The 71,188-nt window shown below is 50.1% G+C and overlaps 1 protein-coding gene across 1 annotated transcript; it reads right to left on the bottom strand.

Annotated features, from left to right (window-relative positions):
* Positions 1-24,251: 24,251 nt before the first annotated feature.
* Positions 24,252-47,936, bottom strand: SPOCD1 (SPOC domain containing 1). The gene is made up of 15 exons (XM_046660871.1): positions 46,671-47,936; positions 35,435-35,476; positions 34,237-34,413; positions 33,735-33,773; positions 33,521-33,581; positions 33,115-33,205; positions 32,182-32,341; positions 31,956-32,072; positions 30,046-30,171; positions 27,793-27,946; positions 27,420-27,571; positions 26,964-27,113; positions 26,312-26,401; positions 25,853-26,039; positions 24,252-24,919 (listed from the first exon to the last, which is right to left on the bottom strand). The coding sequence occupies exons 1-15, from the start codon at positions 47,934-47,936 to the stop codon at positions 24,252-24,254; spliced, it is 3,480 nt and encodes a 1,159-aa protein (XP_046516827.1).
* Positions 47,937-71,188: the final 23,252 nt, after the last annotated feature.

Genomic DNA, 71,188 nt, shown 5'->3' with positions numbered 1-71,188 from the left:
ACCCCACCTCTCCATGAAAGCACCTTGAGTTGTGTCACCCCGGAGACCAGGGCAGGATGGGGAGACTTCACCTCTCCGGAGGAGCGATACCAGGAAAAGGAAGAGAGAAGAGCCCCTGCTCCCTCCCCCGACCCTCCCCACTCCAGCAGTCGCTGTGACATTTGCTGTGAGTGATTGTGAGAGATTATCGACTTTAATGGAAGGAGGTAATAAGGGGCGATGAAGGATTCTCACCTGTCACCTTAAGGGAATTTATGAGGCTATATGAGCAGGGAGGAGGGCTGGCACCTTTCCTTTCCCAGCAGGAGCCCAAGGAGGCCTGTGCCTTGGGCCTAGCACAGGCAGGCAGGGCTCCTGGGTTCTTGCTGGGCACCCTCAAACACACTCTGGGTCTCTGAGTTTGGAGGCTCAGCCACTGCTATGAAAGCCAAGCCACGCAGGCCTTGCCATCTCCATGGTGTGTTGAGAGCCACCCCAAGGCAGTGGGAGATCCTGGGCCTCCTTACTTGGGCACTGTGAGGGGGCAATGGGGTTGCTGAAGTTGAGGCCTTAAGAAGGTGGGCCAAGGTGGGGAAAGTGGTAGGGACGTGAGGTTGTAAGGATGTAAGGACAGGCCCTCAGAAGCCTCTAGGACCCTGTCTTCCAGAGCTCCAGCCCCTTCCACTCCGACAGGGAGCCTGCCTCCCTCTTTATGAATATTCATGATATTAGCATACTAGAGACCCAGAGCCCAGAGAAACCTCAGGTCTCTTGCAGATGTGATGCAGCTGGATCCCTGAGGCCCTCCCCCTCCCCCCAGGATCCAGCTGGGTGCAGGGTAATCGAAGGGGCTGGCTCCAGATAGACAGCAGCGTTTTGTCTGTTTCTCTGTTCCTTGGTAGCCCTGTGACTTCTTGATCCCATTCATTCAGCCACAAAAATGTATGCCCTAGGAAAGACAGACAAAGTGAGGGACTGACAGAGATGGTACCCCATCCCTAGGGGCTCACTAGGGCAGGGTGGGGAGGTCAGCAAGGCAGGAAGGGCTGTGGGAGCTGGGTGGAGAGAGCAGGACCTCCCAGCGGTTATGCAAAAGCAGGCTAGACTAGGGCAAACCTCTGGAAGGCTCTCCCGGAGGTGCCTGCCTGCATCAGGGTTTCCCTACCTCCTTTCCCAGGAGCCCCTGCCCTCCCAGACTCACTCTGGTGATAATGCCGCCCGGGAGGACTTGGAGTAATTACAAATCGTTTCCATATTCAAATCCAGCTGGTTGAAGAGAAATTACTTCTCTGACAGCCCAGGCGGGGGTGGGAAGAACAAGTCTTAGCCCCAGGAGGGGCCTCCAGGGAGCCTGGGGCTGAGACTGGACCAGGAAAGGGGCACCAGCCAGAGCACAGAGGACAGAATGAGGGAACACCCCCCAGCTCCCCCCAGCACACACAGACTGGGCAAAGGACAATGACCCCAGCCCTTTAGCCCCATTGGGGCTCCCTCTGGAACTTCTGATGGGATGGAGGGGACCAATCCCACATGGGCAACTAGCAGATAGCCTCTCTACCCAGCTGTCACACTGCCATGCTGGGTGAGCTTGAGAAAGTCCCTTCAGCTCTCTGGGCCTCTGTTCCCTTATCTGTGAAATGGTATAAATGACCTCACCTGGGCTCCAGTAAGATAAAATTCATGGATTAATAAGAGCTATGCCTCTGAAAGGGGCGTTTTTAAATAATTATTTTATTACCAATTAACTCGTATTTTTGTTAACAGTAACAACCACCAGTGGCCCAGCCAGGAGGCAGCACAGCCCTCAGTGGGACAGCTCAGGAGAGGATGGTGGGTCAAGGAGGGTAGCAACCTGGGTCTCAACCGCCTGGCCTCAGCCCTGCCTCCCGCTGGGCCGGCCACCGCTATGCTTCGTTGCCTTTTAAACAGATGAGAAAATGTTCTTCTTCCCTTCCCAATGATTTATTTGGCCCAGAGCCTGAGCAGGTTTCCTCCTAGCCGGTGGGATCTAGGAGCACTCCTCCCTCTGCCCCTGCCCTCCATTGCCACTCAGCCAGGCACCCACAGCAACCCACAGCTCTGGGTACCAAGGTCTCCTCCTAGTCCCCCACCCGTACCCCAGACACCTATCAGGAGTTCATAACATGTCTGCAAAGACATCCAAATCCATGTGACAGTCTTCTACCAGGGTCGGTCCCAGAGCTCATATGACAAATACCTCACTGCTCTAGATGTCGTAGATTGCAGAGGGGTATCCTGAAAAAGGTGGACTGGCCCTCTCTGCCTGCGGGAAGTCCTGCATGTCTAGCTTCCATCCTTCCTGCTGCAGATGCCAGATGGGTCAGGATATTTGTCATTTTCTTGGTGCTGTAGATTAGGGAGAGAAGGGAGGATTTGTTGCCCCCTAGCCGGATCTTCCCAGGTCAGTGCCTGCTTTGTGTGCAGTCCTCTGGGCAGTACCTGCATTCTCTGGCCCCAGGCCCCTGGGACAGAGGGTGGAGAAGACCTTGAGGGTCTCGGGTGATCTTCACATACATGTCTTATACTGAAGGGTACACACAAGAACCTGGCACCAAGAAGGTGTCTGCGCTTACTCATTCAAAAAATATTTATTGAGTGTTTACTGTGTTCTAGGCCCTGGGATCCAGGCCTGATGTTGCTTCTACCTCCCAAAATATTCCAAATATATTCACTCTTCACATCCCCACTGCCAACACGAGAGTCCAAGCCACCATCATCTGGGGCCTGGACTCTCCCTTATTTAGTCTCCAGGCTCTGACTTCTACCTCCCACCCAATCCATTCCCTGGAGCCCACCGAGCCATCTTTTTAACACATAAATCAGAGCACCTCTTCTTAAGCCCTCCAATGGCTTCCCACTGCACTTAGCACTGTGACCTTCCAGGCCCTGCATGATCTGGCCCTCACCAGCCTCTCCAGAGCCATCTCCACTCCCCCCCACACACACTATGCTCGAGTAACACAGATCTCCTGGCTGTTCTTGGAAAACTCCAAACCTTTCTTCCTCCCACATTTCCCATGGCTGACTCCTTATCATTAGGAAGGTCTCAGTTCCAACCTCACCTCCTCTAGGAGGCCTCCCTTGATTACACTTCTAAAGAAGCCCTGCCCACTGCAGTAGCTCCATCCCATGGCCTTAGTGTATTTCTTTCATAGCACTCATTATGCAGAAAATAAGTTGTCTATTTACACACATGTCATCTGTTTCCCCCACTGGACTATGAATTCTGTAAAGGCAGAGACCTTGTCCATTCATTCACAGTTGGATCCCCTGGCAAGAAGCACTATTCCAGGTGCATGGTAGATACTCAATAAATAGTTGTTGAGTGAATGAATGGTGAAAGGGCAAGTGAAGAGCCTGCCCTCACGGAGCTTCCAGTCGTGATCCTTGATCAGTGTTTGTCCAATAAAACAATGTTTTACAGTTTCCCATGGGATGACCCCGAAAAAGTTCAGGCCCTGAGATCACACAGATTTGGACTTCTGCCTCTGTCCTTCACTGGTTGTGTGACCTTGGACAGGTCACTTATGTTCTCCAAGCCTCAGTTTTCTCTTCTGTAAAATGGAAATAACGATCCCAACCTAGCAGAGTTGACGTGAGTCACATGAAATGATAAAAGTGAAGTGCCTCACACGGTGCCAAGCCCTGGGAGGTGTCATCTGCATGAATGTGGGCCCCTTTCAGAGTTACTCAGGGCTGCAGGCTGTTCCAGGGTCTGGGGACATGGAAATGACTAAGAATGGGGCCCTGACCTTGAGGTCTTCCCAGTCCCCAGCCCGCCCGCCACCCCCCGACCCCCACCCCCAGGAAGAGAGGCATACCATGGGAGTTCTTATCTGCTGCGATCATTGCAGCGAAGGAGGCAGCCAGAGCCACGGTATGACCAGGACAGTGTGATCCCTGCAGAGCTACTGAATCGGGATCCATTTCTCTGCAGCACCTCCTCTCCTTATTTGGAAGCCCCTCTTCCTTTTCTGCCTCCCCTGCCTGTGTAAACACACACACACACAACAAACATGCATGTACAGACAAACCCCTATCCACACGTTTACACGGTCGCTGGCCTACAGACACAGACGCTTGACTGGGATACACAGGTATATAAATAACCACATACACCCAACCCCTTCATTTTTCTGATCCAGTGGGGACCTCTCTGGCTTATCCATCAGTCCTGTTACCTCCTGCTCTAGGCTGAGGTCAGACACAATCCCTCCGGGATTACAGGAGACGGCCCAGCACTCCCCATGGCAAATTCTCTCCGAGGTCTAACCACACGATCCTGCTGCGGGCCTTAAAGGCAAGGAGCCCTGGCAGCCACTCCAGACACCTAGAAATGACAGCCCCACACCCTGTATGCATACCGCCAGGCTGGTGGACATTCAGGGGTGCAGAAGGGGCAGAGGTGCCTGAGAAGAGCTGTTCCCAGCTTCCTTCCCCCGGTGGAGGGAGAAGGGGAATCCTTAGGGGGGGCCTGGGACACTGGGCAGGCATGGGGCACACTGGCAGTGGGGGGCCAGTGTGATCCCACCTTTGGGACATCCCACCTTTGGGACATCCCACGTTCTCACCCCTGGGCTTTGTGCCACCTGGATCCTGCTGCACTGGGCTTGTGCCAAGCCAGCCACCATGAGCATAGCCAGCAGGGGTAGGGGTGACCCAAAGGTCTAGAGGGACCTGCTCATGTTTTGAGCCCCTCTGTGGGCCAGACATTGTTCTAGCTGCTTTTAGCTTGTCACAATTAACCCTCAGAACAACCCCGTAAATTGGTATGGTCACCCCGATTTCACAGCTGAGGAAACTGTGGCTTAGAGAGAGGGCCCATACCTCCCCCCATTCACGAAGGCCTTGCCTTACTCCTGCCTCATCCTCATCCTCCTTGCCACCCTCTGAAGGACAGACCAAGCGTCAGCTGTGGACAATAATTTATTTCAGGATTAGGGCTGCTCTTCTAGTCCAGCTCCTTCGGGGTGAGAGATTTGAGGACCTCTGACTCCCAGGCTTGGTCCCTGTGAGGAGAGGCTGAGGGCTGGACACCCAGATTTGGGGGAGGCAGCGAGAGTTGCTGAGGGTATTGGGAAGGACATTGCACAGGACCACTGACACCTACACACCTCCCTGGCAGGCACAACCACACTGCACTGACACCACCGCCGGCTGACACACCCCAGGAGGACATCCGTCTTGCTTGAACATACACCACCTCATGCTGGCAGTAAAGCAATCACTGCCGGGCCTTCTGTCTCACTGCCAACCCCGGCACAACTCTGATCTCTGGGGGTCCGGACTTGGGGGCGAGGCCTGTGGATGGGGGGCCGCGGGGGAAGGCTCCTGAGTGTTGTGGTTGGAGGGGAGAGGCCTGGGGTGCGTCCCCGAGCCAGTGTTCTGCATGTCAGAGTGGGAGTGAGTGGGGCTGAGCTCGGGTACACATGTGGGTGGTTGTGTGCGTCAATGCGTGGGGGGAGAGTCTGTGTGTGTCTATGGTATGCCTGTGCGCAGGTTTTCTGTGTGTCTGCCTAGGCCTTGTACGTCAGAAGCCTGGGCCTAGCTCCGGGGATCTCTGCTGTGTGTGTGTGTGTGTCTTTGTAAGCAGGGTGTGTGGTATTTCATGCATTTCTTTTTCTGTTTGTGTGTATGTACAGTGTACACGTGTGTGTGATGACGGGGTTTGTGCACCCCCCCAGTGTCTGGGTGAAGGTGGGGTGTTGACAGGGCAGTGTTTGTGTGTTGTTGGAATTTGCCTGCAACCAGTGTGTCATGTTTGTGTTCAGTGTGTGTTTGACCCTGTGTGTATGCGTGAGTGTCCGTGCCTTTGGGTGGGGTGTGAGTCAGGGTGTATGCCATTTGCAGGCCTGCGTGTGACTATGTCTCTGTGTGTCAGCAGACAGTATATGTCTGTGCCAGCCTGTGGTGTGTGTCCCTGTATGTGCTTGGGGGTGTCGGTAGGCCTTCAAGTTGGGAGGGGAAGGCCGTGTGTGATCCTATTTGGTGTGTGTCTTTGGGTGGTTGTGGGCCCCCGTGTTATAGACATGTGCCTAGATGAGAGGTGTGGACTAGTGTGTTGTGTATGTCTGCAGATCTGTATGTGTGACATTGTGATTCTTGTCTTTCCAGACTTTTTGAACTAAGGCTTCCCAGGAAGCTTCCCCAGGCTGAGACGTTAGCCATACTGCCCACTCCCAACCAGCTGGGCCAGCTGTGCACTTGCCTCGGAGAGGGGAGCGCTCCTGAGGGAACCCGGAAACTGTGGTCCACCGGGTCAAGGTCACATAGCGGGAGGCACAGGGGCTCCTTCTCCTGCGGTGCCCGGCAGCCCTCCCCTCTTACAAAGGGCCCTACCACCGAGGCCGCCGAGCGCCCCGCGCCCCGCCTCGGTCTCCCCTGAAATGAATTTTAATTTCCGCTCGGGGCGGGCGGGTAATGAGGCCCAGCCGGCGACGCGGCGCCGGGGTGCAGGGGTGCGGGGGTGCTGGGGTGCTGGGGTGCGGGGCCCGCGGGCGGCGGCGGAAGGGAGCGCCGATTTGAATTTCAAAGGCAGCTGGGGCCCAAGTGCGTCTGCGTTGTGCGATGGTGTGTGCGCGCGGCGCTGGTGTGTCTGCTAATGCGCGCCTGCGTGTGTCGCGTGTCTGGGTGAACGTGTTTTGCGCCCGTGCCTCTGTGAGGCCGTGTGCGAGCCCTTGCGTGGGCTGCGAGTGAGTGTCAGTGAGCCGGAGCGTTCGGGGGTCTCTGTCACTGTTTGAAAGTCCCCGGGGAGCGTGTCAGTTCCTCTGTGCGCGCTCGTGGGCAGGCGTTTGCCTCTGCGAGTGTGTATTTTTAGGACGAGTCTGGACAAGCGTGTCTGTGTCTGTGAGTGTCCGTGTTCAGGTCCCGCGTGTGTCTGCGAGTGTGTCAGTGCATTTGGGTGCTCGCTGTCGCTGTCCCTGAATGGACGTCTGCAGGGCTGTGAGGGTGTGTCAGTGTGTCTGTGCGCACGTGTGGACGAGCGTTTGCATCTGGGAGTCTGTGCGGTATATTTGTAGGAACGAGTCTGGATGCGCGTGTCTGTCTTTGCGTGTCTGCCTCCCAGCCCCTGCGTGAGTCCTCGAGTGTGTCCGTGTGCGTTTGTGTGCTTGGATGTCTGTCTCATGGTGTGTTTCTGCAAGTGTCTGCGCCTGCGGGTGTAGGTGTGTCTGTGCGAGTGTGCGGCTGCCCGGATGGGTGAACGTGAGCGTGCGGTCGGGGCACGGCGCACCGGAACGCGGGGTGGGGGCGGGGAAGCAGGCCTGCGCCCCTACTGCCACCCAGCGCTGTGCTTCTCTGCGCCGCCGCTGGTCTTCTCTGGGCGCCCGCAGGGGGCTGAGCAACCGGCCCTCTCCTCACAGAGACACGGGGCCAAGCGGAGGGCGAGCTGGCCCGCCGCCAGCCCAGGGCACCCCCTCCCCCGCCTCCGCCCCTCCCCCTGCGGCGCTCAATGGGCTCTTGGAGGCAATGGCCGGAGAGGATGGGCCATTAGCCAGAGGGCGGGAGCGGCGCCCATTTCACGCTCTCGCTCTTCTCAGGGCGTGGGAGCAGCTCATCCGTCTTGGGCAATGGGCCTGCGCGGCTGGGAGATCTCCGTCCTGCGGCTGCTCTGGAGACTCAAGCCAGAGCAGCAAGGCCTGCCGGGTCCCCAGGGAGTGCCGTCTCCTAACAGGCACATGCACACATGAGGCCCAACTCAGACACACCTGGGCAATGCCCAAGCACACCTAACACACACAGGAGTGTGGGACACACCCTTGACACTGGGCTCAGGGGGCAGGCCCACTGGTGCACACCTAGGAATGCACACACTTGTACACACACCAATCCAGAGACACAGGCAAGTTCACAGCTTACATTCACTTGAACAACCTCACTCCTCCCTGGGTTTGGGACCCTGTGGGGCGAAGAGGGCTGAGGCTCAGAAGTCCTAGAGAAAAGGGGCAGCCTGAGTCACTCTGTGTTCCCTGCGCTCTGGCAGGCCCTGGGTTGGGCCCCGAAAGGGATGGTTCACCCTGCATCCTATCTCCTAGAAGCTGGGGGTGGGGGGCGCAGAGACCCCAAATCCAGTTATTCCCAGTCATTCTCATAGTGTGTCATCCCACAGCCAGAGGCAGGCAAGAGCCAGGGGCTACCGCCTCACCGGGGCTCCCCAGGGCCTGGCTGGGCACAGAGAGGTGATGTCAAGATGTTCAAAGGACAAGAAAAAAGGAAGTAGGGATGGGATGATGGTTTCAGATCCTCCTCCCCGGCCAGATTGGGAGCATTTTGAGAAGGGGTGGGGGCTGACTCCCAGCAAGGCTCAGCAAGGGGCCTGGTACCAAGAGGCTGCTCCAGAAACACTGCGGACTGAATGAAGGAGAGAAGGAAATGAGTCCAGGAACACGGAGGATCACCCAATGGCTGAGGGGGTAGCACAGAGGCAGAGACAGTGTATCCAGTCTCTGGGCATGGCTCTCTGCCTGTGTGTGTGTGTGTGTGTGTGTGTGTGTGTGAGTGAGTGTGTGTGCACGTGTGTGGTTACATCTGGGGGCGCACATGTGAGGCTGGAGGTCAGGCTGGAAATACATCACTAAGAGACTTGTAGGCGAAACCAGAGGTAGGTTTTACTCTGAAAGCAACAGCTCTATGAAGGGTTTCGCACAAGAAAGAGTCATAGTGAAGTTTGTTTAAGGAAAGACAACTGGGGCAACTGGAAGGTGGATTTGAGGGATTTGAGAAGGGGACTGGTTAGAGGCTCATTTGTTCGTTCATTCATTCATTCATTCATTCATTCGATAGATATTTATCGAGAGCTTACTAAAAGTGTCCGGCACTGAGTAAGTGAAAAGGATACCACCAAGGACCTCAGGGAACTTCTAGAACCTGACTACATAACTCCTGTACTTCTGAAGAGTTTACCTTCTAGTAGGGGAGGGGAGGCAGACATAAAAGCATAAAAATTCATGGAATGTTAGTGTTGATAAGTACAAAGAAGGAAAATAGTGTCGAGTAGGGAGACAGGAGTGATAGCGGAGCACGGGGTGGGGTCCTTTAGGTAAGGGGGTCAGGGAAGGTGTCTCTGAGAAGGTGACATCTGGGCAGAGACCTGAAGGAGGTGAGGGATATTTGGAGGAAGAGCTGTCCAAATAAGGGAAATTGCCAGTGCAAAGGCCCTGAGGGGGAGTGTGCCATTTACTCAGATGGGGAAAGACTTGTGGGAAGTCGATGATTTCTATTTTGGACATGCTGCACTGAGGTGCCTTCAGGACATCCAGGGACAGTGACCAGGAAACAGGAGAGATTTGGGGAAAGATAGGGATGAGAGAATGGAACCTTGGGAATGGATATAGTAGGAGAGATTAAGGATAGACTGCAGGGAAGAGGATGGGGAGCAGCCTGAGGAGTGAGAGTCAATTTTGGGGAGACTGGCTGCTAGGGATGGGGAGTTAGGGGTGGGGACCATTTGACTAAAATGGCATCTCCAGGATGGTCCTGGTACTGGCTGCCCCTCCTCTCACTCCTTCCTGGGCCCGTAGCATCTCCTCATTTGCCAAACTACCCTCCCGCCTGGGAGAAAGCAAGGGAAACAGGCTGGGATGTTGAAAGGAGCCCCTTTCAAAATGACCTCCTGTGGTCCCTGGACTCCCTCTGCCCCCATCCTGGCCATCAGAGCCAACCTGTGCACCGTTAGTGCTTCCTTCCTCTCACGTGAGGCTGAATCCTCAAGTAACTCTGTACCCCCCCTCAGGTGTTATCTGTCCTGGGGAGTGGGAGAGCCTGGACCAAGAGTCTGGAGGGCCGAAGACCTTCTAGGTGGCCTCTGAGCCTCAGTTTCCCCTTGTGTTGGGATTTGGAGAGACAACATCTTAGCAGGACCTTCCAGTCCTGATGTGATCACAATCTCTGAGGCTCTTTTGTCACATTTCAGATGGTTTCAGTGGTGTGCTGATAACCGTTCCACAACGGGCTCTGGGTAGCGAGGGGGGATGTGAAGCCTTGATTTGTAACCTTTGCCAATTTCCATGGTGTAAATCCTCCCGTGATGCCCAGCTTAAGCTACCAATGTGAAGTCAACTGGCCGGCAAAATTCCTAAACATTTAACAATCGGCTCTCACAGGCTGCTATGAGCTGGCTCCAACACCCTTGCCAGAGCCTTCCCAGAGAGACGGAAGAGGCAAAAAGCCTGGGGTGGAAGTTGGGGGATGTGCCCAGAGGTGCAGAAGGAGGAAAGCCGGGCTTCCTGGCCTCCCATCCTCCCTCTCAATGCCCAAGTGATCCCCAGAGAGAGGCTCAGAGCCTCTGGTTTGTCCTCTTTGCTCCTCTGACTTTAACCATTTGACATCCTTCCTAGGCTTTCCGCTCACTGCATTTCCTGCTCAAAAAGCCGGCTGGTACCCACAGCCTCCCCCACCTTCCCAGCCTTCCCCCCTGAGGGTCTCCTTTATTTAGAAACAGGGCCTTGCCACCCTACCCACAACCAGACCACAGCTGTAGTCACTGTGAATGGGGGACCTGGATGTCTGGCCCAGCTCTGCCACCAGCTCCCAGGAGGTTCCTCCCCGTGCCTGTCCTCAGTTTCCCCATCTGTAAGACAGGCAGCAACTGCTGGCATCTCCAAAGGCCCTCTCAACTGTGAGATTCTGCCATTCCTATGGTTCTTTCTCAGCCCTGATGGCAGCTCAGGGCCTCCTCTCTCAGACACATTTCCCTAGCCTCCTAGACCCCCCTGCTCCAGTGGCCCCCCACCGCCCCTGCCTCCCCAGGCTCCCCGATAAGGGGCCCAACTAATTACATTAGGATTTCATACCAATTAGCAAACAATTACACGGGCAAATTGGTGCCTAATTTGGAGCAGTAATGACAGCTCCATTGGCCAAGACGAGATAGCTGCAGACAAGACCATTCACCTGGCCTGGCCCTGTCCGAGCCCCTGGAGGGTGGGAGCCGGCTTCCACCCCGACTTGGGCCAAAGTCTGCAGTTCTCCTTTAAGGATCTTTAAGCTACTGTTTATGCAGACGATACGGTCTGCCCAGGCCTTTGCTAAGAGAAGGGTATTGAAGAAAGCCAAGGAAGGTGGGCTGTGAGGACAGAGGGGAGCTGAGGCAGACGGGGTTGGTTCCCTGAGGAGGAGGGGAGGCAGGGAGGAGGGAAGACACCGCCAGGGGGGTGGCAGGGTGGTGGGGTGTCGGTAATTAATGTAAATTAAGGCTTGAATGCTGGAATGGGTCATGTGAGCTCAGGACTAACTGAGAAACCACTGGGTCAGAGCACAGGATGGTGGGGGGAGCTGACGTCTCAGAGGAAGGTAGGGCCAGACTGGGAATTTAAATATCCTCCTGGAGGCCTTGGGAGGCAGTGGGGGCTCAGGGTGGGAGGAGGAGACCGTGCTGAGACTCACCTTGGGCTCCTGACCTTGGATCACCAGCAACCACCCATCCCACCTACAGCTGCTATGGGATCCCATCTAGTCTCCCCTCTTCACATCTCTGTAACCCTCTGCCCTTATTCAGGACCACAGAGACCATAGCAGCAGATGCCAGTCCTGTCCCCCACCCGCATCCATATTTTCCCCAAGTGGTCACCCAAAGGAACAAACCCAACCATATTCCTCCTTTAAACCCTCAATGGCTCCCCAGTGCTCTCAGGATAAAGCTCAGACTCCCCACCTCAGCAGACATTGCCCTTCACCATTTGGCCCCGGAAGACCTCCCAGCTTTCCCTGTCTTTCCCACCTCCACATCCACCCTGTGTCCTAGGAACCAGACCCCATTTCTTGATGGTGCCAGGCTCTTTCTCACCTTCCAGCCTTTGACCATGCTGTTCCCTCTGCATGGAATGCTCTTCTTATAAGTGAGTGCATCCTTCCAGGCTCCCTCCTCTGCCTCCCAGGTCCCTCCAGGGAGCACCAACTCTTCTCCCCTCTGGGCTCCCCTGGTAACCTCCTCTTCTGTGGGACTGTGCACTTGGCATCCGAGCTGTTGGTCTCAGCGTCTGCCTGTCCCACTGGACTCGGAGCTGCTCGTGGGCATGGTCTGCAGCAGACTTACTGTGTCACCTTCATCCGGTCCCAAAAGTGAACAGAGAAGACAAAGGGATAGGATAAAAACATTTTCCCCTGAGGATAGTGGAGAAACTGAGGCAGGGAACCAGAGACGTGTTCATGAATCTGGTGGATGCTGCACTTAGAAAAGAAAGCTGGGTCAGCTGTCAGCCCTCTGCTCCTTGGAGCCAAGCCCCGCCCCCTCCCTCCAGGTTTTATTCCTGAACACCCTCATAAATCTCAGAGCACCTCACTTCAACCCACTCTCACCCAGGTGTTTTCGTCTCTGCTTTCAACAAATTAGACAAAGAAAGTGCTTACTAAGCTAAGGATACCAAACAACAAAACAAGACAGTTTTCATGAGAACAACGGCACAGCAAACTGAACTGCAGCCTGAAGGACTGTGGGCAGACTCAAGGAGGAACCTTCTGACCACCAGGGCTTAGCTCCTAAAATGATCCCTAAAGGGAAGACCAAGGGGGAAGCGGGGGGGGGGGGGGCCTTGGCCCATATCAGGGAGACAAAGCAGAGGCCAGGGTTGGAAAGCAGACCTTCCCGAGGCAGGGGGATGACCTAGCTAACTTTCCTGGGAGCCTGGTTCTCACTTGGGGGGCTGCCACTCCATCTCAAGGCCCATCACTCATGATAATTACTGAGAAAAAGCCGATTTCTCCTCATTTCCAGACTCCAAATGACAGTATCATTAGGCTGGTAATGTGCAGAGAAATTGTGCGTGTCTGTCTTGGAACATGTCCTGAGCATCTCCAAGATGCTCCCTGTGGTAGAGGGCCAATCTTGGGAAGAGATGCTGTGCCACCAGGACAGCGGTGCTCTCCCTCTCTGTTCAGTGGGCACCAATAATGGTGATTAAACCATATCAAGCATGGTAAGAGCCCACAACACACCACCTTGCCAGATGTGAACAGAGTCAGCAGTTCCCCTCTCGGATTTACACAAGGGCGCAATCCCCTTGTCTTAGCTGACCTTGAAGTTGGGCCTGTCTGCTGCCATGGCCCATGCCAGTCCTGCCCAGACCCTCTGCTCTATGCTCCCTGCCCACCTCTGGACCAGGAGGGGTCTGGCACCATCTCTGGGAGGAGGGACTTGCCTATTGCTGTACCTTCTCTCCTCCCTCAGGAAAGCCAGTATCTGGAAGGTGAGCAGACCTCAAACAGCAGCCAGTGCTCACAGCCCTTTCCGTGCCTCCTCCCTGTTCATCATGTGAAGGTGTGTGCCTGCACATCCATTCAGACCCACTTAACATATGAGGAAACTGAGGCCCACACAGGTCAAATGATTTGCCCAAGTTCAAGTCTCAGAGCTAAGCCTGACCCCAGGTCTGCCCAATGTCCAAGCTCAGGCAGAAGACACCTTCAGATCAACCCATCCAGTACTCTGAGAACATGTCCTCTGTCCCTGCTCCTGACAGAGAGAATTGGACCCAAACAGGTTCTGCCCTCAAGAGCTGAGGTTGGTGACGGAGAGGCAGAATGTAAAAACATAATTATAGCTCAGCGTGATCTGTGCCTGACACAAAAGAGGAGATACAAAAGGTTTATCCTCACCGGCAATCAAAGACATGCAAATTAAAACAACAATACGATGCCGTTTTACCTACTGAAATTAATACAGTTTGTTTTTTGAAGACAGCGCTGAGTGTTGGTGAGAAGCGAAATCTGGGGCGCTCTCAGACTCTGTTGATGGAGGGGTAAATGAGAACAACTCTTCTGGAAGCCCACTCGGCCGTGGTGTCAAGAGCTTTAAAAATACACAGACCCCTTGGTCCCGTGAACCTACTTTTAGGAAATCAATCCAAGAAATGACCAAAGATGTTGGAAAAAAACCACGTGTAAGGATGCTTATTGCCGTTATTTATAACTGTGGAAAATCACAACCAACATAAATGTCTAGCAATAGAGGGTTGGCTAAATAAATTATCATATATCCGTATATAAGAATATTATGCCACCACTAAAGGTCACGTTCTTGAAGAGTTTTTAATTACCTGGGAAAATGCTCACTATATAATGATACATGAAACAAAGCAAAAAACAAACTGTACATATAGGATGTCCTTAATTTTAGAAGGAAAACATTTAATCCATTCATTTAAAGAAAGTCCAAAAGGAAATAAATGGAGAGTTAATCTGAGAGGATTATGGGTGATTTTTTGTTTCAATTAACACTTTTGTGTTTCTTCTAAATCTTGTACAAATTTTGGGCGAAAAAAGTCATTAGAAATACATGGAATGTGTGTGTGTATGTCATGAGAACACAGAAGCTCCTAACCCAGCCTGGGGGCAGTCAGGGAAGGCTTCCTGGTGGAGGTGATGCCTATGCTGAGTCTCAGAATGAGTAAACTTTATCCAGAGGAGGGAAGATTAGTTCGAGACTAGGAAACAGTACGTGAAAAGGCACAGAGGTAAGAGACAGAACTTGATCTCTTCTGGAAACTCTTAGTAGCTTGTGTGGCTGGATGAAAGGGCAACAGGTAAACCCAGGCGGTGAGCAGAGCAGACTGGAAGATGAGGCTGAGGAGCTGGTGCTTTGCCCTGAGAATAAAGCCGAGTCTTGGTGGTCCTAAGCAGGGGATGTAACAGGATCCAAGCTGTGTTTAGAAAGATCTTCCTGGGCACAGAATGGAGAGGGGATGGGGCGTGGGAGATAGGGGGAGGCGAGATGTGGAACTTGGAAGACGGGGCAGAGCTGTTAGGAGACTGTTGCCCTGTCGGGGTGGCGAGGGGCCTGGCCCGGGCTGGGTACTGGTGGCAGAGAAGAAGAGTGGAGGGACCACCAGAGCAGTGATTATGAGACTTGACGGGACTCGGTGATTAATTGGAGTGAGGAGGCGGCGCGGGGGAGGGGGGGCTCTGCCTCTGAGAGTGCCTGTCGTGCGCGCACACACAGGCACGCGCTTGGAGATTTCCACTGCACAGTTGCAGGCATGGCTTTCTCCCCCATTTCCCCCAGAGGGGCAGATTTGGGGCTTACTTGATATTTGGCTGCAGACCCTGGAAGAAGCTGACCTTGGCCCGGTCACCACACCCTCTGGCTCACCCTGGGCACCCCGTGCCACTGTACTCCCAGCCCACAGCCCCGGAAAGTGGGGGTGGGCAGGGTTAAGGGAAAGCCCACAGGGATGGGTTGGGGGACGTGGGCAGGAGCAGGCACAGAAAGGCCACAGCTGGGTCTTCTCTCAGGACACCGATACACACTGTCACACACATGGACCTGGATCCACAGAGAGAGCATAGCCATCCACGGGGATTCTGAGAGTCAAGTCACAAGCAGAGATGAACACAGAGACACAGCCTGACGTAGGCTGTCAGACACAGGCCCTCCCACACACAGTCACACACCCACAGTCAGGCAGCCTCCGAAACAGTCAGCCCCTGACGGGTCTCACACTCAGGCCATTGTGCTCAGCTGGAGCCCCCAGGGTCCTCTAGGCTGCTCCACCCCCAGCCCCACACCCCCTCCTCCCTCCCCAGGAGGATGGGACAGAGGGCTGGCAGAGGGACCAGCAGCCAAACGGGGCAGCCCAGCCGGGAGGGAGGGCTCTGAGAAGGGGTTGCCAAGGCAACAGGCTCCTGCAGAACCAACCAGGGGCTTAGATTCTCGACTCTTATTTTTAGAAGTTGGGCCTGGGCTGGTTGGGGCAGCCAACAGCCCCGGGCTCCCCCAGGCAGTGCCTGAGGGCATGGATGCCAGCCTCAACCCCCCCTAGGGGGTTCTGGTAGGCACTGCCCAGCCTGAGTCTTCTTCCACACACCCCCAGCCACCTTCCTCAGAGTCATGCCCTAGGCAGGATTTTCTACTCCCTTCTGTCTTCACGCAGACCCAGGGTCCTACCAGCACTATCCTCCACCCTCCAGGCCCCAGGAATGGACACACAGCCTGCCCTCCCACTGCAGCCTGTTGATGTCTGTGGCTGAAATTGTGGTGTGTTGGGGGAGAGGGGGTGGCGAGGCCAGATTTCTGTGGTGGTGTGTGGGGGGCTTGTGTCTGAATGAGTGTGTGTGTGTGCATCTTAGGGGCAACCCTCACCCTCAACTTTGCGTGCGGGTGTGAATTCTCTCTTCTCTGGGGCTAAAACAGAGCGCCCCCTCTCTACCAGCCTCACCCACCACCCCTATCCCAGCCCCCACCCCTGCCTGGATCTCTTTAAAAGGGGGAGGAGGGCAGAGATCTCTAGCTGGAAGGCTGGTGGAAGGCCTGAGCCTTGGTGTCCTCCCTTATCCAGACCCTCCCTCTGTCTGAGCAGATAGCTCCTGAGGGGGGCTGAGCAGTGGTGGCAAGGACATGGAGGGACCAGACAGACCCAGGTGGACAGAGCCTGGAGGAGCGGGGTGAGGGGAAGCTCGAGAGAGCTGACTTTACGGTGACTCCTCCAGCTGCTGGGGATTTCTCTGTTAATCTGGGACTGCTCGTTTGCATCTCATTTGCCTATATTTGCATAACAAGGGCCTGGCTGGCACCAGAGATCGAAATTCCTAGCCCGGGTAAGTCTGTGCAAAATCCTCTGGAGACAGAACAGGAATCCTGGGGCCAGGGAAACCGAGGCAGGGAGCTGGATGTGTTGACCTTACCAGTCTCCGTTCAGTCCCAGGAGCCTCCACTGCTTCGCTAATGCCTGGTGCAGGAGGGGCGGGGATGTCAGTGGGAATGGGGTGGGAGGGGCAACAAAACTGAGAATCAAGTCATCCTTGAGAGCTGCCGCCAGCACCCAGAAGGGGCTAGGCACAGAGCATTCCCCTGGCTGGGAATGGGCTGAATCTGGTGGGTGGGGGTGGGGAAGCAGAACTCTACCCCTCCCGTCAGCCCCTGACCCCCGCAGCCCGCAGCAGTCTGGTTAAGAGCTGAATCTAGCCAGAGTGCCTAGGATCATATCCTGGATCTGATCTCCTACTTACTAGCTCTGATATCCTCTGACCCGGGCAACAGAGGCCCCTGCGCCAGCACCACCCCCCAACTTGGGCCCCCACTCTTCTTCATGGGATGGAGAATCCGAAGGTCCGCAGGCCCACAGGGTTGTGCCCACCTGGGGCTCCAGCCCCTCCTAGACCATACCCCAACCCAGGACCCCAGAACTCCCTGTTCAAACATCCCTAAGTCGCCTGCCCAGCTTGGTGGACTCTTCCCCATGTCCTTTCTCCTCAAGCCGGAAGGGTGGCACAAGGGCAGCTATTTGCCAGGAGCATGGACCAAGCAGGGACTCAAGTGTTGGGGCATCCACAGGCCTGCATGCGGGGCCCCTCACGGGATGGGTGGAGGGCTAGGGGCCTCCTTTTTTATTCTTGCCCTAGGCTTTTTAAACATTTGGGGTGGCTCTGACAAGCTATTTGACCTTGGGCAAGTTACTTAACCTCTCTGTGCCCCCAAGTGGGCTTAGTAACAGTGCCTGCTTCATAGAGTTGTTACGAGGATGAACTGAGTCAATTCCTGTAAAGCACTTACAACGGTGCCTGGCACAGAGTGAGAGCGTGTAAGTGTTAGCTATTATTATCTATTATCCTGGAATTTGGCTTCTTTCCCACCAGCTGCAAAAGAAGCACCTTTTCTTCCACTTTGAGAGACTGAGGAAGAAGTAGGGATGGGGACATCCCTTCCACTCCCTCCCCGCCTCCCTCAGAGCCCAGACCCCCCTTTTCTCCCTCCCCAGCTGCATACCCCTGGGCCAGGATGCCAGGAGGGCAGCCAGCTCATCGGACTGAGTGTGATGATTTGTTTAATGTCCTTATTGGTTGAATGAATGAGTGGACAAACGAACAAATGAAAAACAAAGATTGAATGAATGAATGAATGAAAGTCAAATAACAGGTTGGATTGACTGACAGAAGGACAGACGGACAGGCAGATGTTTGGGCTTTGAGGGCCCTCAGATCTGTTTCCCTGAACTATATCATCATTTCCTGTCTGCTTTCACTACATGGCGGGAGGCAGAGATGGGGGTGAGGGGCCTGGCCAGGCTCTCTGCAAGGTTAGCCCTGGCTGTGGTGAGCAGCTCAGGCCTGGGGAGGGGGCACCTCTGCCTGTGGTTTGAAGAGGGAGTGCCTGCCTGTGTCTGCGTCCTTTTGTGTCCTGTGGAAGTCTGAGTGTGTCTCTGTGTGTCCCTGCTCTGAAGCTCCTCCCTGCTCAACAAGGAGGGGCCCTGGGGCAGGCAGCATCCAGGTCTGGGGTAGCGGGTGGGGGAGGTTGGTGAGCCTCATTACCTCCTTATTTACACTCCTGCCCCCTCGGGCAGAGCCAGGCCTCAGTGCGCCCGCCTGTCAGCTGGCAGGTTAGCGGTGATGGAGAGGTCTCCTGGGGCCTGGCAGCCTCCGCCATCTGGCCAGGCTAGTGTTGTAGGAGGTGGGGGGACCTGTCACAGGACGCCCCTCTGGGCCCTCAGGCTTGGCACTAGGCTCATCTCAGAGAGGGATGGAAGTGTGGGCATGTGGGAGTGCAGGTGTGCGCGAGCATTGCTGCACATGTGCCCCTGTGTGTGTGATTTCGAGTGTGTGCTAAGACTGTGTGTAGGTGGCTAAGTCTGGGTGCAACTATGAGTAGGATTTTATGTGTTTGTATTCACGACTGTCTATGTGTGTGTGCCTGCGTGGCTGTATCCTTGTGGTGTGAGGTTTCTGTGTATGACGGCGTACATCCCAGACTGTGAGCTAAGTGCATGGGTCTTGGTCTGGGGGTTTTCCATGGGAAGCTCCAAGATGGAGGCAGGAGTGAGGAGGGCTCAGGCCCAACGGGGCTGGGAGCTGTGGCCTTCAGAGGAAGGTGCCCATTCTCAGCGAATTCCTGGATCAGCTTTCAATCAGGAGAAATTAACCTCCAGGTCCATTTCTTTAGAAACTGTTCTCATTTCTCTCCTCCTACCTGGGGGAGGCCCAATGGGGCTGAGTCCCGCTCAAGGGGCTGGAAATCCCTGCGAGGGAGACCCAGTCAGCCCAAGGAGTCCTAGAGGCTCCTTGACTCCTTGAGCCCCGTTCCCTGGAGGTGGACCCTGGTTTCAGGCATGATCAGAACTCCCAGCTTCCCCCGGGAAGCATCCCATAGAGACTCCCCTAACCTGCCCCAGCACTGAGACAGGACAACATAAAGCCACTATGAAGTACAGTCACACAATTACCCAGATGCGGGCACTGGCCCAGCATCACACACGAACCAGAAACCCGCATGTGTAGTCAGAGATCTGCTGGACTCATGCCTATGTACATATACTCGTGCATACAGCAGGACATACAAACCCTCACACACGTAGGCATACAGATGTACAGGCACATGCATGTGTACACTCAGGAACACATCCATACTTTGGTAAAACACACTCTTGCAAGGACACACATGTCTAGAGTTCCACGCACGCAGACAGACTTGCATATGCGCTCACCCACATTCTGTCCCTTCCCACCCTCACTGCGTTTCCCTCAGTCCAATGCCCTGCCGCAGCTCCTACCTGCTATGGACGACCCTTTGCAAGCCAGGCATCAAAGGAGAGCAGGTGCCATATGCATATGGGGAGCTAGGAGTAGGTAGCTGTGTGTGTCTACATGTCCAAATTTGTGTACGTGAGTGTCACTGTGTGTCTGGCAGTCCGTGTGGCTCTGGCTCTGTGTAAAGCAGGGAGATGTCTCTGTGATGCTGGGTATTTTTCCATGTATGTCTGTGTGTATTTCTGGCAGGACCTATGTGTTGCTGTGTGTACCCATTTGTGTGATTGTGAGTGTGGGTGACAGTGGGGGATTTGTGTATCTGCGTGACTGTATTTTGTGGACTCTCTTAACACGTCTGTATATGTACGTCTAGTGCACTTTGGCATCTGCATGCATTTCTCATGTGTCTTCGGCTCTGTGGTCTGGAATCCACAGACTGGCTAGGCTGGCTCCCCTCCCGGCAAAGGCTATGGCCTGGGGTGGGGCTGGGCGAGACTGGACTGAATCCTCCAGCCATTGACAGTCATATTTACAGAGCTCCGAGTAGAACGTAATTGCTTCTATTAATCTTTCTCCGGTTGTTAATTGCTCACTTATCAGGTTGTGTATTACGCCGACTGTTGCTCTTAATTCGCCTCCATAGCTGCAGGTGTTTGCTGCCTTATTAACTGTTAATCGGCGCGGCTAGGGACGGAGACTTAATTGGCCCCCAGAGTGGGACACAAGTGAGCCAGCCTAGCGCTGCCAGGCTCTCAGCTGGTCCCTGGAAGCCTTACCTGTGGAGCACAGGTGGCTACCGGGAAAGGAGTTGGCCCATGGCCATCCGCCAGCAGACAGCAATCCTGCATGCAGCGGTCAGAGTGACAACTGCAGGGTACTGCCCCCACGGAATCCTACCTCCTCCAGGAAGCCAATCAAGCAATCAAAATCCAGCTCCTACACTCCCTCTCCATCACCAACAACTTTTGTCTACCCAGGATAGGAGCCAGCCTCATTTATTTTCATTATTGGAACCTAATTGAGGACTAAAGGACCAACACAGAGTGGAACTGGTCCTCCTTTAACGCCTCCTCTGCCTCTCCTCTGCGCCTAGCAGCCAAGGCTGTTAAGGTTATAGAGGCACTGGGAGAAAGAAGAGCAAGGAGAAGGAGCTTCTCCCAGAGCAGGAAGGTGAAGTTAGACCCAGGAAGGACTGCCCAGCTTTTGAAGAGGCTGTCTGGAACAATTAGAGTTCAAATAAGAACAAGAACTTCCAGGAGGAGGTCTGCTGCTCCATCCCAGCCATGCTCGAGGAGTCCTCCTCAGCCTCTGCTTTCATAGCCCCAATGACAGGGAACTCACCACCTGCAAGGCACTGCTACACAGCTGCAGCAGTGATGGGGTTCTCTCTGCTGAGCTGACCTCTGCCTCCCCCTACCCCAAGTCACAGCATAGGAGTCCCAATTGTCCACAGTGAGGACACTGAGGCCCAGAAAGGGCAATGGAGTGGCCCCGGGGTCCCCCAGTCCTCTCTGGCAAAGGCTCAGATATGTGGCTCTCCAAGCACAGTCTGTGCCTTCAGACTCCCACTGGACTCTGCTCCACCCCAGACATCTCAGTCCTGGAGGGGACTTTCTTGGTCACTACCTTCTTAGCTCTGGTCTTTAAACTTCCCAACCTCTGCTGCCACTGCTGCAGCCACCTCAGGCTCCAGTGCCTCTGAGACAAGAAAACAAGATTTCTGGACACAGTTGGCCCCTGAAAGAGACAAGAGTGTAAGGGTGTGAACATGTGTGTGGTGGTGGTGATGGGGTGCAGTGGGGGGCGGGGTGGCCATGCTTCACCAACCTGGTCTCCAGCCTCCAGGAATGATAAACAGGCAAACCCATAGTCCTCGTCCTGTGCCTCAAATCCAGTCTGCCCTGACATCTAGAAGATCTTCTCGGTCTTTACTTGTCATGTCTTGAGCTGATAAGGAAGCAGATCTGCTTTGGCTGGGTCCTGAGAGGAGCTGGTCTCCATGGAGGGAGGGAGGGAGCTACCACTGAGCGCCTACTGTGTGCCAGAAACAGCAATAAGTGTATGCAAAAGTGGCATCTCATTGAACCCTCACATAATCTGACGAGTTAGAGATTAGTATCCCCATTTACAGAGAAAGAAACTGAGCCATAGAGGGGGAACTAAACTTGCCTAAGGCAAGACAGAAGAGAAAGGACAGAATTGGGATTCCAATCAGGTCTGTCATTGCCTGCGGAGGCTGTGTGTCTTTGGTCAGGGGTACCTGGACAGATTCATGCCAATGGTTCAATAAGGTGATCGGGGTGCCTGGAACCCGTGGTCACTATTACAGTTTACCCACCCACCCCAAATCTGGGAATATTAATAAGCAAAACACTCACGCATGCACAGCCCACGTGCCCATCAGGCGGGATGAGACAGAAGCAAAGGGAATTGTCCAGGGATCTTTGCCAAAACAAGTTCGGCCCCGCCTCTATGTTAATGACATGCAGATATATGTAAATTTGTACAAGAATCGGCTCAAACCTTGGGAGCAAAGGGGTGACACAGGAGCGGTTGCTATGGAAACCCCAAAGCGACCCTCTCCTTCCCCTCACCGCACAAGCAAGCGCATGGACACGTGCACAAAGACCCAGGGTTCCTCGCTTCCGAGCCCAGAGGATCACGGAGTTGCGGAGGGTGTGGAGCGGAAGGACCCTCGGAGGCGGTGTCCAGCCCGGGGAAAGCTGAGGCCCGGAGAAAGCCGCAGGGAGAGCAGCGTCGTGGGGCGCCTTCTACTACAACCGAGGCGAGCTACGTGGCCCTTAGGGTCCCTGGAGACTCCTACTCAGGCCTAGCAACGTGAGCCCCGCCCAGCGTTGCCTAGCAACGCCCCTCGAACCTAGCAACCGCTGGCCACGCCCCCTAGCAACAGTTCGCCTAATCCGCGTTCCTAGCCTCCTCTGCCAAAAGAAAGGCTTGGGGCTTGTGGACTAACGCCAAAAGGTGGATGGAGGTCATGTTGTCCTGCGCTCAGCCTCGAAACAAGCAGCAGGATTTCGGGGTCCACCTATAGCCCTCTCCTCGGGGCGAGGTGCTCGAGGGCCCCACTATGATCCCCATTTACAGACAGGAAAACTGAAGCTCCGAAGGGAAGTCCCAGCACAGAGTACAGAGCTTGTTCTTCCCTGAGTGCCCCGGGGAAGCAGCAAACCCTCTCCCGTCTCCCTGGGTGGAAGCCCTGGGCCTGGAGGGAGGGGGTACACAGCTGTCTCCCCCAACCTGCCCCAACTACCCTAGGAAAATGACCCAAGTCCCCGGCTCAGAATCCAGCTGTAGGTTGCACAGTAATTTGTGTTATTTACATATAGCACCGAGGCTGTGGCGCTCACAAGCCCTTCCGAGCAGGAAAAGTTCCCGAAGGAGCTCCGCCCCCTTCCCTGTCCAGTCCCCTCTCCCTGTCCCACCCCGCACCCCACCCCTGCCCCCGCTTCTGATCGCTTCAGCTAAAATCCCACACCCCCCCGCGCCCCCCAGCTAGGCCTCCAGTCGGGCCAGCCCCGACCTCCATCCCAAGGCCGAGGGCCCCCTCTGCTGTCGGCTTTGGGTAGGGCAGCAGCAAAGCTCAAGGGGCAGAGAAGAGGGACGGCCCCGAAAACCAACGGCCCATCCTTCCCAGTCCAGCACGGCGCAAGGAGAGGCTAGGACACCGGCAGACTTTGAGAAGGAGTGGGCAGGGGTACATCCCTTCAGACCCGGGGAGGGGAGAGGAAGGGGTGAAGGGAGGGGTCCTGTCAAAAGTTCTCTTCTCCAAGCCAGGCCCTGCTTCTCCGTGCTGGGTTAGGCAGCCAGTGGGCAGCTAGTTCCCGGGGTCACTCCCCAGACTCAACTCTCCCAAGGTACACCCCACACTGAGATGCTTTACAATTGTGGCTGCTAAGAGCTCATTCCAGGCCCCAGGCAGAGCAGCACAGTCAGCCCTAACACCAGCCTCCATTCCCACCCTGAATGTCCACGCCCCAGGCCCACAGCCTGGGCTTTCTCCAGTATCAGTCTCCGGCAGTTGGCAAGGCGTAGAGAGGAGTCATACTATATGGATCTCCCAACTTCCTGAGACCCAACACACGGACATGCAATCAGACACACACACACGTACACACACACATGCTCACAGGCACATGCACACACAGAGACCCTCACAGATGCACAGACACAGAGACACATAGGGAATACGGTGGTGCCCCCCGAACTATCCAAAGGCAAAAATCTTGGTAACCGAAAAATTTAAAAACCATTGCAACTTGCTCACTTTTTTCTCCCTAAAAATCTCTAGGTGTCCATGCCCCTTCAAAAGCCTCATTTCTCTCTCTACCCCACCCTAGTCCTGCCCTATCTCCCGTTACCTCTTCTTCCTTTTAGTTCAGAATACTTGCAAAATGTTTCCAGAACCCACCAACACAACCACTGTGCCCTGGGGTACAGCAGGACACAGTGATGGTTCAGGACCTCAGACCAGCAATTGTAAAAGGCTGCCTGCTCCATTCCCAGCACTTTAGCTCTGCTACATCTGTGCACACAAACTCACAAACACACCCATCCTAACCCACACCTAGCCGGCCCAGTGTCTCTCCTGACCAGTCAGCAGATGCAGTCTCAACTTTGCCAAATTCTTTATTGAACCAAAAATCAACACCAAGCAGACTGCAGAACAGGAAACTCACACAGCTGACCCTCCCCTTCCTTGGCCCCTGTCTCTCTCTCTGGAACAGCTCACGGTTCAGCACTGGTGAGGGAATCAGAGCCCCTCTCCTGGTGGGTAATTGGGGTCAGGCCACTCCAGGGAGGAGACACACAGAGCCAGCTCCATCTGTAGGGTCCAAAGAGGAATCAGGGGCTGGGCCAGGGGGCTCTGGAGCTGCAGGGGGCTGGCAGAGGAGGCCAAGAATTCCAGGGGCTGCAGGGGGCTGGGCAGGGGGTGGGAGAAGGAGTGCCTGGCCTGAAGACCTCAGTGAGGCTTGGAGCTGGTGGCTTATGGTCACCAAGGATTCGAGATGCTGAAGCAGGGCTTGGTGGGGACAAGAGGCCCTGTGGAGATGCTGGCCATGGCCAGCTGGTGCTGTTGAATAGGGATGCCCAGAGTGGCACCAGCCTGGTTCTGGGGGCCACCGCCCTTGCCCACGACCCTCCCAGGTCTCAGGCTCTCCCCACAGTCTCCCCCTGCCTCTGGGGGGCCTCTCCCAAGCACAAATTCCCTTTGGTGCCAGGCTGCCTTTGCCCTGGCTCTGGCGCAGGACACCCCCATGGGGACGGGAGCGCTTCAGGGCCACATGCGGCCTCCTATCCTCCGGCTGGTAGTATCTCGTCTCCACTTTTCTGTTGAAGGAGACCACCTTGCGAACCTTCCCCCACAAGAGGCTGGACTCTGCCGTGTCTGGAAGCCCTGCCTTGGGAAGCAGCACAACCAGCAACAGGCTTGAGTGAGTGACTTCCAGGCCTGGGGAAAGAGGAGGGGAGAGACCAGAGGCCTGGCAGGAGAGAACGCATAGTCCCCAGAAGCTGCATTCTGGCTGCGGCCGGAGGTCTGGAGGTCAAACCCCAAGAAGCGCTTTCCAGCAGTGAGATGGGGCCCCTGAGATGCTGGGACAAGTAAGTGGGAGGGGGAGCCTGTCTCGCAAGATTTTGCTCTCAGCATAGGAAAGGCTGAGGGTGGGGCATGGATAGTTGGATCTCAAGACTATATGGATTCAGAGTCTACCACATTGTCCCCAGGAGAGGCAGCCCAGAAAGGCCAAGCACTCTGCTCAGGAATGGGTACAGGCCACCCCTGGATGCCCACCCCCACCAGGCATTTTCCCAGAGCCACACCCTGGAGGGCACCCACACACAAAGGCCAAGCTTGGCCCAGGACAGCTGCGGTGAAAACATCCCTCCTTCCTGTCTTAGGGAGGCTTTCAGTTAACTGTTTGTGGGGCCTGCCTCTGTGCTGCTGTGTCCGGGTCAAATGCGGCCGTCCCATGCGTTTCTATTCAGGGTGCCTAACTGGAGAGGCAGTACAGTGTGTGGCTGGGCGCCCAGTTGCCACAGCCATGCTGCCTGGCTGGGAAGCCCGGCTCTGCTACGGACTGGCTGTGTGACTCTGGGCTCATGCTTTCTCCCCACCTCAGGTTCCTCATCGGTGAAATGAAGAAACTTATAGTACCATTCTGAGCAGTTATTTTGAGGACTAAATGAATTAACAGAAGTACAGCTTTCAGAACACTGTCTGGTAGGTAGTAAGCCATATACAAGTATGAGCTGTTCTCGTTATTATCACATTGACCTGTGTCAGGAGTCCCTTCTGAGGCCTGCCTGCCTCCATGGAGACACGGAAACGGTGTCAACCATGCCCTGTCAAGTGAGGGGCATGTATGGGCATCAGGGCACTCACCTGGGCCTCCCAGACGGCGAAGTCTGGTGGGCAAGGGCTGGAAGGCAGGCAGGGGCAGCAGGACCACCCCGACGTGCTCCACAGCGGCCAGCCCGTGGCTTTGCTTATTGTTGAGGTAGGAGTAGAGCAGGCGGCAATTCTGGGTGTCCCGAGCTCCGTGTGGGCACAGTCTGACCACACAGACGTCCTGCGGTTGCAGGAAGAGAGCACCTTTAGGAGTGGTCACCCTTTGCTCCTGTGAACACCCCTGGTCTCGTCTAAACCTCTGAGAACCCTGTGAGGAAGTGTGTCCCCACTTTCCAGAGGGACTTGCCCAGGGTCGCACAGTGAGTCTGCAGTCACAATGGGAACTAGCCTTGGATATCCTACCCCAGGCCTCTGCTCCAGAGGTAGAGAGGGGGCACAGGGCTGGGGATATGGCACTAGGAGAGGAGGTGGTGCCCAGGGGTGGGCGGTTACCTTGGCCTTGGCTGGGCAGATGCTGGCCAGAAGGTCCCAGACAGTGTTGGGGGGGATGCAGCCTGCTGAGCGGATCACCTCGGGCAGGGCCTGGGGGCAGGTAGGATGGCCAGTCAGCCTCCCTGCTTCCCACCCACTTAGGCAGACTCAATACCAGCCACCCAGAAGCCACAGACTGTGGCAAAGAGGATGGGCAGGCACTATATCAGGACCCCAGTGGTTGCCCAGGAAGCCCTTGCCCCTGGAAGCCTACAGCCTGTCCTGACCAATCTACAACTTCTCAGAAGCCCGTGACTCCCTCCTCTAACCTCCCACCCTCATCCAACACTTTAGCTGATCATTCAGTCATTCAACAATCACTCCTAAAACCCTCCTCTGGGCCAGGGAGGTACCAGACTCCTCTCCTGGCCCCTTCTTGCTTTGTGCCTTGGGTTACAGGGAGTCCTTTACCCATGTGTGTCTCTGCAGGAGTGGGGCTGGCATCTCATTCGCCCCATGCCTAGCACAGAGCCAGGCATGAAGAGGGGACCAATGACTTGTTTTAGAATGACCGAGTAAAAGAATGAATGAATGAATGAGTGAATAGGGGTATAAGTAGCTGACTGGGCTGATCAGTGTGTGAGGGAGTCCCTGGTGAGCAAGGCAGGAGTACCATGATGAGCTGACAGCTGTGTCCTGAGACCAGCTGGGCCTTCGCCCTGAACCGCTTGATGGAGAACATGTCCAGAGTCCCTTCCCAAGGCGGCTGGCTGGGCAGGGCCTTTGTGGGACCAGTAGACACCTGGAGCCTAGAGGGAGTGACAGAGGGACAGGGCCAGGCAGAGCAGGTCATCAGCACTTCTCCCGGCACCTCCTTACGTTTCAGAGCAGGTCCTGTGTCCCCGTGGTGGGTGCTGGAACACTGGTCCAAGGATAGCCTCGTGCAGTGGGAGGAACCACTAGGCTGGGATGGTTAGTTCCATTGCACAGATGGGGAAACTGAGACTCACAAAAGAGGGAGGATTTGCCCCAGCATATGGAAAGAAAAGCTGGAGCTTTGTCTGCTGCCCGAGCAGGTGGCCTCCCCCACTGACCATGCCAGGTTGACCCCCTCCTTGCCTCCAGCCCACCTGTCCTGGGACTCCGTGGGAGGCTTCTCCTCAATTTGGGGCACCTCTGGAGAGGACACAGGGGCTGGGCTTGGGGCTCTCTGGAAGACACTGTCCCCCAACCTGCTGGTGGCTTTGAAGGAGCCTGGCAGCTCACACGAAGGCTCCCAGTCTGCAAACAGCAGCGACAGGAGCTGAACAGGGGGAGGCAGCTTGGCTGAAGCCAGCCCAGGGCTTCAGAACCAGGGTTTGGACCAGGGTCTTTTTGAGGGGACCTGGGGCACAGGCATCCCCACCCTGCCACCTTCTCCCCAGGCCACAAATCCCTGTTGCTGCTGAACCCCACGGTCCGGCCTGCCCACCACCCTGCTCCAGTCTTGTGTCTCCCCCAACCCATGCAGATGCGGCAGCTGGGGTCTAGGAAGTGGTGCTCATGCTGCTCCGTGGTGTCCGGATGCTGCTCCGTGGGGTCCTCATGCTGCTCCGTGTTGTCCTTTGACGTGGCAGACAGGGCCAGTGGACTGCAATCTTTGGACACCACGGGTCCCTGGGAGGCGCAGGAGGAGAGAGGGGTGGATGGGGAAGGCGAGTGGGGAAGTCAGCAGCCCTCCATGAGTAGGCAGCCTCAGGGATGTGTTTTTATTTTTCCAAATAATTTATTCTTTTCTTACAAAAGTACTACGAACTTGTTAAAAAAATTTGGAAAGTACCAAAAATTTGAAAATTAAAAAAAAAAATCCCCCCTTGTCTGACCACTCAGAGACAACTGTCGATATTCTGGTATTCCTTTGTAATATTTTTTCTATACACAGAGTTTTGGGGCTCCTTTGACTAAAATCACTGGGATTAAATATTCAACCTCGTATTCTCATTCTGTCCATGAGTTACAGCAGAGGCATTTGCCATGGTATACAGTCCCTGTAGACACACACCGATGGGGTGGACTGTGGCATTCGCGGTGCCTCTGCGGCTAGACAACTGGGTTGTTCCCGAGCTCTCACTATTACTGACAGTACTGATGCCATCCTTGCACAGAAAGCATTTTCCTAAACTTCCAATTATCACCTTAGGACAAGTTCTAGAAGCAGATGACCAAATCAAAAAGAAAGAATATTTTTAAGACTCATGCCCATTGCCAAATCACCTTTTTTCTTCATAATACAAACAGCTTTAAACCCAAAACAAACATTGCTTTAGGAAGATTTAAGAAGATGCTGAAACTCTACTCTGGTCTGATAAACCACCTGCAGAGCAGTGCCAAGGCCCTGGCTTTGAGGTCAGACAGCCTGGGTTCAAATCCACCACTGCCAACCAAGTGACCTTGGGTGAATGGCTTCAGGTTCCTCACCTAGGAAATGGGCATCACCTGCCTCATAGGTCATCGTGAGGCTGGAAGGGGCACTGTTTGTAAAAGGGGCACACGGTAGGTGTTCAATAAGAAATAAAGATTACTCCTGTGTGAGACGTTGCCCTCTCCTACTCTGCCACACTCTCTCTTTCTCTCTCTTGGGCAGGGGCTTCTCTCCCCATCTTCTTAGCTCCTCCCGTTACACTTACATTCAATTTCCTCAGGGAATACAGCCTGGTTTGGGGTGGGGAGCAGCCACCCCGCCTTAGGGCTCCTCTTTGCACAGGCAGTGGTTCTCCTGGTTGTTGGCTTGGATGTTGGGTGAGGGGAGCAGGGATTTTTGTGTCACGTTCACTGCCATTTTCCCAGTGAGCATGGCTCAGGGGGCCAGCCCCACACTCCCCGATCCTCGACGCACCACTGGTTAGACTGGGGTGAACATGTGACCTGCGGAACACCCAACCAAAACCAGAGCGGCCTTCTTCCGAGTGTGACTGAAGTGAGCCAAGAGGGAGTTCTCATTGGCTGCAGGAGGTTGAGCTGATGGGTTCACTGGCACGAGGGCCGCCGAGCCCCCATGCCAGGTCATGTGCAAGATGGACATGAGGGGGCCGGCCTCGTGGCCAAGTGGTTAAGTTCGCACGCTCTGCTTCGGTGGCCCGGGGTTTGCCGGTTTGGATCCTGGGTGTGGACCTACACACTGCCCATCAAGCCATGCTGTGGCAGGTGTCCCTGATAGAAAAACTAGAAGAACCTACAACTAGGATGTACAACTATGTACTGGGGCTTTGGGAAGATTAAAAAAAAAAAAAGATGGACATGAGGATGGAGCAGATGCCCAGCGACAAGAGAAGACTGGACCATCTGCCCTGGGCTCTGGTGGCTCTCCACCTGGAGCACCCCTAAGTCCTTCCACCTTCCACTGAATAGGGCAGGTCTGTCTTCTTTACATCCAGAAAAGTCACTGCCTCAAACAGTGTGGCCTTCCCACTTCCCAACAGAGATCCAGTTGCCATGTCTGAGGTTGGGGGGAACAGCAGTGATGGCATTTACTACCACTCACACAGGGTGCCTTGGGGTTAGGCCAAAAGGGGGGGCCCAGCACTGAGAGGCAGTGACAGGCCCTGTGCTGGAAGCTGGCTTGCACCATGCTCACCTGGTCATTACCCTGCTTTACAATGAAGACGGTGGGCCTCAGAGTAGGCAGGTGACTTGCCCAGGGCCACAGAGCTGGTGAGGTGAGGAGTGGGATCTCTGGGCGCTGGCTCTGCCCTGCACCAGGTCAGGCTCCCACTTACCACCAGGTCCTCCAGGGTCAACATCTGGTCCGCGTCCCGCAGGATCTCAACTTCACCCTTGTGGGTCAGTTTGGAGGCCGGGAGCTGGCACGGCTCCTTCTGTTGCTGCTCAATGATCTCCAGGCCCTGAGGGGGCGGAGCAGCCCAAATTCAGCTGGGGTTTGGGGGTCTCTGGCCACCAAGAGCCCAAGTGCTCACTTTCCTCCCACAAGTCCCCTCCTTTGGTTCCCCTTCCATGAGGCCTTCCTCTCCTCCACACTTTAGCTTCGCTCATTCTCACCTCCACCCTCAGACCTACCTCTCCATATGCTACTCCTTCACCCTCCACCTCAAGCCCTGCCTCCTCCAGGAAGCCTTCTTGAACTTCGCCTTCACCAGCAAGTCAATTCTGCTTCCGCCTGCCCTTCACCTTCTATCCTGGGAAGAGCATGGTGCAGTCGACAGAGTACAGGCCCCGGAGCGCCACCTGGGCCATTAATAAAGACCCACAAAGTAGTGTGGGCTTGGGCAAGGACTTCACTGCTCTTAGCCTCAGTTTATCTGTTCTCTAGGAATTCAATTAAGAGCCTGATATTAAACAGTGTATGTAGAGTGCTTCGCCCGGAGCCTGGCTCATAATAAATGCTACTTGTGATTCTTACCATTAGTCAATGTCATCCCATCTGAAATGTTTCCTGAAAGCCTGTCTCTCCCTTTCTAACAACCCGGGAGGACAGAGGTCCTCTCCTCCCAGCACGGCTGGCTTCATGGACGGTGGCCCGGTGCTTAATGCCATCATCACCCTGAAATTCTTTTTTCTTTTTAAGATTGGCACCTGAGCTAACATCTGTTGCCAATCTTTTGGTGTTTTTTTCTTCTTCTCCCTAAAGCCCCCCAGCACATAGTTGTAGATTCTAGTTGTGAGGGCCTCTGGTTGTGCTGTGTGGGACGCCACCGCAGCGTGGCCTCATGAATGGGGCCACGTCTCCACCCGGGATCCGCACCCAGCAAAGCCCTCACCGAAGTGGAGCACACGAACTTAACCACTCAGCCATGGAGCCGGCTCCTTGAAATTCTTAATGGTTGTTGAACAAAGGGCCCCACATTTTCATTCTGCACTGGCCCCACAAATTATGTAGCTGGTCCTGCTCCCTGGTCCAATGTCTGGACAGAAGCTCAGCCTACAGTGGATGGCTTCACCTAATGGGTTCTAGTTATTTATTCCAATCAGCCCAGTGTCTCCCAGAACAGGGGCCTTAGCACCCCACCCATCTCATGGCCTACTCCCTAGGTCACTGGTTTCTCACTGGGCCACCAACAACCATTAAACAAGCATCCCCAAAGCTCGCTCAGTGCCCACCTTCCCTGCCCCTGAGCAATTCCCAGGCAGAGAGAGACCCATGGGGTATATGGGGGTGTAACCGTGAAGTGCAGGGGCCGTGGGCTCCCTCACCCAGCCTGGGGGATCAGGAAGACTTCTAGCCTTTTCTGGGGCTTCTGAGGCTGGGATGGGGACAGGGCCACCCCACAGGGTCTACCCCCTCAATGGCGGATGACAATCCTGGACTCCAGACTCCGGACCATCATCCCAGCCCACCCCCTCCAGCCCAGCTCCATAGAAAAGCAAGTGGAAGACAACCCCTCTCAGGGTGTCACCTCTCTACCGAGTTCTCCATCTCCAATCCCTTTCATCTCAGCCTCTTTTCTTTTTTTTTTTTTTTTTTTATGGGGAGAGTCTCTCTTACTCTCTCTCCCTGTCTGCCTGCTCCTTCCTTCTATTCCCTTGCTTCTATGTTTCTGTCTGTCTATGCTCCCCTGTCTTACCGCCTTCCTCCTCACTCTGCTCTCTCTGTCTCTCCCTGCTCCATCCTCAGGCCAGCTGCCTCCCTCCCATGTCCCGTCGCCTATCCCGAGTTGATCCAACAGCTCACCCTTTTCTCCTCCTGGTCCCGCCAGTGGGCCAGCCTCTGGGGGGCCAGCTGGATCGAGCTCATTTGCACCAGGCCCTGGGGGGTGACGTCTCCATGGACCACTTTGAGAAACAGGTCCTGCAGGGGCAAGGGCAGGGGCTGCACCACACGGCTCCGAGAGCCCCCACCCCAACATCCTGCCAGGGCCGCTGAGGAGGGGCGTGGCCAAGCCCAAAGCCCGGCTCACAGGGTTCCTGGGGTCACGCAGGTTGAACAGCAGACTGCGGTACTTGGTCTTGTAGCGGCAGTTGGTGGCTTGTGTCAGGTCAAAGAGGGCTGCCTCGATGCCAGCAGCGATGCCCTCCACCGCCTCCTCACTCAGCACCAGGTCTGGGAGCTCCTGAAGGCTGTGGGGTCAAGGGCAGGGCCATGGCACCGAGCCCGTGGGGTCACCCAGGCACTGAGCCCGAGAGGGAGATACAGGTGGGCAGCACGGTCTAGGCCAACCCCGGTTTCTATTCTGAGCATTTTCCCACATGAACCCATTTATTCTCACCCCAACTCTGTGAGCAAGAAGTATCATTCTCCATTTACAGACGGGGCGACTCGGGCTCAGAGAATAGATAAGGGGCTTGCCCAAGGCCACACGATTAGTGGCAAAGCGAGATCTGACTGCTCCCCTATGCTCCAGCCCTGGCCAGTGGAACTGTGGAATGCGTGGAGGGGAGGGTAAGACATCACTCAGAGCAGGGGACAGAGTCCTGGCCCCGGATGTAACCCTGAATCTGCCACTGACTTGCTGTGTGGCCTTTGTAAAGTCCTGCCCTCTTTGGACCTAGTAAACAAGAGCTCTGGGCTCAGATCTCTGAGATGCCCCCAGCACAGAGTCTCACTGTGTCTGAAAGCATTTGCTGCGGGTGACATCCACAAGGACCTGAGCAGACGCTGAGGGCTGCAGCAGCTTAATGGGAAAAGCATGACCTTGACGTCAGAGAGACTCATGTCAAATTTCAGCTCTTCTCTGGCTCACCATGTGGGCGAGTGACCTCACAGCTACAAAATGGGGTTAGTCATACACACAGAAGCCCTTAGAACATGGCAGGGCCCTGGGAGGAGGTGGTATGTGAGGGCAGCCCATCAGGATGTCCTGGATGTCAGGGAAGCAGGGAGCAAGCCTTACCGACTCCACAGCACCTCCTGCATGGCACGGACCACAGTGCCCCGTACCCCAATATCCAGGGGTTTCTTCTCCTGTTGGGGCTGAAGCTGAGCTGTGGGGAAAGAGAATCACAGGCTCCTATGGGAGGCTCAGGGGAAGGGGAGGGGTGACTCAGTGCTGAGGGGCTTTGGCAGACAAGGGAGGGGTACCGCCCTCAGGGACCTAGGATGTCTGGGATATCTGTCTGGGAGCTGAGCCCAGGCAGCCAGCAGCCCCCACCCCTTTGTGGAAGGACTTCAGACTGACTGTGGGGCAGAGAAGAGTCCTCAGCAGGGGCTGGGGCCAGGAGCAGGGCATGTGCCCCTCCAGTCCCAGGAGTCCCTGGAAGACAGTCGGCGGCTGGGGGGTCCCCCTCTCTGGCCCTCACCTGGGTCCTCTCCTCCATCTCGTTCACCAGGCTCCCTGTCTTCAGCCTCCACTGGGCCGCACTGTGGGGGAGGGGTGAGGACTGAGGCCCTGTCTCTGGGACAGCCTCCTGGCTCCAGGGGGACACTGCTTCCCCCAGTCCCCTCCTCACTCCACCATTCTCCCTGACTTGTACTCCAGTGAGAGAGGCCACTCGGCAGGGCAGAAGCACTCACCCCTGGACGCACAGCACCGGCCTGAACAGGAACACACTCCTGCAAGAGGAAGAAGATGTGGAGAAGAAGCAGGGGCAGGGGGTGGGGGGTCCCCTGAAGGGAAGAGAATGACTTCCCAGATGGCGGACGGGGTCAGAGAGGCCACCGAGCCCCAGGCTGTCCCTCCTGAGGGAAGACGCTAGAGGGCCTTGGGATGGCAAGACACACTGGTCCACCCAGAACAAAGGTCAGTGAGGGCTCCCTCTCCAAATGCGCTGGAGGCCCAGCCCCTCCCTTGCCACCATCCAGCCCCTGAATTCAGTAGTGCAGGGGACAGAGCTTGCAGATCCCTGGGCTACCAGCCAGGTAGGGTGTAACCCGTGTCTGGCTATTATGTTCTGCTTGACCATGAGCAAGTCACACCAAATTTCTAGGCTGCAGTGACACCTCTGAGAGTCACTATGAAGGCGCCTCTCTCAGCAGGATTAAGCAACATCACCTGTGTAAAGACCCTGCTCTGTACCTGGCACCCAGTGGGCCCCCGGGCCATGGGCCTTTCCTTCCTTCTGGGCCTCTGGGCGGGTGAGGCTGAGCTGACCTCCATCATGTTCTCCAGAACCTCCAGCTTTGGAGGTTGTGGCCCCCCTGCCTGGCCACGGCTGATGGCCCCCAGGAGGTGGATCATAGCCCCGGAACCAAGCTGCAGGGGGAGAAGAGCACTTCAGAACCCAGTGGCGCAGCCCTTCGGAGAGCTCCCCTCACCTGGGATTGTTGAACGTCACTCTCCCCCACTGGACTGTAAGCTCCATGCAGACAGGGAACATGTGTCTTGGGCCCCACTCTATACCCAATGCCTAGAAAAGGCCTGGCACAAAGTAGGGTTCAAGAAATGTCTGTGGACTGCCTGGCCTCGGTCCCAGGAGAGGAGCCTGGCTTTGTTCCCATCCTCTCACTCCCAGCCAGGTTCAGAGTAACTGGACCCTGTACCGACACCCTTCTCAATCTCCTGACTAGAGATGCATCTCACCAGGGTGGGCAGATCCTGTTCTGAGTGCACCTTCTCCTCCTTAAAGCTCTTGTCATTCTCCTTTTCAGGGGTCACTGACTTGCTCTTTGCCCCTCCCCTGAAGAAGCCACATGGCAAACAGGTCCATCACCCCCTCTGAAAGACTGCCAATCAATCACCCCTCTATTGCCCCTGAGAGAAAGCCCTTCAGGACCATTTCAAGGTGCAGAATGGTTTTTGGTCTTCTAATGAGCTATAGAAGCTATCCTGCTCCCTTTTTCGCTTTGGCTACCAGGAAGCTCAGTGTTAACTTTGAACCTAGCAATTGTGCCTTTCCAGGATTGGTAGAGAGGGAGAGGTTGTTGTAGCAAGATTTCCCCTTCTCTTCCCCCTTTTCTTGCTTCTTTAGCTTTTTATCCCATTTTAAGTATGTTTTGATCCTTCTCATTTATTGCAAACCACAGGGAACTGTTTTGAAAGCATATAGGTCTGAAAACTAATCCTTAAATGAATTATCATGAATGGCCAGGTACCAAGGTTTGGGGGAAACTAGAAGTCTGAGATTTAGCATCACAGGAAGCAGGGAGCACTAGTATGCTCTGGAGGAGCGCAGGCCAGGGGGCCTTGGGTGGTCTCTACTGTAGAAGACCCCTGCCACCCCCCTGGACATGAGGAGAGGGAGCAAGAAGAGCAGGAATAAAAAGTGAAAACGTACGTAACACACATGCTTCACCCCATGGGGCATGCTCGTTTCCTCCTCGGAGAGAAAGAGGAGGCAGAGATTAGAATTCAAAGGACCCAGAGACCCTACTGCAGGGAATTCACGAGATACTCACACAAAGGTGAAAGACGCATGTTCACTGTTCACTGGGTTGGTATTTACAACTAAATTTTAGTATGATCCAATGCCCATGGAAGGGAGAATGGTTAATAAACAATCTCACATCACACTATGGGTTCTAAACAGCCATCACAAAGGGTGAGTCATAATCAAAACTACCATTCATCAGGGGCTTATCAAGTAGCTGGCCCTGGAGGAAGCACGTCATCCGGGATCTTATTAAGGTCTCAGAACACGACCATGAGGTATGCACTATTTCTATCCCCATTTTACAGATGAGGAAACTGAGGCTCAGAGAGGATCTGAAAAGTCCCATAGCTACTCAGCGGCAGAGCTAGGATTAGAACCTAGTTCTGTCTGAATCCAAAGCCCAGCCACTTAACTGCTGGGCTATGTGGAGAGCACGGACAGATGTGGAGAGATTCATGGAAAGATGTCAAGGCATATTATTTGGAAAAAAAAAGAAAAAAAATAGGTTATGGAACAGTATCTGTTGCATAAGCCCATTTATATAAATATATATTTATAGACGCATAACAGAGGTTGTCTCTGGGAAATGAAATTCCAGGGGGACTTTCCTTTTCTACTTGTAGACCTTGGGTATTTATGCTATTCAAAATGAGCATTTTTTGAATTACATTTTTTAAATTACAAAACAAGTTCAGAACAATGTGTGTACCGTGCTACTATTTGTGGTAAAAAGAGAGAGAAAGAATTTTTAAATTTGTGTTTGCTTGAATTTGCATAAAATATCTCTGGAAGTATCCACAAGAACCTAATAATCGAGGCCCCCAGTGGGAAAGGGACGGGGAGCTGCGAAGGAGATTTCACTTTTTTTTTTTTTAACTATGAAGCAGCCTTTCAAAAAAGTAGATAGAGAAAGAGGCAGGACAAAAGAAAACAGGGGACATCTGGAACAGAAGCAGGAAAGAGATTAAGAACAGCCCGTCCAGTTTAAAACCTTTTGGCTGGCCCCTGTCTCAGGGGTCCGTCCATCATTAAGAGGCTTCAAAACAACGGCGAGCAGAACCAGACCAGCAAAGTCTTTAGGTACTGGACTTACAAGACCAGAAAACGAATATGTATGTATAATATGTTTAAAGAAATAAAAGGAGAAGTCGAACATATGAGTGAAGGGCAAAAAAATATAAGAAGAGACCAAGCAGATTTGGTTGGGAACCAAACACAATTTCTGGAAAGGAAAAATATGATGATGATGATGATGATAATTAAAAACAATGTGCAGGTTTAACAGTATATTAGACAGCTGAAATAAGTTAGTGAACTAGAAGATAGATTTAAAGAAATTATCTAGAATATTTACAGCACAGAGACAGTGAAACACAGTCAATGAGACACAAAGGATAGAGTGAAAGGGACGAATTAATCTAACTAAAGTTCCAGAAGGAGACAGGAGAGAGCATTGGGCAGAGGCAGTATTTAAAGATATACGGCGAAGAATTTTCCGGAATTGATAAAAGGCAACAATTCACAGATTCAAAAAGCTCAGTGAATTTCAAGCAGGATAAATAAAAGTACATCCACACCTAGACACACCACAGTGAAAGGGCTCAACACCAATGATAAGGAGATCCCAAAAACATCAAGAGAAAAAATAACAGCTAACGCTTTAATAGCACTGAAAATGTGCCACCACTGTGCTGAATGCTTTCCATGTTAGTTCCTTGAATCCTTCCCACAACCCTGTGAGCTAGGTACTGACATTATTTGTGCCTCCATTTTACAGAAGAGGAAACTGAGGCACAGAGAAGTTAGTCAGCTTGCCCAGTGTCACACAGCTAGTAAACCAAAGAGCTGAGACTTAAATCCAGGCAGTCTGATTCCAGAGGCCACACCTTTAACCACCACACTATCATGCCTCTCACCAAGACACCTACAAAGGAATGGCAATTAGACTAACAGCTAATCTCAACAGTAGCAACGGAAGGCAAACCATAGTAGAATAATATCTTCAATGTGCTTAAAGAAAATAACTATCAAATGCGGACCCTGACAAAATATTTTTTGAGAATGAGGATAAAATAAAGATATCACAGAGAAAACCGAGTTACTGTTTTTCTTGATAATTTTATTTTTCTCAATAAACACAATATTCAAGGATGAACCTGAGGCAGAAGGCAGGAAAAATGATGCCAGATAGAAAAGCTGAGATGTAAAAAGGAATTCTGAGCAAAGAAAATGATAAATATGTTGTTAAATCTAAACAAACATTGATCATAGGAAACAGTAACAGTGTGTAATTTGTAGGATTAAAAAATAAGATAGGATCAATTGCCTGGATAACAGCAGCACATAAATTAGGAAGGGCGTGCCTGGAATTAAAGCATTCCAAGCTCCTCATATCATTTCAGAGGAAGATACAGGTAGTGAGACAGGATGCAGTAAACAGTTCCTCTAAGAGGGTCCCTGGCAACAGCAAGTGAAGCCACTTCCTCTTTTCCGGGAACACCAGACAAGTGCCTAGGGAGGCTCAGGCAAATACCAACTGCCAATCAACCAGCTCCAAGCCCATAAAGCAACCCATCCCAGCAGCTATACAGCAGTACCCCAAACGCCTGAGGGAGCTGGTCGGCTAGTTTCCACCACATCAGCCTGGCTTGCTTTCCCAGCGACTGACCCATTGGTATTTCACCCGATCAGCCTGATCTTCCTTTCTCAGCAAATCTTTGTGAACTCTCCTGACATGCTCTTGAATTCTTTCCTGCGCGAGGTCAAGCACCCGCACCAGGGGCTGGGTCTAACTCGGGACTAGGGTTCCACCCAGTCCGGTATCAGTAGTAACTACCTTATAGTTTGATAAGCCAGGTATTTGTGTTAAAATTTCTAAAATAGCACCAGAAGAATGTAAAGAGGGCACAGAAAACTTCCCAACTACTAGAGGGATAAAAAGGAATAAGAAAAAATAATCAATCTGAAAGGAGGCAATAAAAGGAGAATAAGTATAGAAAATGCAGGAAATACACAAAGCACCAAATAAGACAGTAGGAATAGATTCAAATAAATAGGTAACTACAACAAACGTAAATGGACTAATATTTCAGATAAATACAAAAATTAGAGTTTTAAAAAAAGGAAATCCAATTATTTATAAGATATTTATAAGACCTATTTATAAAATACAATGCAAAGAGGTTAAGAGAAAAAAATAGAGTAATATGTGAATGGGCAAATACTAACCAAAATAAAGATATGTAGCTACATTACTATCAGATAAAACAGACTTTAAGGCAAAAAATACTAAGAGGCAAAGACCTCACTACATAATGATAAGCAGTTTCACCAGGAAGCTATAAAAACTCTATAAATTTATAAGCATCTAATAACATAATCTCAAAAAATATAAAGCCAGAATTGACAAAGCTACAAGAAAAAAGACAAAATCTACCATTATAGCAAGAAATTTTAATGTGTCTCTCTAACATTTGATAAATCTAAGCTAACAAAATAATCAGTAAGGATAAAGAAGATTTAATGAAAACAATTAAGCTTAATCTGTGTACATATACAGACCACGGTTTCTAACAACTAGAAAATGCATATTCTTTTCAATGACACATGGAACATATATAAAAATTAAGAATAGCCTGGGCTATAAAGCAAATCTCAACAAATTTCAAAAGATTAGTATTTTTTAGACCAGCACTGCCCAATAGAAATATAAACATGAGCCATAAAGTTTTCTAGTAGCAACATTAAAAAAAGGTAAAAAGAAACAAGTGAAATTAATATTTTACTTAATGCAACATATGCAAAATATTATTTCAACATGTAGTCAATATAAAAAATTATTAATGAGATTTTAACTTTTTTCCTGTACTAAGTCATTGAAATCCAGCGTGCATTTTACATTTATAGTACGTCTCCATCGGACGAGCCAAATTTCAAGTGCTCAATAGACACAAGTGGCTAGTGGTTACCATATCAGAAACTCAGATAAAGATCACATTTTCAGACCACAATATGATTAAGTTAAAAAGCAATAACAGCAGTCTATACAGAAGTTGAAATATAATCATGTACAGCTGAAATTTATATAATGTTATAAACCAAGGTGACCCCAATTAAAAAATTATTTAAAAAAAGCAACAACAGAAAATGAGAGAGAAAGAAAGAAATCCATATGAATGGAAATAAAGAAATACACTTCTAAATAACACATAGGTCAAAGATAAATTGTAATAAAAATTATGAAATATTGAGAATTGATGATAAGAAAGACTATATATTAGAGTGTGTGGATGCAGCTAACATGATGATAAGGGGTTCCTTTTTAGCTTTAAATGACTTTATTAGAAAGGAAAAGAGAGGGAAAATTAATAAACTAAGCATAATTTTTTCCCCTGCTTTTTCTCTGCCAATCCCCCCAGGACATAGCTGCATATTTTAGTTGTGGGTCCTTCTAGTTGTGGCATGTGGGACACCACCTCAACATGGCCTGATGAGCGGTGCCATGTCCATGCCCGGGATCCAAACCTGTGAAACCCTGGGCTGCCCAAGGCAGAGCACGCAAACTTAACCACTTGGCCATGGGGCCGGCCCCTAAGCATAATTTTTAAGATATTATAAAATACGAGAAGAAGTGGAAAGAAAGATGACACTCAAAACAAACATACAATGGAGAGGATCAACAAAACCAAAAATCAGTTCTTTGAAAAGACTATTAAAAAATAGACAATTCTCGGGGCTGGCCCCGTGGCCAAGTGGTTAAGTTCCCGTGCTCCACTGCAGACGGCCCAGTGTTTCGTTGGTTCAAATCCTGGGCGCGGACATGGCACTGCTCATCAAACCACGCTGAGGCAGCATCCCACATGCCACAACTAGAAGGACCCACAATGAAGAATATACAACTATGTACCGGGGGGCTTTGGGGACAAAAAGGAAAAAAATAAAATCTTTAAAAAAAAATAGACAATTCTCTGGCAAGATTAAGGAAAAGAGGGAAGATACAACTGACAACAGGAAAAAAAAATAGAGGAGGACTGGCATAGATGTTAGCTCAGGGTGAATCTTCCTCAGCAAAAAAAAAAAAAAGGGGGAAGAAAAGAAAACATCAGTCTAGACTTTTTTTTTAACCAGTGATTCTACCAAAGTTTCAAAGAACAAATAAGTCCAATTTCATACAAATTATTGCAGCAAACAGAAAAAGAGAAAACACTCTTCAATTCATTCTATGAAGCTGGCAAAGCCTTGATACCAAAATCTCATAAGGATAGTAAGAGAACAAATCATTTCAGGACAGTTAACTCATCAGTAGAAATGCAAAAATTCCAAACCAAATATTATCATAATGAATTCAGAAAGTGTAAAAAAGATATAACATGATCAAGTTGAGTTTATTTCAGAAATGAAAGACTGACATTTTAAAAACTCAACTCATTAAATTTACCACATTAATAAATTAGAGAATAAAAAGCGTATTATTATCTAAAAAATGCAGAAAACGTATTTGTTAAACTATACTGTCCATTCAGAATAATGAGCAAACCAGGAATAGAGCAAGCTTCCTTCACTTGATAAAGAGCATCTATGTATAAACATCGCAAACATCACTCTCATGGTGAAATGATGACCACATTCCCTTTAAACTTCAGAAGAAGACCAGGGTCCCCACTATCACCACTTCTATTCAATCTTATACTAAAGGTCTTAGCCACACAACAAGGAAAGGGGCCGGGGGAGATGTAAGAATTGGACAGGAAATAAAACTGTCATTATTTGCAGATGATATGATTGTCTACATAGAAAACAAAATCCTAATAGAGAAATTATATGAATTAATTAAAAGGTTCAGAAAGATTTCTGCAAAATCAGTTGCATTTTTATACACTAGCAACAGGTTTTTGTTGTTAGTGCCGTCAAGTGGATTCCACTCCTAGTGACCCTGTGGACAGCAGAGTGGAGCCCTGCCCAGTGTTTTTGCACCATGCTCTCACCTCCCAGCGCTCTATCAGACAATGCTCTGCTGCTGTTCACAGGGTTTTCATGGCCAATTTTTCAGAAGTGTGTGGCCAGGTCCTTCTTCCTTGTCCTAGTTGGGAAGCTGTGCTGAAATCTGTCCACCATGGGTGACCCTGCTGGTATTTGAAATACTGGTGGCAAAAACTTCCAGTATCACAGGAACATGCAGGCGCCACAGTATGACAACAGTCAGACGGGTGGTGTGGTTCCCTGACCGAAAACGAACCTGGGCCGCAGTGATGAAAGCGCCAAATCTCAACCACTAGACCCCCAGGGCTGCTAGCAACCGTTAGAAACGGCAATTTTTAAAAGTTATCATTTTATAATAGCATCAAAAAATATAACATAATACAATAAGACACTATGTGCCTTCAGATGGAAAGACCACAATACCACCTGTAAAGCGGTCAAGCCTTAAACTTTGAACCCGAATCTAATCAAAGCTCCAGATTCAATCACCTGTTCACAGGAAATACGGAAGACAGGCACAGGTCTAACTGTACCATGGGGACACAAGAAGCTACAGGACAATCTAGCTTCTTCAAAAACAGACTGCTGGTGGGGCTGGCCCCGTGGCCGAGTGGTTGAGTTTGCGCGCTCCGCTGCAGGCGGCCCAGTGTTTCGTTGGTTCGAGTCCTGGGTGCGGACATGGCACTGCTCATCAAACCACGCTGAGGCGGCGTCCCACATGCCACAACTGGAAGAACCCACAGCGAAGAATACACAACTATGTACTGGGGGGCTTTGGGGAGAAAAAGGAAAAAATAAAATCTTTAAAAAAAAAAAAAAAAAAACAGACTGCTGGAAAAACAAGATATGGAGAGAGACCCTATAGGTTAAAAGAGGCTTAAAAGGCATATCAACCACTTGCAACGTGTGGACTTCATTGAGATCCTTACTTTAAAAAGATAAACTACGTTATCTTTGTGAGACTATTGAAATTTGGATACTGAGTGAATGTTTGATGAAATTAAGGAGTTATTGTCAACTTTTAGGCAAGTTAACACATGGTTGGTAGCGTTGGGTGATGAGTACAAGGGATTTCATGCCAGGGGCCAGGTATTCTTTTCTGAAAAGAGTCAGAGAGAAAATATTTTAAACCAAATATATGGTCTCTATTGCAACCACTCAACTCTGCCACTGTAGCATAAAGTCAGCCAGAGACAATACGTAGGCAAACAATCACGTCTGTGTTCCAATAAAACTTTATTCACAAAACCAGGTGAGGTGGCCAACCCACGGGCCATAACTTGCCAATCCCTGCTTACAATTCAGTCTACTTTTACATATATTTGAAATTTTCCAGAACAAGTTATGTATAGATATAGATATAGTATTTAGGATTAAATGTGAAAAAGATATACAAAATTTTTATGAGAAAATATAAAACTTCACTGAAGGACATTAAAAATGATCAAAATAAATGGAAGAAAATACTATGTTCATGGATTGAAAGACTCAATATTGTAAAGATGTTAATTCTCCTTAAACTGATTTATAGGTTTGGTATATTTCCAATCAAAATCCCAACAGGTTTTGTGTGTGTGTGTGTGTGTGTGTGTGTGTAAACTGACAAGCTGAGTGTAATATTTATATTAAAGAGCAAAAGAATATAAAAGCAGAGATCCTCCAGAAAACAAAAAAGTTGGGAGACTTGTCTCACCAGATAATCAAGAACTATTAATAAGCTATTATAATTAACATTGTATAACTTTAGCAAAGGGAAAGAAATTTGAACGAGATGAGTATAGGGAGACCAGAAACTAATCCCACATACATGGAAACTGAATTGCCATCTGGGTATCCAGGGTCCGCCAGGATTCGGCCTATTATCTCGATTCTCTGGTTATTTGTTTGACTCCCTTCATCGGACTATGAGATCCCTGGAGGAGTTCCCATGCTTGTTGAACAAATTATAATAAAGTTCCATAAAAATCCAAACCCCTTAGCCAGGCCTTTGGCAGCCTGGCTCAGAGCATGAACTCTGGAGTCATACAGGCCTGGATTCAAACTGTGGCTCTACCACTTATTTGCTGTGTGACCCTGCATGAGTCACTTAACTTCTCTGAATGTCAGTTTTCCCAATCAGCAAAACAGGGGTATTAATACTGACTTTTAACACTATCGTGAGGATTAACTATGAACTGATGACACGTGAAGTCCCTGGTATACATCAAGCACTCAGTAAAGAGAGCTACTCTCAGGCTGCCTGGAAAGACACACTCCTCCCTCCCAACCTCCTAACATCCTGCAGCTGCAGACGGGGTACCTGAGCCTGGGAGCCCAGGTGGGGCCCGAGGAGCTGTGTGCCTCCCTGGTTGTGATGGGTAGAGCAGGGGACACTGGCAGAGCTGCTCGCCCCACGTTCCTGGCTGTCCCATCCACAGAGCAGCTCCAGACTGCATGGGCCACTGCGGCGCTCAGGACAGAGAAGAAAATGGCGCTTCAACCCACCTCCTCACACCCGTCCAAGGGGCTCTATTTCAGGCCAGAACGCCACAACCTGCCTCTCCTACCAGATTCCCAGCCGTCTGGGGCCCAGGTGAAGCCCCCATTCCCTAGAAGAAGCAACTACGACTCAGAGAAGAGGCATTGTGTCTAAAGTTGCCCTGTAGTAAGAAACAGAGGCTGACCCTGAACCCATCTGTCTGCCCGCAGCACGAGTGAGGCTGCCTCCAGAAGAAGGTGATAGGGCCCCAAAAGGGGCTCCAGACCAGCTGGGCACTATACCCACGCCTGCCCCTGCCCCACTCAGCCCTGCCCTCAACCACCTGCCTGTCCCTGTCACAGCCAAGCCTGCATTCTTCTCCTGCAGCTGGCACCAGTTGCCATGGCGACAGTTGTTTGGGAAGCTGTGGGATGACCGGCTATGCCGCAGAGTCAAGGATGGGGCCCAGAGGAGAGAGCAGCTGTGGGCTGCTTCCACTCAAGGCAGGCGGGAACCTGGCTCCACCAGCAAGCTCAAGCAACCCCTCAAAACACTGCAGACCCAGGGATCCCAATTCTGGGCATCTGACCCAAATAAACAGTCTGAAATGGGGAGAAGCCAGACGCGCAGGGACGTTCACCCCAGCATTACTGAGAGCAGGACAAAACTGTCTGCTGATAACAGGTAACATTTTTGAGTATTTTTCTTGTACCAGTCACCGTGCTAAATGCCAAACGCACGTCATCTCATTTGCTCCTCATCACCACCCTGTGAGGTAAGGCCTTCTAACACCCCTGTTTTGCAAATGAGGAAATTACGCTCGGAAAGGTGAAGCCACTTGCCTAGGTCATTCAGGTAGTGGCAAAGCCTGGACGGCACGCTGGACTGTCGGCCACCAGGCTTCGTGCTCTTCACTACAGGACAGCGGTCGGAAATGAGAGGGGGAAGGCCCAGCCCATCCTCTAGTCCCAGCAGGGGCTGCGGCTCTGACAAATAGGTCTGGGGGCTGCTGTGATGCAAGGTTCAGGGAAAGGACGGATTCGCCAAAACAACATGTACCAAGTTGGAAAGATCTTCAAATACTATAGCACTTGAAAAACAAACAAAGCGCAAGTCCCAGAACAATGAAGCGTAGGATGCGCCTATTTACATACAAAAAGGCGCCACAGCAGATGGCCGTATATGTGCACAAGTTCAAAAGAGGGAGACTGGAAGGATGCTATCCATTAACAGTGGTTATCTCCAGACGAAGGGCCAGGGGGCATTCAAAGGCAATTCCTCATTCTGTGTTAACAAGTCAATTGTGAAATTTTTTTTAAATACCAAAAAAAGTTAAAATATTGGACACACGTGATCCCATTTCTCGGTGAAGAAAAGATACATATGCACAGGAAAAAGATGGAAGACATATACCAAAATGTCAACAGGAGATAGCTCTGAATGCTGGCATTTATGGGGATTTTTATTTCTTCTTTATTTTCTGTGACAAGCACATATTAGGTTTTTTATTAAAAAATTAATGTTTTTGAGTGATGTTTACGAAGACAATGTACTAGCATTCCAATGTCTTTATCCTACCAAACAGTGGTGAACTGCACAGGCAGCTCACTGGTTCCTATCCCAGTTCTACTAATTTGCTGTTTGGCCTTGAACTAGTCGTTTTCGCTCTCTGAGCCTCAGTGTCCACCTCAGTAAAATGGGTACATATCAATAGCCCCTACCTCATAGGGTTCTTAGGAAGACTGAAGATAAAGTGCTCGGCACAGGGCCCAGCCCACGGTAAGCAGGCCAGGTGCTATTACTACCGTGATGCTCATGGGGAATATGTTCAACCAGGCGGTGCAGCAAGCTCTCCAGGCAGACTGCCTGGGTTTGTATCCTGGCTCTGTCATTTACCGGCTGTGTGACCTTGGGCGTATAACCGTACCTCTCTGGGCTTCATGTGAAGATTAAACCAAAAGCACCTAGCACATAATACATAGTCAATAAATATGATAAAAATTCAACTAGGTGAGACATATACACTAAAGACAGGTGGTGCCGTCTTCTGCCTTTGGTATATAAACTTTAGCTATGATTATTAATAAAATGACAATTATGATTATAACGAACAATGGAAAGGGAAGCAGTGGATACAGGGAACATGGCCAGGCACTGACTTCCTTGCTGTGTGAGTTTGGAGAAGTTTGTTAACTTCCTGAGCCTCAGTTTCCCCATCTGGAAATACGGGCCTAAGGCATATCTTACGGGGCTATTGTAACACTCAAGGGAAAGCAAATTCAACATAAATTCAGTAATTTACCTTGTGCCTTATGCTGTGCTAGGCACATTATTTTACACCATCATCTCACTGAATCCTCAAACAACCCCATTAAATTGGAATTGTAGGTCCTTTTTACAGATGAGGAAATTTAGGTTAAAAGATATTCCAAGATCACTTGGCTAGGAAGTGGGCAGAGGGAAGATGTGAACCCAGGACTCACCAACTCCAAAAGATACTGACCCCTCACAAGATGTCAGTAAATGTAGTTTGTTTTCTCTTTCCTGACTTTTGGGCCTCAGTTTACTCATGTATAAAGTGGGTGTGAGGGATAATGCTCATGAACAGTCCATCTAGTTGAGTTCTATTAAATGTCACCACCAAGCGTGATGTTGAGAGACCCGCCCAGCCCTTCCTATCCCAACCTCTCAGACTCAACTTACCAGCTGGCAGCAGCCTCCTGGGCGGGAGTCCTCCAGCTGGCACTGGCTGGAGTTGTCTGAGCTTCTGCCTGTGCCCTGCTTATGGGCCTGGGGCCCCGGGCCCCTCCTGGACTTCTTGGCACACTTGGATCTTCTCTGCCCCATGGAGAAACCTGAGCTAGCCTTGCCGGCTGCAGGCTCCCGGGAGCTGACGGAGGTGTCGGAGGGAGCCGTGAGTCCACGCCCTGGCCTTCCCCTGGACTCCGGCCGAGCCTTGACCTCCGGCTCCTCCTGGTTGGGTGATGCAGCAGGGCCCTCACCACCACCAGCCCTTACGATGTGCTCAGCTTCCTGCCGCTCTGGGGAAGCCTTTCCAGACACTCCCAGGCACCGCACAGGACTCTGAGGAGGATCCTGGGCAGCTGGCCTGAGGGACCCTCCTCCAACGGGCAGTGGGAACCCAACACCTGCTTGGGCCCCATCCCTGGCAGCAGGCAAATATTCGAACTTCTCAGTCCCTGAGGCACATGCCACCCAACTTCCACCTGGATCTCCAGGCGCAGACCCAGGAGAGAGGGGACTGCAAGGACCCCCCAGGGACTCCAGGTCAGCACCTTGTGGGGAGCCTCCCACAAACGGGGCTTTGTCCCCACCAGGGCTCTGACCAAGCCACAAGAAGCCACCAGCCCCCTCCCCATCCTCTGGGTAGGCCTTACACTTCCTGTTTTTCTTCCTTGTCCCCACTGGGGCTGGGTCTGGTGAGGATGGCAGGTCCGCTTCGGGGGGCTCCTCTTTGCTGAGGGTGGGGCTTCTTCCATCACACTCTGGTGAAGTCCCACCTTTTCCAGCCTCCCTGGGCCTTGGGCAGGTCCCCTTCTCCACCCCTGCCGGCCTCTCCCTGCCGACCAATGCTCTCTCTGGGAGACCCACAGACAGACCGCACAGGTTCCCGGGCCAGCTTTCAGCTAACATGTCGTGCAGGGAAATCCGGAGCCTCCTGGAGGCCTGAGCCGTCTTCTGAGCAGGCACTGTGGGCAGCTGGATGTGGCACCCAGGGCTGTGCACCAAATCCCAGGACCTGGCACCTCGACAGGCCTCTTCCCTGAGGACCCTCTTCCTGCGGCCAGCCCAGGCTTGGGCCCCGGAGCTTGCCCCTGGCATGTCTGGTGCCAGACCTGACATGGAACTGGTTTCTTGCACGTCCTTCTGGGAAAGCCCACAGCTGTGCTGCGGACTGATAACAGGGTCCTCTGTGCTGGAGCCCTCTGCAGCCCCCTCCTGAGGCATGTCTGTCCACCTACAGGGGCCAAAAGCAAAAGACAGGCCCTGCGAGGAGACAGAGAGAAGAGACCTTAACACGGAGTGTTTCACCCGCCAGCACATTCAGGCGCCAGGCCAGTGGGCACCTGGGAGGCAGCCTCCTTTCCAGGTTGTACCCCCAAGGAGACAGCAGCCAGTGTGTAAGCGCCCCAGGTGAAGGAGAGGAGGCCCGCCTCCACACAGGGTCTTCCCATCTCTGAGAGTTGACACTTTTGCTGAAAGGGGCTACAGTAACTAGTTACCACTTATTAATTACTCACGTACGTGTTATTACGTCATTTCACTCAGGCAGCCACAGGTGAGAACACTGAGTGACTCGCCCAAGGCCACGCAGATGGGATGTGGAAGAGCCGGGCTGCTCTCCCGAACGGAAAGCCCAGCTCTGAACCACTCCGCACGGGGCAGACAGGGACAGGGGTTAACGCCCTCACCCCTCCTGCCTCCCTCACCTCGGTCCCCTTCTGATAGCCACTCCAGTCAAGGTCCCAGGCCTGACCAGGGCAGTCCCACGCCGCTCAGGGAACCGGGCCGCCACCAATCCAGACGCTCTCACCTGGGGTCCCCGGGAACTGAGGAGCTGGGATCACGTGATGCGGGAGCCCGGGTGAGGGATGGGGGCGGAGTCCCTGATGATGAGCAAAGGGCGGTACCCCAAGCGTGCTGGCGTCCCTGCCCCGGCAGAGGGCGCTCTCTCCCTCCTGAGGGCTTCCCGGAGGAGGTGCCAATCCGGGCTCCTGAGCAGGAGTAGGTGGGTTCCTGGGAGGAGGGGTCTCAGGTGACAAAGCCTGCCTGAGGCTTTAATCTTGATCCTAGGGCGATGGGGAGTTACTGAAAGTGTCTGCTTCTGCACCTCTAGGGGAATGTCGGAATTAGATCTAGAGTTTTGCATAATTATTTATTTTAATTATCTCATATATAATTCAATGGATGAAAATACATATGCAAGCCCAATAAAACGATTGAAATAAAAAGTTAAAAACTGGGGCCAGCCAGGTGGCCGAGTGGTTAAGTTCACACGTTCCACTTCAGTGGCCCAGGGTTTCTCAAGTTCTGATCCTGGGTGTGGACATGGCACCGCTCAATAGGCCATGTTGAGGCAGCGTCCCACACGCCACAACCAGAAGGACCCACAACTAAAATATACAACTATGTACTGGAGGGCTTTGGGGAGAAGAAGGAAAACAAAAAAAGATTGGCAACAGATGTTAGCTCAGATGCCAATCTTTAAAAAAAAAAAGATTTGCAGCAGGTACATTCTATCCTGTAATGATAATTCAGTTTGCCATACTTTGCCTTATATTGATCCTTAACACTGAAAACCAAATGAAATTTATAACGTTATGACTATGTACATACTTTCACTGCCGAACTAGAGATTTGATAGACCTACTGAGAGGGAGATGGAATTCCCTGGCACTAACCCTGTGCTGTGTGAGACCCTGAGAAGCTTCTGGGTCAATGGAATACTACACTGCTATTAGGATGACTAAATTAGATCTATATATCAATATAGATGTGTCTCCAATACATAATGTTGAATTTAAAAAAGCAAGATAATGTTCGTAATAAGGGAAACTGAGTGCCAAAGTATATGGGAACTCACTGTACTAATCTTCAAATTTTTTCTGTAAATCTAAAATGCTTCTAAAAAATAAAGTTTGCTGCAAAAAGAAAAAACAAACCAGGCAGCTGTATGTGATCTATATTGAAAGCTGTCATGATCTGGTTGTCAGGGTCACAAGAAGAGTTGAGATTGGATGTCACCGATGACTCCAATTATTGCTCTAAATAAATAATTTTTTCAAGTGAGAAGACCTCTCACTATGGAATATACTGGTCATGATGGCAGAGACTTGGACCAAGTCTCCTAAGACCAAGTGACCTGTTAGTCTGGTGCATTTGGATAATGGAAGTCTCTGACCACTGGGCGAAGAAAGGGAGGCAAAGTGGAGGTGTTAGATCACATGTGGTACTGGGGACAAAAGGACCCTGACAGCTAAGAGATATAGTACTGCTGTGAGCCAGGGACTGGCCTAAATGCTTTGCCTATATTAACCCTATATTTACGTATTTCGTTACCTCTGTTAATCCTTACACCAAGTGTATGAGGTAAGTACTGTTATGAACCCTACTTTACAGATGAGGAAATAAGCACAGAGAGATCAAGTAACTTGCCCAAGGTTAGTAAGTGGTAGAGAGTTGATTTGGGAACGCAGACATCTCTCTATCTCCTGAGATTCTAAAATGTCTCATTGCTATAAAAAATAATCAAATTGGGCCAGGTTTTGAGCCAATGCCTTTTTTTTTTTTTTTTCCGGAAGATTAGCCCTGAGCTAACATCTGCCACCAATCCTCCTCTTTGTGTTGAGGAAGACTGGCCCTGAGCTAACATCTGTGCCCATCTTACTCTACTTTATATGTGGGGTGCCTGCCACAGCGTGGCCCCACAAGCAGTGCGTAGGTCCATGCCTGGGATCCAAACCTGTGAACCCCAGGCTGCGGCAGAACAAGCTAACCTAACCACTGCACCACTGGGCTGGCCCCAACCCTGAAGCGTTCTGTTGGGATTTATATTAAAATTTCATTGAATTTACACATGAGAGGTATAATTGAATATTTATAATACTAAGTCTTCTCACCCATAAATGAGATATATTTCTTTCTATTCTTTCAGGTCTTCAATTCATTTTTGTAATTTTTCTCCATCAAAATATTGTACATTTTTATTAAATTATTCTGTACTTTATAATTTTTGTTGCTTTTTTTCTTATTACCTTTCCACTTGGTTATTAGCGATGTAAAGGAAGTCAATTGTATTTTGTTGACCATGTATCCAGAAATTTTGCTGAACTCTCTTACTAATTCTAATAATTTTTCTATTGATTCTTTTGTAAGTGTACGTCACTATATGATCATATGGCTGAAAATAATGACAATTCCATCTTGCATTGCACCAGAGTTATATTTCCCTTTTCATTTACATCTTTTTGGTAGATTGCACCATTCCTTATATGTCGTATTTCTTTTTCTTATCTTATTGCATTGTTTAGGACTTCTAGTGCAATATTGAGTAGATGCACAGGAATCTTTGTTTTGTTTTTTACTTAAATGAAAAATTTCTAAAGTTTCACAATTTTTGCTATAGCCTTTGATAGATAATATACATTAGGTTAAGGAAGTTCCCTTCTGTTAAGTTACTAAATACTTTTTCCATTTTGGGGTTTTGAATTTTCTTGTATGTTTTCCTTCATATCTTTTGATATCTTTTCTGCTTAAAAGAGTTGATGTGATAAAATACATTGATAGAATTTTCTAATGTTGAACCATCTCTGCATTTGTAATACAACCCCTACGTAGATATGGTGTATTATTTTTTAAAACATGACTACATTTGACTTCATACATTTTAATCAGGTTTTTGCATCTATGTTTATAAGAAAGATAGACTGATGATTTTATTTTCCTATTGTGCCTTTTCTAGTTTTAATGTCAAGTTTGTGCTATCCTTATAGACTGAATTCGGTAGATCTCTTCTTTTTCTGGCCTCTGGAACAGTGTGTATGGATTTCCTATTCCTTGAACATTTGGTGAAATTCGCTGGGAAATTATCTTGTGCCTTTTGATGAGTGAGACTTTTTACTACTACCTCAATTTAGTAGATCACTGTTGGTCTGTTCAGTTCTATTTCTTTTTGAACCAATTTCAGTAATTTGTGTTTTCCTAGAATTTGTCCGTTTCATCTAGGTTTTCAAGTGTAATGGCATAAAATTGTTCATGATATTCCCATGATTCAAAAAATCTCTACCGGGGCTGGCCCCGTGGCCGAGTGGTTAAGTTCGTGCGCTCGGCTGCAGGCAGCCCAGTGTTTCGTCGGTTCGAATCCTGGGCGTGGACATGGCACCGCTCATCAAGCCACGCTGAGGCAGCGTCCCACATGCCACAACTAGAAGGACTCACAACGAAGAATATACAACTATGTACTGGGAGGCTTTGGGGAGAAAAAGGAAAAAAATAAAGTCTTTAAAAAAAAAAACAAACAAAAAAAAACCCAAAAATCTCTATTGTATCAGAGTTATATTTTCCTATTCATTCCTAATATTTCTGCTTGCTCTCTTTCTTTCTCTCCATCAGTCTTTCTAGGGCTTTTTTCTAAAGAATTAGATTTTTGTTTTGCTTATTATCTCTGTTCTTTTTTTGTCATTGTATTTTCTATTTCATTATCCTCCGCTCTTTTATTCTTTAACTTCTTCTGCCTTCTTTGGTTTACTCTTGTTGTTTGAATTCCTTCTTAACCTGAACCTGCAGCTCATTTTTAGAATCTTTTTCATTTGTAGTTAATTCATTCACTGCTATACCGTCCTCTCTAAGCACTTCTTTGGCTGCATCCTACGAGCCCTAGTAGGTGATGATGAAGCTTTTATTGTCATTCAGCTATAAATATTGAAAATTTCCATTATAATTTACTCTCTAACTTATGAATAATTTATAGATTTATGTGTATATTTAGCCTTCAAATAAATGAAAAATTTTAAAGCTACATGTTATTATTAAAAATAAAGTGGGGCCAGCCAGAAGACATGAACAGACCTTTCTCCCAAGAAGATATACTGATGGCCAATAGGCACATGAAAAGATGCTCAACATCGCTGATCGTCAGGGAAATGCAAATCAAAGCTACACTAAGATCACCTTACACCTGTTAGAATGACAAAAATATCTAAAACTAATAGTAACAAATGTTGGAGAGGTTGTGGAGAAAAAGGAACCCTCATACGCTGCTGGTGGGAATGCAAACTGGTGCAGCCACTATGGAAAACAGTACGGAGATTCCTCAAAAAATTAAAAATAGAACTACCATACGATCCAGCCATCCCACTATTGGATATCTATCCAAAGAACTTGAAGTCAGCAATTCCAAAAGTCCTATGCACACCAATTTTTTTTTTTTTTAAAGATTGGCACCTGGGCTAACAACTGTTGCCAATCTTTTTTTTTTTTTTTTCTCTGCTTTATCTCCCCAAACCTCCCCTGTACATAGTTGTATATCATAGTTGCAGGTCCTTCTAGTTGTGGGATGTGGGACACTGCCTCAACGTGGCCTGACGAGCGGTGCCATGTCCGCACCCAGGATCCAAACCCTGGGCCACCACAGCGGAGCGCCCGAACTTAACCACTCGACCACAGAGCCGGCCCCTCACACCAATGTTTATTGCAGCATTATTCACAGTAGCCAAGACGTGGAAGCAACCTAAGTGCCCGTCAACAGATGATTGGATAAAGAAGCTGTGGTATATATATACAATGGAATACTACTCAGCCATAAAAAAGAACAAAATCGTCCCATTTGCAACAACATGGATGGGCCTTGAGGGAATTATATTAAGTGAAATAAGCCAGATAGAGAACGACAATCTCTGTATGACTCCACTCATGTGAGGAATTTAAAAATGTAGACAAAGAGAACAGATTAGTGGCTATCAGGGGAAAGGTGGGGTTGGGGGTGGGCACAAAGGGTGAAGTGGTGCACCTACAACACAAATGACAAACATTAATGTACAACTGAAATTTCACAAGATTGTAACCAATCATTAACGCAATAAAAAATTTTAAAAAATAAAATAAAATAAAGTGGGGCCAGCCCCATGGCCGAGTGGTTAAGTTTGCGGGCTCCGCTTCGGCGGCCCAGGGTTTCACCGGTTTGGATCCTGGGCATGGACATGACACTGCTCATTGGGCCATACTGAGGTGGCATCCCACATGCCGCAACTAGAAGGACCCACAGCTAAAAATATACAACTATGTACTGGGAGGCTTTGGGGAGAAAAAGGAAAAAATGAAATCTTAAAATAAGTAAATAAATAAATGTAATTTTACTGCATTATGATGAGATAAAATTGTCTATATAGTATTGATTTTTTGAGAAATGTTTAAGGTTTCCTTTGAGATCTGATGCTTTGTGAGTCCTTGTTAATATTTGTTGTGAGCTTGATATAATGTAAATTCTCAGTTTAATAGTATAAGTTTTCCTTGCCTCTTTATTTAATAACTCAAGCTTTTTAATCATATTTTTCAAATCCATATTTATCTATGGTAACTTCATTCTATAGATACCAGTGTTCAGTGCAGAAAACAGAAACCACTCCAGGTGTTTGAAGCAGGATGGGGCAGTGGGTGTCTGCAGAGTCATTGGAAGGGCCACAGGAGCACACTCCAGGCTGGGTCTCTGGGAGGCCGCCACTAGAATTATGTTTACGCATATACTGCTGTAACAAGGCCAAAGATCCAGACACGATTGCTGCCACTCCTTCCCAACCTTCTCAAACCGGAGGCCAGACACCGGCACCGAAAAACTCAACAACTCTGATTGTGCTTGTAAGCTGCAACAGCTCACGGAAAAGGACGATGGTCCCCACCTCTCATCCACATTGCAGTTCTGACACAATGGCACCGAGTGGTGGAAACTAATCCACATCTGGAACATGAGTTGTAAAAGAATCTGGGAAATGGTTTTCAGCCCTCCGTCCTCTGCGGTGTCAGAAGGCCCACCAGGATATGAGGACAGATCTGAGTGAGTCAGTCCGCCTTATCGTCTACAATATTTTAAAAATTATTTTGCATGTACTTGACCTATCAATTCCTGAGAGGTGTATTGTAAAACTCACACTATTATTGCGGACTTCCCGGTTTTTTCCTTTATTTCAGTAAGTCCCTGTTTTATTTCTCTCAAACACTTTTTAAAGTGCATACAAATTCATAAATTTTTCCATGCTTTGGTAGATTATAACTTTTATCAGTGCAGGTGTTCTTCTTTCTTCCTATTAATGTTCTTTTGCTTTAATTCTATTTTTTTATATTAATATTAGTATACTTCTTTTCAGTCAGTATTTACTTGATATACTAGTTCTATCCTTTTACTTTTAACCTTTATGTGTAGTTTTGTTTTTCACCATTCCTCTCGTAAATGGCTATAGCTGGACTTTATTTTGGGGGGAGTTTTTTTTTTTTTTTTTTTGAGGAAGATTAGCCCTGAGCTAACTGCTGCCACCAATCCTCCTCTTTTTGCTGAGGAAGACTGGCCCTGAGCTAACATCCATGCCCATCTTCCTCTACTTTATACTTGGGACGCTGCCGCAGCATGGCTTGCCAAGCGGTGCCATGTCTGCACCCAGGATCCGAACCGGCAAACCCAGGGCCGCCAAAGCAGAACGTGTGCACTTAACTGCTGCGCCACCAGGCCAGCCCCCTAGCTAGACTTTAGAAACCCAACCAGAGCATCTTTGTCTTCCATCAGTGTGTCTATCCTGTCCGTGTGATTGGGACTACTGACATAGTTGGTCCTATTTCTACCTTTGCTTTTTATGCTTTCTTATCACAAATTCTCTGCTTCCTTTTTATTCCTTTTTGCCTTTTCAGAATTTGTCGAATTATGCTTACCCCCTTTATTTTCCTCAAACAGGCTGGAAATTATGTTTTCCTATTTCTAATCTTTAACAGTCATCCTTAAATTTATAACATATGTACTTTAATTTGTATTTCTCCAAGAAAGTCTAAATTGACATTTTTGTCCTTTTCCCGAGCAAGACGATTTTCTTAGCACGCTGTCACTACTCCCCAGTGGTGGACATGTCCATTTCTGTCATTTAATTTCAGCCTTTTTTTCTTTACTTTTAAGAGGTATAAAAACTATTCTTTGATTTTCTTTTACAGTCAATACTTATTTCAGTTTATCACCAGGATTTAACTATTTTTTTGCTGTCGGTTGCTTCTTGCATTAAACTCCTTCCATAGAAGGAGTGAAACTAGAGACGGAGTAACTACGTGGAGGCTGCAGACATGATCCAGGCGCCCCATGGTTTCTTTGGTAAATGTTCACTGAATATTTGCTGTGGGCCAGGGCTTTCTGTATATTATCTCATTTAATCTTCGCATCAACACTGTAGGGTCAGCACCATTATTTGCTTTTCACAGAAGAGGAAATCTGAGGTTCAAATAGGTGCAATGACTTGCCCGGGATCGTGCAAGATCTGGGGGGAAGCAGAGCTTGTGGTTCAACCTCAAGTTCACCTCTATCCACAGTCCCTGGTCTAAGCTACACTCCCACGAGGGCAGGAAACAGAGGGGTCTGCCTTGTTGGCCAGGTTATCACAGTACCGGATGTGGCGGCTGTTCACGTACTAAGAAAACACACGCACACAGGGGTAGGAAGAGAAGAGTTTCACAATATCATAGAAGCCAAGGAAAGAGTGTTTTGGTTTTTGTGGGGTTTTTTCCTTCTAATAAATGATTTCTCTTGGAATAATTTTAGGCTCCCAGAAAACTTGCTAATATAATACAGGGAGTCTGTACCCCCCTGGCCCATTGCCCTCCATTGTTAGCATCTTACATCGTTGTGCCACGTTTGTCACAACTAAGAAACCAACACTGGCACGTTACTATTCACTCAACTACAAACTTTCTTTGGATTTCACCAGTTTTCGCATTAATGTGGGTTTTTTTCCTGTTTCAGGGTCCAGAGCAGCAACCCGGGGCAGTGCGCACTCGCCTGTCATGTGAGACCTGCTGCCACGTTGCATTTAGCTCTCGTGTCTCCCCATTCTCCTCTGGTCTGTGACAGTTTCTCTTTCCTTGTTTTTCATGACCTTGACAGTCTTGAGGAATACAAGTCAGGTATTTTGTGGAGTGTTCCTCAGTTTGGGTTTCTCTGTTGTTTTTCTCTCAATTAAACTGGTCATAAGGGTTTCTGGCAAGAATGCCACAGAAGGGGGCCAGCCTGGTGGCGAGTGGTTAAGTTCAGACGCTCAGCTTTGGTGGCCTGGGGTTCACTGGTTTGGAGCCCAGGCGCAGACCTAGCACTGCTTGTCAAGCCACATAAAATAGAGAAAGACTGGCACAGATGTTAGCTCAGTGACATCTGCCTCAAGCAAAACATGGAAGATTGGCAACAGACGTCAGCTCAGGGCCAATGTTCCTCACACACACACAAAAGAATGCCACAGAGCGGAAGTGCCTTCTCACATCATCTCAGGAGCACGTGATAGCCACATGACGTCACAGGTGGTATTAACCTTCATCACGTGGTAAGATAGTGTTTTGCAGACTTCTTCACTGCAAAGTTACTGTTTTAAGAGTTCTAAGATGGAGAGAGGTAACATTTTCAAAGGATATTTAGTAACATGGAGAAAGTCATCTTGTGATGTTAAGCATAGGCGGAGAGTGGGAAGAAATGCGTCAAAATGGTGACAGGCTCTTTCTAAGTTGCTTCTTTTCTTCTCTTTTGCCTTTCTTCGTTTTTCACTGCTGTACAACAAATGTATATGATTTGAACATTTTTAAAGTTTTTAAAAACTGTAGGATCACCTCCATTTTACAAACAATACATACAGATACGTTTATTCATAGGAAAAATTATAAGACTTTCATTAAATGTTGATAGTTGGGGTTATCACTGGGTGGTAATTTTTATTTCTTCATTGTGATTTTATGTATTTTTCCATTTTATTTACAATAATCTTGTTCAACTTTTTTGTTGGACCTCAAGCGCATTGAATTAAGTTTATCATAAGCATTGGGTATATAGTACACATTCTCATCATTGGTACATGAAAAGCCTTCCTTAATTTACATATGTACTGGTTTATTTTAATAATATAAAAAGATCCATGGAACCAGTGCCCAATATGAAAAATAAAACGCTGGTGAGAACTTGCATCTACCAATATGGTCCTCCTCCCTTTCATCCTCCCAAAGTGAATTTGAATCCTGTGTTCAGTGTCCTCTTGCTTTCCTTTTTATGTAGTTTCATCACATCTATATCTATTTCCCAAAATTATATATTTTTTCTACCGTTCAATTTATATAAAAAAGAATACTGTGTTGAGTGTGATATTTGGGACTACACTTTTATCACTGAAAATCATATTGCTAAATTCCATCCATATTGTTGCACTTAACCCTATTGCATTGATTGTGACTACTGCATAACATTCCAGTGTGTGTTATTCTAGAATTCACATGTTTGTTCTCCTGCCAGTGGTTTTGTGCTCACAGGAACATCCTTGTACGTGTCTCCTGATGGACATAGTAGGAGTTTCTCTTGAATATGGACTGGAATTGCTGGGTCATAGTCGTCTTGATTCCGGTCTCCCTAAAGCAGAGCCTGAGACAAAGACTAAGATGCAGACAGTTTCTTCGGGGAGTGATGCCAGGAAGTGGGAGTGAGGGAGCAGCGCGAGTGAGATGGGGAAGGACGAAAATATAGCACAAGGGGGCAACATTGAGGTCACTGCTGGGGGTGCGATTCCTGGGATTGTGGGCCTAAAGGATGGACAGCGGGGCATTTATCTGCGGGCTCCTGAGCTCCGTGGGTCAAGGGCTGCCTCTGGGATGCTCATTTCCTCCCGCTTCCGGGCTGTGTTTGTGTAAGGGCTGAATCCTCCCACCCCCAGACACCAAGTGGAGAAAACCCCGGGCAGGAAACAGAAAGGTGTGTGACTTGTGCTGAGGTGGGACCTGTCAGCGCGGGGTGAGTCCTGAGCTGGGGAGCAGGGAGGGCACTGCAGCCGTGGCTTAAATTCAAGGTGAGCTAAGGGGCTGTGACACTGGCGCCAGAGGCAACTACCAGATAGCATAGAGGAATGTTCGACTTTACAAACTAATGCCCATCTGTGTTTGCAAGTGGTCGTGCCGCCTTACATGCCCATCAGCAGTGGACGAGGAACCCGATGGATTTCTTGTCCTATCTTACACATGGTATTTGCAAGCTTCTTAGTGACCACTTTCTGACTCTTGGTAGCTTCTCTCTCTCTCTTCTTTCTTTCTTTCTTTCTATAATAAACGTGTGTCTGTGTAGGGGTTTTCTTTGTCTTGTTTTTTGCCTATATTTCTTTTAAATTCAGAAGCAGAAATAAATCTTTTATTTTGTCAAGGAGTAGTTTATCTGTGGAGAGTGTCAGCTGCGACAGGGGGCTTGGGTTAAAGACTAAGAAAAGGCCCACGGTGAGGCCCCAGGCTGTTGGTGACTCCAGGGGGAGTCGCTGGGTTGGGGGTGAGCTGATCAAAGCTCAGAGGGATGAGGGGTGGAGACGACAGATTGACTGGAACCAAGCGAGAGGTTTGATACCAAAAGGAAGGAGAGGATTGCAAGGTCAAGTGGGGAGGATTCCCAGAAAGGGAGCATTGAGTTTATAGCCAAATGAGAAGGAGCCAGGGAGAAGGTGATGGAGACGTGGCAGCGAGGGGCTGGCTCAGCGTTGAGAGCAACGTGGGCATCACTGTTCTCTCTTCTTATGCAAAGGCACTGACTTTGGAGCCAGACAGATGTGGGTTCAGATCCCAGGGCTGCCACTAATGAGGTGTAAGAGAGGGTGACAACATGCCCCGCAGAGTGGCTGTGAGGGCCGAGGAGCACCTAGACCAGTGGGTACTCAACCCTCGGTGCTTCTTTCCCTCCCTTCCTCCCCCAGTCTGTGGGCCGAGGCCCAGTCTAGGTTCAGAAGCCGGGAGGTTTCGTGCCAGTGACACTTTGCTGAGTGGGGTGCGGGGCCGGGAATTCCATGAGTCTGAGGGAGGGAGGAAGGGGCCCAGATGGGGAGACTCAAAGGGGCTCCTGAGAATCAGGGAGGGCTGAGGGTGCCAGTGGCAGAGGCCGAGGAGCTGCAGGCGTGGCAGGGAAATTGCCGTTGATTAGGGGCTTGGAGCTAGGCCTCACTGGCTGGGCATAGCCAAGAGAGTAGATATGGAGTCCTGACGGAAAAGGGCTCTGTCCTGCCTGGCCCAAGAGGAGCAGCTCCACGCTCAGCCTCTAGCCTGCCAGCCCCAGCCTCTAGCCAGCCTGCGTGGCCCCTGCCCAGTTGGTTTCTGCCTCCTTCATCCCCAACCCAGTGTCCTGGGGTCCACCCACCGAGTCCCCCCAGCGAGAAGCCTGGCAGTTAGCCTTGTCTGGGCCCTCTCATCAGCCGTCGAGTCTATGGACTCCACCTCTCTCTCTGCTTTTTCCCCCCAGGGCTGGGGGCCCTTCCTGGGGCACCAGGCAGCTCTCATCCGGTGGGATTCTCATCAGCAGACCACACAGGAGGGTGGGCCTTCCCGTGCTCTTTCCCTCTGGCTGCCACACTGGATTCAGCTCTGGGGAAGCTCTCAGTCCTACTTCCTGAGGTGGACTGAGTTCTGTAAATTGGCTTCTCCCGCTGCTGGGGAGAGGTAGGGAGGACAAAATTTTGTTCTCCTTGAATGCCTTTGAGCACATTCTTCAACTCAGTTTTACAAGCTGTGGAAGCGAGGGAAAGAAGGGGCTGATGTGGGCCACAGTGAGCAGCTGGGAGGTGACCCTCCCGGAGAGAGAACAGAAAGTCGCTGGGAACTGCACTTCCCCAGAGTCGCCCCCTGACGCTGCCGTCCGTGTCTGCTCAGCCCCTGCCAGCCAGCAGTGGGCGCTGTTGCTGTGCACTGGGCACCCCAAGCCCCAGGGCCCCTTGGCAGAAGGCAGTGGGGCTGCTCGGCCAGAGGTCACCACCGCTGTCCACAGCTCGACCGAGCCCGGCTGGGACATGCCTCCGGCTCATCGTCACTCTGCCTCCCCATTTCTCTGATCTGCTGAAAGATGTGTTCAAGGTTGTTGACCTCATGAATTGGAAAACCAGAAGCGGGGGGAAACCCTCTGGGCCCCAGGCAAGAGGCTCCAGAACACAGGGCATGCAGCTCCACATCCTGAGGCTCAGTCTTTGCCTAAGGATGGACACGGCTGCACCTGAGGGCCACCGACAGGACCCTGCTAAGGCTGCCAGTTGCCGCTACCCCTCCGACTCCAGCCCCTGAGACCTCCTCTAGACACTGTTACTCCTCTGCATTCGAGGCCATGCCTGCTGCCACCGGCCACTGCAGACCCTGTCGCTGCAGGTCCCGGTCAAATTTGCGGGCACTGCTGGGCCGCTGAACGTGGCCGCACCTCTAAGTCTTGGGCTGCAACCGAAGTGACTGCATTTCCTGTGCCTCTGAGCTCCTAGCAGCTGAGGCGACAGCCAGATGCGCCAGGGCTGCTGATCCCCATCCCGCAGGGACGTGGACACACTGCCAGGAGCAAACCGGAGCTGTGGCTGCTGCAGGTGGATATCCCTGTGCTTACAAAAAATGGACTTTTTCCAAGGCTGCCAGGGGCTGCTGGCGCCCTGACCAAGGCTGCTGATGGGCCCCCATCTTCTCAACGTGACGTATCGATGTCGATGTTGACCTTGATCTCCTGACTGAGGTCGTGTTTGGTACGTTTCTCCACTGAAAAGCTTTCTCTGCCTCCTCTTCCACAGGGCTGTCTTAGGAAGGAGGTCGTTATGCGCAGCCCACACTTAAGCAGTGGGGCGTCATGAGCCCCTCCTTGAGGTGGAATAGCTACGTAAATTATTTGGAATTCCGCACGGGAGACTTGTGTCTTCTCGATCATTTATTTATATTGTTTATTCTATCATATATTCTTATCAGTATGGACGCGTGGATGTTTATTTTATGCGCTGGGTCGGCGTGCAATGCTGCCGTATTTATTCTGTTGTTCAAACTTTTCCAGCCTTGGTCGCTGGGAGCTCTTTGAATCGGCTCTGCGTCTCTTTGACATTGTGACATACCACTGTCATTCTGTGTGTGTGGGGGGGTATATTTCCTACCTCCTTGGGGACTTTTAACCCCCCGATGTCAGATACCAGATGTGGTTGAGACTCACTGACCCCCCTCCTTCATGCACCCCTGCCACATCCTGCTGGGCCTCCGAACCCTGAGCCCTGGCTGCACCTCTGATCTTGGGGACCTCGGGGCTGCCAGGCACTGAACGTTAGACCCTGCCCTCTCCCGCTCCCCCAGCCACTGCCCTGCAGAAACAATGCGCTTTCCCCTGGTGGAGCCTGTCAGCCGGTTCTGGCCTAGGAGAGCTTTGTCACCTTAGTGGTGTGACTGCTATCTTCAGTGTGTGAATAAACTTATTGAAAGGACAAAACAAAACAAAACATCTGCCTCTCTGTTATCTTTGAAACCTACCTTATCTTCTCCATTCCTGGACTTGAGATAAATGTCCTTTTGCCTGAGACTATTTTCAATATACACCCTCCCATCTGGCCAGTGTAGCCTCAAGGTCTCTGGAATCAATCAGACTTGGGTTCCAACTCTAGCGGCCCTGGGCGGTCACTTGATTGCTCAAAACCTCAGTTTCCTTATCTGAAAAACAGGGACAATAATGGCCTTCAAATAGCTCCCATTGACTTATCACCTGCTCCATGTACTGCGTGATAACTTCTGAAAAGCACCTCAGATGATGCCTAACGCACAGAGTAGGTGCTCAATAAACAGAAGCTATTGTCACTGTAGGTAGCAGCAACAGTCGTTTGTCTCCGTCTCTCAGCCTCTCCCTCAAACCCGTCCTCTCCTCTAAAGCTCAGCCGTGACAATGTCGCTCTTCCACTCACAATCCTTCCAGAATCCAGAATCCAGAAACCATGTGGGATTCAAGATCCTACAGAATCCTGCCCTGCTCTGCGCCCTGGCCTTATCTTCCTTCTCAACCCAAATTCCACCAGACTGTTCACTTTTCCCTCAACAGCCCTTGCACTTCACATCTCCTTGCCTTTGCCTGTGCTGTTCCCTCTGCCTACAATGCTCTTCCATCCTTTCTCCATCTGGCGACTCCCAGGTCCAGGTGTCTGTTCTCAGTGACAGAAACCAACCAACCGGAGGGCCCAGGCTTGTGGCTCCTTCCTGCCTTATAGAACCTCCCCAGTGTTGTGATTATTTGCTGAAGGTCCCACACACCTGGGTGGGATCTGCATTTGAACCCTGGCTCTGCAGCTCATCACCTGTGTGGCCGCAAGCCGGTTCCCTAACCTCTTTGAGCCTCCTTTTCTCTGTTTATAAAATGATGATAATAATAGTAGTCATTTCATAGGAATGTCGTAAAGATTTAAGTAGATAATCCATGTGAAGCGCTTCATATAATGCCCAGCGGAAAATGCTTAATAAATGGTTCCTTTCTCTCTTATTAATATCAGGCGGCCAGGAGCTGCCTGCTCTGCCAGGCTCCATTTATTGATGGATTCAAGGCTAAAAATAGAGCTGCAGCCTTGGGGAGCAGTTCCTTCTAGAGCCGGGAATTGATGCCCTTGGTACTGTGGATGAGAAAGGAGCCTGCTTCTCCCTCCAGGGGCCTCTCAGAGAATCTCAGATCTTGGTGCCTCCAGCCATTCTCCCCTTGGTTCCCAGGGTAGGCATGCAGAGGCTGGACCAGCCCAGGCTCGAGAGCTTTCCTAGCAGAGGGCTCTGCAATCCAACAAGCTGGCTGCTAACTCCAACCCTGCCATTCACGGGCTGTGTGACCTTGGGCAAGCAACTTTCCCTCTCTGAGGGTCATTATTACTCTCTATCCTGGGAAACTGACAACGGTAATAACCAGCTTGTAATAACAAACAGCTTATGTGCACAGAGACCTTGAGGCCAATGACCAGCTTGGGGACTCTGGGTAATGACGTCCCTCTCTGAGCCTCAGTTTCCATATCTCTGAAATGGGCACAGTAGCTCTGTCCTTACAGGGCTGTTGTGGGGATCTAGAGAGGCCACAGACAGCAGTAACCCCTGGTGGGAACCTGAATTAACAGATGGCCCATCTCCCCGTCTGAGGGCGTGGGGAGCCGAGACAGAAATTGATTTGAGCTGTTTGTAGCTATTGATCGACCAGCCTTGGAAAATGCAAAGAAAAGCATCCAACAGAAAAACACCTCTCATCTTGGAGCTGCTAGAGGCTGGCCCTGCCGGTGGATAAGCCACTTCTATGCGATCGACTTCGCCTGACGTCAGTTCAGTGCGCTCGGGGAGCTGTTTTGTCTCCCGGACAAGACATTGATTTCATTAAAGCAGATCCTGAATTTTGGACAGGAACCCCCATTTTCCCCTCTGCGGCTAGTCTTAACTCTGATGTCAAAGGGCATAACCCTGGCTTCCAGGGCACCAAGCCAGCCTCCTTCACGTAGACATGCAGGGCCTGGATGGCCCACAATGGCAAGGCCACACGCCCCCGGATTTTTTCTCCCCATTTTCCCTTCCTGGGACAGGTCCAGTCAGGCTCCAGCCGCTGGCTTATTTCTGACCAGGAGATAGATACAGAATTACATGACAATAACATTAATAAAAACCTACAAGGCCATCACACTGCAGTCCTCAAGGGAAGAGGATAGTCCAGCAGTTCCTGCAAGAGGTCAGGAGCCTGGAGCCAGGGCACCAGGTGCGCACGTTCTCTTCTCAGCTCCCTGCTATCTGTGCACCTGACGAGGGGAGGTGAAATCTGTGCTCTTCCGTCCAGGTTGAATGTGAAAGGAGGAAGTCTGGACGATCATCTGAGTTTGCCAGCAAGCCCTATAGGACTGATCCCACCTGGCTGAGGTGTCGATCCAGCAGCATCTAAGATGAGGGTTTGGGGTCTGGATTTTCGCTCTCCTGGGTTTGGATCTCAGCTGGACTCTGGGAGATCCCAGGCCAGTCTCTTACCCGCTCAGTCCCTTAGTTTCCTCAATGTGTATATTTATCTATTTGTTTGCGTGTCTGTCAGTACTCTTGCTTGCAGATACCAGAGTCCACTCTGGCCAGTTGAAGTAGACAGGGAATTTATTTGCGATGCTAAACTCATGGATTGTGGAGAAACAGCCTCTAGATACAGCTTCCAGGAGCCTCTCCAAGAAGTGCGCTGCAGAATGGGACTAATGGGGGAGCTGCTGCTGCTGTCACTGACCCCAGAACCATACTGCCTTGGCCACTACCCAGGCCGGCAAAAGGGACGCCCCACGTGCAGCTGTTCCCCCATGTAGCTCATTTGCTGGTTGGTATCTCAGTTCCATGAGTGTGATTGGAAGAAAGTAGGTCACACACCTGCATGCTAGCTCCAAGGGAGGCTGGCTTCTGCCTTGGGAAGGAGGAACTCAAGATACTAGGAATAATCAAAATGTAGAAAGGAATTTTTAAAATTGTTGGGTTGCGATGAATAAGAGACATTCAGTACATCTTCTTTCCTGTCTATTTCCCCCATCTCGAAAGAAAGCTCCATGGGGTAGGTATCCTGAATGTCTTGTTCACATGACTCTATTTCCCCAACACCTAAGACAGAGCCTGTGATGAATAAACAGATAAATCAAATGTGGGTAATAAAAGAACCACCTGTAGTTTGACACTACTGGCCAACTTACAGTCTCTCAGGGGGCCGTAGCTCTATGCCTTTGGAAAAGCTGCTGCTTTATGGAACGCCCATTCCTCCCCAATGCCTTGCCTCATGGTGAAAGTGTCTTCATCTTTCAGTTCTCAGTTTTGACTCACCTCCTCCTGGAGGCGTTCCTTGATATACAAGTGCATCCCTACCATGGCCCTCATCACCACCACCACCCCCCTGCCCTGGGGAGCTGGTTTAGTATTAAGAAAGCAAGCTCTGCTGTAACTGGCTGATTTCAAATACTGGCTTCAGCTCTTACTAGCTGTTGGGGTTTGGGTAACTCATACAATTCTTCTGAGGACTATTCTCCTTGTCTATAAAATGCGAATAATATAGTATCTAAGTCACAGAATTGTTATGAGATTTAATTGAGTTAGTATGTGCAAGTTCTTAGAATGAAGGCGGGCACAGAGAGATAGCTCATTGACTGCTACTGCTGCTACTGTTTGCAATTCCACTGTTCTAGCACTTAGTGGGGCAACATTGTGACCGTTTTGATTTCTGTATCCCAAGCTCAACTGAGACCTTCTGGAAATCAAGACCTGGGGTGTCCTTTACTCCCGCTGCCCCATACCTCTGTGACATGTACCTGTCACAGAAATCGTGTGCTCACGCAGGGTTTGTTGGATAAACAGCTAACCCAGTCAAAGAAGTCATAAATGCAAAGACTGATGGATAAAACATTTAACGTTCATACATTAGAAAAAGAGCTAAAGTGAAAATGTCACCTGGGAATGGGGAAAATGGCAAATGGTTAGTGTCTACATTATGTAAAGATTTCCTACACATCAATAAAAAATGTCTCAGTTGCTAAGAGACATCTGGACAAAGGTCATAAGCAGGCAGTTCAAGTGAGGAAATAGAAGTAGTAAGTAAACATGGAAGAATATCCAACCTTCAATTGGAGAAATAAAAATGAGAAACAAAGGCAGGCAACAATAATACAGACTACAGAATTCAATACAGAATTATTTATAACACTAAAAAACGTCCAATCGCAGAAGAACAGTTACATAAATAATGATACATTGATTCAGTGGCCTGGTGTTCCCTCATTAAATAGTTAGGAAAATGTTGAAACAAATGCTTATGGTATAGTAAGTTTACAAGCAGACTGCAAAGTTAAATTTAAAGCATGATCATAAGTGTGCAAAAGGCTCATCTGGACTTGAGGAAAGCTTGGCAGAAAATATAAGAAAATGAAAACAATTGGTAAAAAAGAGAAATGGTACAGAGCGCCCACCACACGCCAGACGCTACGCCGAGGCCTTCCATGTACACGACCTCGCTAGATCCCCCGGTTCTCCCCAAACCTCCACGGGGTAGGAGCTGCCTTTAAAGGGAAGGCAATTAAGGCTTATAGAAGGGCAATCTCTGGCCCAGGTGGCGCAGCCAGTAACTGGCAGAGAGGGATGCCAACCCTGGTGTATTGGACTCCAAGTCCAGTCCTCTTTCCAACACATCAGCTGTGTCGGATGGATGGGGTCCAGTGACTTTTCTTTCTTCTTAAACATTGCCTTTAATGCTGTTTAAATATCATTTGTGCAATCAAAACACAATTAAAAGAACAACCAAGCTGCCTCCGGAAGGCAGTTTAGCCCCTGTCCCTCCACAGAGCTCCAAGGACCAGCGCCCCACCCTGCTATTGGCCAACACTCGTGGTTTTGCCCAAACAATACCAGGAAACAACCCTGCTGAATCTTCCGTCCCTCTTCATTGGATTAAAAATCCCTGGAGAGGCAGCTGGCATTTCCTCACTAAGACCCTCATCTCGCCCCAGGGTACCCCAGGAACGCTGGGTACCTCTCCAGTGGGGATCCGGGTACTACTGTCAGTATTTCAAACGTCCAGACAGAAATTGTGCTTTCACCCTGAACAAGACCTCAGGGGTGGATGCAGTACCCAGTGTCACTCCTTGGATGGAATTAGAGCAACGCCGAGGAAGGATTACAATGTGTCCTGACTCTGTGCACCAGAAGGAGAGGCGCAGAGTCCTGGAGCACTCGACGGGGCTGCAGAACCTCAGCTGGGGAGCCAAGGAGGTGGCCCTGGGGAGGTGACTTTTTCAGCTGCGATCCAGAGGATGAGTAGGAGTCAGCCAAGCAAAGAACAGAAGGAACAGGGAGAAGTGCGAGTAAAAGCCCTAAGACGGGGAAGATCTTGGGCTTTCAAGGAAAAGAAATGGAAGAGGTCACTGTGGCCAGAGTGGAGCACAATCAAAATGAGGCCAGAGAGGTTGACAGAACTTGTAGGCCGGATGAGCAGTTGGTCTTTAATTTAGGCACAATGGAAGCCACTGAAGAGGAGAGAAGTGGATGCATGGAAGACATAGCTGGAACGTCTTGTTTGCAAATGCTAAAGTGAGTACTTTCCCACTTCTCCACTCAGAAAGCAACAAGAAGGGGGAAAAAAACATAGAAAGCCCATCTTTGAGGAAACCAGGAGGAACCTGAAATGGAATCACAATTAAGTGGAAGGGCAGACAAAAGCTGGGAGGCTTGGAAAGGAGTTCAGGAGGAAGGAGAGAATTCGTATCTCAGAGGGAGATGGTAAGAGGCACCCAGCAAGGGAAATAGAATGCATGGGGTGGGTAGAGGCCAGTGTCGGGAGCTTCCCTGGACCTGTGTGGGTTTCGTGAAACACAGGAATTGAGGCTGAATTGAGAATCACACACGGACAAATGAGATTTGGGGGAGGAGAGGGACTCTGAACTGTGAAAGCCCTGTCTTCATTAGCGATGGAGAAGTAGCGGCTCAAAGATCTCATATCCACCCCCAAGTCATAAGAATAATTCCTGCCGTCCTGGAAATAGCTCTGGCCCCTCCCCAACATGAACCTCTTGCAAATAGCTGGTCCAGGGAAAATTTGCATCCTTCAAACATTAGTAATCGACAACGGACCATCTCACGATCTGTACACAAATACAAGAAACCGACAGAGGACAAGAACAAGCAAAGAAATGAAAAAGAAGAACCAAGTCAACAAACTCAAAGACCGCTGACCAGAATAAAAACACAACAAAACAAAAATCCTCAATGAAGCATTTATTTCTATAAAACAAGAGTACAGAGAAGAGATATAAGAGCTCATGGAAGTAATAGCAAGATGACAAAAGGAAATAAAATGAGCTGTCAGGGTTCAGAAAAGTTACAATGTTGCAGAAATGAAAGTCAAAGAGAAAGTAGCATAAAGAAAACAGACTCTGCTGAAGCACAATAAGGACAGAGAGGATAGAAATGAGGAAAGTGAGAGAAATGAAACAAAAAGATTGGTTTTTAAGTTTAAATGATGAGAGAAAATTACAAGAGAGACCATATCCACATAACAGAAGAAGTAAACCAAAATGATGGCATCAAACACATACTGTCAGATATAATTCAAGAGAACATCTTAGGAAAAAAGGAGAGGTTGAAAAGTTCATGAGACCCAGGGAAATTGACTCAGAATGATCAATACCAGATATATTCTAAAAAAGTTATTAGATCTCAAAGTTAAGAAAGAGTCCTTTGGACAAAAGGGAAAATACCAGGTTGGCCTCTGACTTCTCTGTGGCAGCAGCCAGCATTAGAATTCAACAGAACACCACCTACAAAGCCAGCAAGGAAAGGAAGTCCCAGAATTTTATTTTCAGCCAGACTGTTGATCAAGTATAAAGGCAGAAGACAACATTTTTGAACATGTGTGGGAGTTTGAAGGCTGAAGCAACTGCACAGTGTCGATTTGTTGGGAGAATAGGACTTTTTTCGTTTTGGTGACTTAGAGCCCTAGTCAGGGGTTCCTTTTACGTGTCTATTCAACAGACCCTTAGAGAGTCTAGTATGTGTTAGGCCCTGTGCCCCAGTCTATAAACGAGTCTTATACCAAGTGCTCCAGAGAGTGGGACGAAAGCTTCCTTGAAGGGGTGACTTGGCCTTTGAAAGCTGAATGGAAGTGCATGAGAGGAAGGGTATTGAGGCAAAGAGCAGAGCGTATGCAAAGTCAGGCAGGCGTGAAGGCGTGGAACAAATATTCTGAGATAGAATTCAAGATATCATCAAGGGTGTGCTCTGGAACGTCCAGACATTTGGAACGGGATGAGCGGGTGAACCCTGAAGACTCAAGATTGGGAAAGGGCGAGAAGCCTTGAGTGTTAGGCTTTTAAAAGGCTTAAACTTTATCCCACAGGCAATGTGGAGTCCTGCAATGGTTGAAGCATGAAAATTACTGTTTAGCTGCAAGAAGAAAAGGATCAGAGGTTCTGTGAGGACTCAGATTTCACCATTCCCGCTGTTGCTTAAGTTAGCATTCATAGGTGATGGTGCACATTCAAACTATTCCTTTTAAAGTCAGGAACAAGGCGAGGCTGCCCACTATTACTGCTTTTGTTCAACGTTGCACTGGAAATTCCAGCCAGCACAGAAAGAAAAAAAAATCAAAAGCTTAAGGATTACTAGGACCATCTAAATATAGTTCATTGTTGAATTGAGTGTGCTTGTCTATTTCCTTCCTTCTGAATCTTTATGTTTTTCCTGGAGTTTTTCATTATCTTTTCTTTGTTTTTGCACTATTTGTCTTTATTATTGAGGGCAGGATTTTCCCAATAAATTGGTAAGGTCGGGTTTTTTTTTTTGGGGGGGGGGTGAGGAAGATTTGCCCTGAGCTAGCAACCACTGCCAATCTTCCTCTTTTTGTATGCAAGCCACCACCACAGCATGGCCACTGAAAGACAAGTAGTGTAGGTCCACACCCAGGAACCAAACTGGGGCCGCCAAACTGGAGCACATCCAACTTAACTACTAGGTCACCAGGGCTGGCCCAAGGTCAGTATTCTTATACCCATTTTACAGATGGAGAAGGAGGCTGTGACAGGTTGACAAAGTCCACAGCTGACACACAGTGGAGCTGAGATTCTTATCTATCTTGGTGGGATGACTCTATCAACCCCTACGCTGACTCTACTGAGAGATGGTGGTGTAGTTGAGGGTATGACTCAGTTATTTGAACTTTACAAAGTTCACAAAGAGGAGGACAGTTACAGGAAATCTCAAAGGGCACCTGATTAGTGAAGATTCTATGAAATGATACATGGAAGAGCCAGCTACTTTGCCCAATATTCAGTTCCCCAAAGGAGTCAAGCAACCTCTCTCTGGCCTCAGGACTTTTGCACATTCCTTCCCCTTGCCTCAAATGCTCTTCTGTGCTCTTCACGTGTCTGGCTCCTGCTCACTCTTCAGGTCACCACATCTTTCCCCTCCTCAGACAGCTCCCCCATTACTCTTTATCTCCACTTCCCTGGATTGCTCAAGATTTTCTTACCAGGACAGGCTCCCTCCTCCACAAGGAGGATGCTTTTTTTTTTGAGGAAGATTAGCCCAGAGCTAACTGCCGCCAATCCTACTCTTTTTGCTGAGGAAGACCGGCCCTGAGCTAACATCAGTGCCCATCTTCCTCTGCTTTATATGTGGACACCTGCCACAGCATGGTGTGCCAAGTCCACACCTGGGATCAGAACCGGCGAACCCTGGGCCACCGAAGCAGAACGTGCGAACTTAACCTCTGTGCCATGGGGCCGGCCCCAGGGAGAATGCTTTTTGGAGGCTCCCTAGGCCTCATGCAAATAAACCCTGGGGTCATCTCACCAGGTCATCAGATTGGTCCTTCCCTGTAGGGGTCCCAGCCTGGGTGCTAGTGGACACCATCCCCAGCCCCTGCAGAAATACAGGAAATAACGCACTTGGAAAGTTCCATGTTATTCTGCACCCGGAAGCAGAAGGCTTCTTTTTGAGCACAGGTGAGGACCCCTCAGGGGCTCTCTCATCTCCTTTTCTCTAAACACCTGCATCTAACCTATTTATTGAATAAACATCTTGAGCACCTCCATATCCCAGGCCTGTGCTAAGCGCAGGCTATGCACACCAGGGCAGGTCACTCGCTGCACAAGGACACCCAGTTGAGGGACAACTCGAGGCCAAGACCCAGCCCACAGACCAATCACCAAACCTGTGGGCTCACAAAGCTG

This window comes from Equus quagga, chromosome 5 (assembly GCF_021613505.1).
Source record: "Equus quagga isolate Etosha38 chromosome 5, UCLA_HA_Equagga_1.0, whole genome shotgun sequence".
NCBI classification, from domain to species: Eukaryota; Metazoa; Chordata; class Mammalia; order Perissodactyla; family Equidae; genus Equus; species Equus quagga.
This window is presented reverse-complemented; position numbering and strand designations above follow the sequence as displayed.

Coding starts and splice junctions, on each gene's coding strand:
- SPOCD1 (XM_046660871.1), bottom strand. CDS start 47,936: ATGCCTCAGGAGGGGGCTGCAGAGGGCTCCAGCACAGAGGACCCTGTT. Junction 32,342..33,114: donor CAGGAGGTGCTGTGGAGTCG/GTAAGGCTTGCT, acceptor TTGACCCCACAG/CCTTCAGGAGCTCCCAGACC. Junction 27,114..27,419: donor CCACGGAGTCCCAGGACAGG/TGGGCTGGAGGC, acceptor CCCTGTCCCTCT/GTCACTCCCTCTAGGCTCCA.